Here is a 68,025-nt window from a genome sequence, read left to right as displayed (position 1 = left end):
TGCACGTGGTATGATCATATTTTAACTCCTTAACAACACTCTATGGTCCTCAAGGACAAAGACTACCTTTATTTTCCTGGGGCCTCATGTCAATGGGCAGATCTCAGGTGTTCAACAAATACTTGGGAAAATGGGAGAACTTGCTGCCATCTAGAGAGTGGTTATTGCAAAGATGAAATGAAATAATACTTATGAAGTTCTTAGAATAATAGCACTGCCACATTTTAAGGTACTATTGCTATTCTTTTGTTAGGGTTTTTTAAAAAAATTATATCTAATGTTATATTTAGATATTGGTATTAACACTATATTAAAGAGAAGAATGATTGTTGCCCTTTTAGTCAAGACTTTTATTCCTTGCTGGCTTTAGTGCATGAGTCACTCCTCCCTGCCTCCCCCCCCCCCCCCCCCCCATTTTCCATCCCCTTAAAATCACACAGTGGCTAATAACTCAAATAGCTCTATACATATTCCAAGTTGACCTCAGGTTTTGTTGTTGCTTTTGTTTTTGTTTTTAATACACATGGCTTACCATCAAGATCAAAATCTTATGGGGGAAGAGGAAGTAAAACACAATAGTAAAGGGGTTTTGCTTGTTTGTTTTGCTTTTGTTATAATAATGAAGAAAAAATCTTTTTCAAAACCTATGTTGATTTCGTATTTACAAATATGTAATCCTGGTTGTGTCAGTCCCCCCAGGTCTGTCCCAGCCTGTTCTGTCTCTGTGTGCTGGTCCCAAAGCCTGCAATGAGATTCTAAGTGGGTAGTGTCACTTCACTAGAAACTGCTTCCTGTCTGTTTCCCACCAAACTTCCCCAGGGTCAGAGCTTCTCAAGGCACATTGATCAAGTCACAAGAGCCCAGGTCTAGTGTCTGGACAGTGCTGGGCAGTATGACCACTCTGTTTCTTTTCCACCCACTGGGGAAGTGCCCTGATTTCATTGGATCTGTGTCCATTGTGTTTCAGCTCTGGTAAAACCAATTCAACAACATGTTTTGAGCAAAGACCTTGGCCAACCATGGTCCTGATGGCTGAAGTGCCTTGGAAAGAGCCTGGGCTTTATAATCAGACAGATTGAGTTTCAAAAGATGTTCCTGGCACTGTGGGCCTGAGAGAGTTAATCTCTTTTTTTGGGTTTCCTCATCTGTAAAACCTGATCATGTGATTTGGAAAGATCCACATGCAAATAGGCAAGACCAGTTATCTGTAGCAAAGTAATCTGGAAATGAGAAGGTCCAGAGAGAGTCCCCAAGAATAAAGACCACATAGTGAGGTCACTGGCGAGACTGCCCCTCTCCAGTGTGCTCTTGTCACTGGAAATCTACCTCTTTCTCACCTGTGACATGGGGAAAACATTGCACTTGCATCAAAAGGTTTACTGAGAGGATTAAATGAGGTGACAGGTAAAGCACTTAGAATCACTCTGGCCCCTCGTAAGGAACTAGCTATCCCATCATCATGTCTTCTGAATTTTTGTTTTGTTTTGTTTTGTTTTTAATTTTTATTTTTACATCTTTAGATAGTGGAATTAACATGTCTAAAAATGTTAAAAGACAAATAGTTAATTAACCTTTTGGTTCAGAGACTCCTTTATGAATGTGAGAGTGTGGAACAAGCAAGTTACAAATGACAAAAGATTAATAATCATCACCATACTGTACCCGTGAAACTAATACAACATTGTATATTAATTAACTAGAATTAAAATAAAAACTTAAAAAGATTAATAATCAATATACTTTAAAGTTATTTACCTTACTCTTAGCTACAGAGAACAAACTGATGGTTACTAGAGGGAAGGTGGGTGGGGGGATGGGTGAAATAGGTGATGGGGATTAAGGGGTACACTTGTGATGAGCACTGGCTGTTGCATATAAGTGCTGGGTCACTAAATTGTACACCTTGAAAGTAGTATTACACTGTGTGTTAACTAACTGGAATTTAAATAAAAACTTAAAAGAAAATAAAGTTATTTACCTTACTCAAGCCTAAAGGCATGCAAATTTAAAAGAAAGATAAACATTTTCCTCTTACTGGAAGATAAATGTAATAGGATATCAAATACATGTGAAATTGGCTGGGGGGAAAGGTTGAGATATTTACTGTCAGGATGGATATGTGGGAAAAAGCTCATACACTTTAAAACAGTATAAATTCATGTAACATTTTAGGAGGATAATTTGGCATCTGTCCAAATTTTGAATGAACATTCTTATACACAAATTATCCCAGTTCTAAGAGCCCTGGGATATTTGTATGAGTGTGCAAATCAGACAGGCATGCATTCAACAGATACTTTGTGAGCATCAGCTCTGGACTAGGGTCACTTCTAGGCACAAAGGGAGGGGAAGTTTTTTCAAGAGCTAAGAACCAAGACAGAGAAGAAGCATAGATAACTACTATAATTTCAGGTTTCTTTAAGAAGTGACAAAGAAAGTGACCCTATGAAGAGAAAGCAAGTCAGGGAGAACGGGGTGAGGGATGGGTGACTGATACCAGGATGGGCTTCCCTGAGGGAACCAAGGGCAGGAAGGCACTGACCAGGGGAAGGTGTTGGGCAAGAGTGTTTGGCTCTTTGGGGAAACAATGTAATTCACCATAAACAGAGACATAAGTAAATAAAAACAAATAAAGATAAATCAGTTTTATGATATATCGTGTAGTTGCTAGGAAGAATGTTAAAAACACGTCTGAGATGTATACAGTTTGGGAAAAAGAAAGTACTGAACAATATACTGTATGTAGCATTGAAAATATAAATATACTTATGAGTGAATATTTTTCTTTGGTTATGAAATTCTTTGAAATATTAGAATTGGTTACAATAGATTTAGATTATATTACTAATTTTTAAAAATTGTATACGTATACATAATATTATTCAAGATTCAATGAATTGGGGCAACTGGGTGGCTCAGTTGGTTAAACGTCGACTTTGGCTCAGGTCATGATCTCATGGTCCATGAGTTTGAGTCCCACATGAGGTTCTGTGCTGACAGCTTAGAGTCTGGAGCCTGTTTTGAATTCTCCCTCTCTCTCTGCCCCTCCCTCCTCTCTCTCTCTCTCAAAAATAAACATTAAAATTTTTTTTAATTAAAATATAATTCAATGAATTGTATGAACTCTTTCTCAAGGACATGGGAAATATGGACAAATTTTTCATATCCTTTTTGGTGGTTCCTGTATCAGATTAAGAATTCGTGATGCAGGGGCTCAGTCGGTTGAGCATCCAACTCTTGATTTCAGCTCAGGTTATGATCCCAGGGTTGTGGGATCAAGTGTAGAGTCTGCTTAAGATTCTCTCTGTCTCTCCCTCTGCCCCTTTGCTCCCTCCCCAACTTGCATTCTCTCTCTCCCTCTCTCTAAAATAAATAAGTAGGTAAGTAAGTAAGTAAATAGAATTCCTGATGAAAAGTTTAGGAAAAGGAGAAAGAAGAAGGAGTCATGTGAGATCAGCATTGTTTCTGAGCTGTTTGGAGGGCAAACCACACTGTATGTTGGGGATTTAAACTCTTGGGAAGAATTCTTGAGGCTGTTAGCTCTGGAGCTTAATAATCACATAATTTGTCTTGTTTTGTCTCCATATTCATCAAGCAACCGTCTGACTATAACTTGGCCTCTCGTGTGAATTAGTTTCTAGAGAGGAAATATGCTGATTACATTGGTCAGTTGATGGTGCTTCTTTTAAAAGTTGTTCATGATCATTGGGGTTTCTCATTGATCTTAAGTTTAGTGGACATGAAATTGTCAATGAGAGGTAGCCATCCACTGGGTCACGGACAGGTAGAGGCCAGGACCATGAAGCTTAGGAGGCTTGCTGTGAAGACACAGCAAGAACATGGATGTCTATGAGCCAAGGAGAACACTCTCATCAGAGACCAAGTGCCCGTGTGCCCACAATATCGCCCCAACCGCACCCAGTTGCTCAGGTGGATGTGAAGATTAAATAAAATACTAGATGCAAAGTGCGTGGCTTGCTTGGTGCCTGGACAGACAAGGTGCCCAGCGGTGTTAATTTTGTCTACCACTCCTCGATTATACATCAAAGATACCTGCTCTCAGAGTTTATAATATTTTCTGAGAGAATGGATTATTTAAAGGAAACTGGAGAAAAATATACTACAGTACAAGGTTAGAAAAATAATATAAAAATTGGCAGAATTTGTAAAGAGCTCAGGAAGTCACAAAGGGCTGATGGAATTCTCTGGATAAGTCACATTTTAAACTTGACTTTCCCTCAATTTGATTGCATTTCCTTGGTTAAAAATCTTATAAATTGTGTGGATTTGTTTTCTTTTGCCTATTACAGGAAGGCCTGACCTAATAAAATGGGGTCACTTGCCTGTCTTTAAGAGGTTTATAGCAATTTGGTTGGACTGTGCAATACCTTTCCAGGGCAAGAAGTATAAGAGCCTTCTGTCTCTGTCTCATTTACCAGGACATGGACACTTGGACCTGGAGACTCCTTTATCAAGGTTTTGAAAAGGGAACTTGTTTAGTCTTCCAAACAGACAGCAGTTCACAGAAAAGGGGCAGCAGGATTTTGGTCCTTGCTGCCAGATGGCCCTGGGTTTGCATCCTGACTCATACAATTTCCTGTGTGACCTTGGGCAAGGCCTTGAAACTTCTTTGCTTCCGTTTCTTTTCATTGGTAAAATGGGAGCGACAATAGTACTTTCTTCGCAGAATAGTTGTGGGAAGTAAAAAGAAGGTAGAGGTTCTTAGGAAGTCACAGGGTCCCTTGTAAACCCCCAGGATATAGTACTATCGAGAGAGAGAGAGAGAGAGAGAGAGAGAGGAGTTTGAGAGGAAGAGCGAGACAGAGAGGCTTAGAGATGCCCTAACTCAAGAGTTCTCAAACTTTAGAATCATTTGGAATACACGTTAGCAATGCAGATTCTTATGGACAGACTGCTAGGGTGAGAGTGACCTTCCTGTTTCTGCAGTTTCCTCAGACTTTTTGAGCTTAAAATATTTAATAAGCCAAGTTACCATATTTGGGGGTAGCATGTCCTGAACCCCATCGAGCCTATGGTGTGATTAGGTTTAGTTGAAGTCATGAGGGTGGGGTCCCCATGATGGGATTAGCACTTTTACAAGACACCAGAGGGTCTGCTCTGCCTGCCTCCAGCCGCCCCACGTGAGGGCACAGCAAGAACATGGATGTCTATAAGACAAGAAGAAAACTCACACTAGAGACCAGGTTGACTGGTACTCACATCATGGGATTTCCCAGGCTCCAGAACTGTTAGAAATACATTTCTGTTACTTAAGTCCCCCAATCTGTGGTATTTTGTTAAAGTAGTCCGAACAGACTAAGACACCTGTCGTTGCCACCACCCCTGGTCCCTTTAGATTTGTAGGTCTAGTTGGGGCCTGGAATCTGCCGTTTGAATGGCAGGATCTGCCTGATACTGATGCAGACCTGAAGAAGGGCACAGGATAGTCTCTTCACTCTCTGAGAACTTGGTGTTCTTCCTGCTTTATATCTGTCCTGTCCCTTTCTATCATATGCCCTCCTGCCTCCTGACAACTCTGCTGTTTCATAGTCTCTTGGGAGTTTTTCTTTCTTTCTTTCTTCTTTCTTTTTTTTTTTTGTTTTTTTTTTCATTTTTATTATTTTTTTTCAATATCTGAAGTTTATGGTCAAATTGGTTTCCATACAACACCCACTGCTCATCCCAAAAGTTTCTTCTTTCTTTCAAGTTTATTTATTTTGAGAGAGAGAGAGCAAGCACACACAAGCAGAGAAGGGACAGAGAGAGGGAGAGAGAGAGAATCCCAAGCAGGCTCTGCACTGTCAGCATGGAGCCTGATGTGGGGCTCAAACTCACAAACCCGTGAGATCATGACCTGAGCCGAAACCAAAAGTTGGATGCTTAATTAACTAAGCCACCCAGGTGCCCCTTGGGGGCTTCTTAAATAAAACCACCACCAATTCCTCTAAAAGGTCAAGGAAAAAGTTATTTTCAGATCTTAATATTTGTAACTCTTCAGAAAGGCAAAGGATGTGATCATTATAAAGGTTTAAAATACATTATGGAAAATTAAGAGGAAAATAATATGGTTTAGATAAACAGGATAGAATTATTACCGAGGCCTTATTAACGTTTCAAAACGGAATTAAAAACATATAGACGCTCAGCCAAACGATATTGGCTCCATTCTGTAAGATGGAATGAAGCTCTGGTCACAGCTTGCTATTTTTGGCTTGCATTTCCACCACCAACTTATACCAACTCTTTTCTCTTTGGTAGATGCCTCTCTAGCTTACCTTTTCAGTTTGCAAAGATCACCTTTTCTCACTGCCACCTCACATTTCCTCTTGTTTATCCATTAATCCAAAGAATATGAGAAGGCAAAGGTGAACAACCCATAAATGGTGTGTGTCTTCAATAATCTTCCATTTTGGGGAGCAAAAATAATATAAAAACAGGGAGGGGGACAAAACATAAGAGACTCTTAAATATGGAGAACAGAGGGTTGCTGGAGGGGTTGTGGGAGGGGGGATGGGCTAAATGGGTAAGGGGCATTTAGGGATCTACTCCTGAAATCATTGTTGCACTATATGCTAACTTGGATGTAAATTTAAAAAATAAATTAAATGGGGGGAAAAGAAGAATATTCCCTTTCATTGGGAAGATATATGAAGACCAAGACAATCTAAAATTGTTGGGGTGCCTGGGTGGCTCAGTCGGTTGGGCGTCCAACTTCGGCTCAGGTCATGATCTCGCAGTCCGTGAGTTCGAGCCCCCCATCGGGCTCTGTGCTGACAGCTCAGAGCCTGGAGCCTGTTTCAGATTCTGTGTCTCCCTCTCTCTCTGATCTTCCCCCATTCATGCTCTGTCTCTCTCTGTCTCAAAAAAAATGAATAAACGTTAAAAAAAAATTTAAAATTGTGATGAGGTCAGACGTGTCTGGGTGGCTCAGCTGGCTGAGAGACCGTCTTTGGCTCAGGTCATGATCTCACAGTTCGTTCAAGCCCCACATTAGGCTAGCTGCTGTGCAAGCTGCTGTCTGTGAAGAGCCTTCTTCAGATTCTCTGTCCCTTCCCCCTCTCTGCCCCTCCCCTGCTCACATGTTCACATTCTCTCTCTCAAAAATAAATAAACATTAAAATCGTGGCAAGGTCAATAAAGAAAACAAATATAACAAACAAACATGGGTTGGAGCAGGATGCTCACATGTTCGCATTCTCTCTCTCAAAAATAAATAAACATTGGGGCGCCTGCGTGGCTCAGTCGGTTAAGTGTCCAACTTTGGCTCAGGTCATGATCTCGCGGTCCGTGAGTTCGAGCCCCGCGTCGGGCTCTGTGCTGACAGCTCAGAGCCTGGAGCCTGCTTCAGATTCTGTGTCTCCCTCTCTCTCTGACCCTCCCCCGTTCATGCTCTGTCTCTCTCTGTCTCAAAAATAAATAAACATTAAAAAAAATTAAAAAAAATAAACATTAAAATTGTGACAAGGTCAATAAAGAAACCAAATATAACAAACAAACATGGGTTGGAGCGGGATGAGGAGAATAGAATCTGTTTTGTAACTTTGTATTATGGATATTTCCAATGAATACAAAGATGTGATGAATATCCATGATACAGTGTCAATAGTCTTCTAGACACGCCTAATCTTGTTTTATCTGTGCCTCACTCATTTACTCCACTTCCAACTACTTGGAAGCAAATCTGAGACATTATATCACTTCATTCATAAATATTCTTGTATATTTCTTCTAAACCACAGCCATGAAACCATTACCACACCTGAAGAAAAATGAACTCTTCTTTTTCTGTCTACTCAGTGATGGACTACTGCTCCTACTCTTTTTTTTTTTTTTTTTAATTTTTTTTTCAACATTTATTTATTTTTGGGACAGAGAGAGACAGAGCATGAACGGGGGAGGGTCAGAGAGAGAGGGAGACACAGAATCGGAAACAGGCTCCAGGCTCTGAGCCATCAGCCCAGAGCCCGACGCGGGGCTCGAACTCACGGACCGCGAGATCGTGACCTGGCTGAAGTCGGACGCTTAACCGACTGCGCCACCCAGGCGCCCTTATTGCTCCTACTCTTACTCCTACTTTGGAGAAATTGGTCCAAAAAGGCTTCTTTAAGGTTAGATTGGAGACCCAGTGCAATGTTGCCTAAATTATCTATGGTCAAGAACCAGTTTTTCTGCTTTTTGTTTTTTTGGTTTCATTTCTGATTGGATGAGCACTCTTGTGAGCTACAATGAAAATAAGTTGCCTCCTCAGCAAAATTTGAAAAGATTACATAGAACAGGTGCTGGGAGATTGGCCTTCTGCCAACTCAGGCCCACACCCTGTTTGTCTATGGCTCATAAGCTAAGAGTGTTTCTTTACATCTTTAAATAGTTGGGAAAAGTAAAAAGAATATTTCATGACATGTAAAAAGTATGTGAAATGCAGATTTCAGTGCCCACAAGAAAGGTGTGTGGAAGACAGCCCCTTTCAATCATTTATGTACATTTTCATATGCTTTTGGGTACACTTTCATACGGCTTTATGCTGCAGTGGAAGAGTTGAGTAGTTATGACGGAGTTGCTCTGAGGTGGGCAGCAGAGGAAGGAGCCTTGCAGGAGGAGCATCCCAGACAATGATTAGTGCAAACTCAGTCACAGGAAAGAGCATGGCCTGGCCTAGGTTGATGAGTTGATGGTCATGGGCAACATTCCCATATGGTATCTTTTGGTCCACACAGGGTTTTAAAACAAATTGGAATTCTGTACCAGAGGTTTTGCATGGAGTGATTTATTTTCTTTCTTTATTTTTTAAATGTTTATTTATTTATTTTGAAAGAGAGAGAGCGAGCAGGGGACAAGCAGAGAAAAAGGGAGAGAGAATCCCAAGCAAGCTCTGTGCTGACGGCATGGGGCTTGATCTCACAAACCTGAACTGAACTGATCATGACCTGATCTGAAATCAAGAGTCAGATGCTCAACCAACTGAGCCACCTAGGTACCCCTAGAGTGATTTCTTTTAAAACCTGGATTTCTGAGTTCTTTTGAGAAAATCTGAAAATGTGGCAATCATGGACCCACATAGGGATTTAATAACTCTAGGGCAGAGAAGCATCTTCTTGCTGGAAGGGGATGTGTGGGTTCAGTTCAGGCATCTGAGCCTGTGACCCCTATTTCACTAGGTCAGGGGTCTGAGGCAAAGTGAACAAGAGGAAGGTGGGTGGGAACTGTTTGGAAAGGCAGGTGGGGACCAGACCTGTCAGGACTGATGGGTGCTGGAAAAGAGATTAGATGTGAAGAATTCCAAGTAAGGGTGTGAGTTTGGATATTAAGGGCAATCTTAAGATATATTGTTAACAGACTGAGGTAAGAGTGACAGGACAATGGCTGGGAAGCTGTGGCTGAAGTCAGGGGAGAGATGGCAGACTGGACTGGGAATTGGGCAGAGGAACTGGGGAATTCAATACATATTTTGTAGGAAAAATCAGTAGGACTTGTTGGCACATTTGAGGTGGGGTTGGGAAAAGAGAGAAAGCCAAGGTGAAGGATGAGATCCAGGTTTCTGACTGGATCCACTGGAGGGGCAGTGTGGCTATTTATGACAGGGGAAGACTTGCAGAGGAAGGAGACGGGGAGATAGTGTTCAGGAAGAACGCCCAGAGGGCCATCTTGGACGCTGTGTGAGCTGTCTGTGAAATTCAGAAATGAAGCTGCAGGTTGCAGTTGGCAAGAAAAACATGAAGACGGCATACGGGCCATCTTAGAGAAATAAACCCAGTCCCTCTGAAGATCACCACCCTCTGCTCCACACTGTCCCACCTTCACTCTCATCCCCAACATCCAGGCAGCAAGTGCAGGAATCACTCATTGAAGATCTTTCTAGGAGGCAGTCTCTTATGAAGTACAAAAGTTGTAAAAATCCCTACCCTTATAAAGATCACGGTCTGCGGGGAAAATAGTTTTACTCTGAGCTTTGCAGCTCAGCTAACTGCATCACACTTCGTGGAAGCTGTGGTCTGGGAGGGTGGGAACTTGTGTTGGGGGGTGAAGAGGTGGGTGTGTAGGGAGGTGGAGGATGTGGGGGGAGGTCGGCTCAATGCCAGCTGATGGAATCCAAAGAAGATGAACGAGATAAGGGGGCCAAGCCTGGGAGGGGAGTCCACCAATGACAGGGAGAATGGTGATGGAAGGACGGCCCTGGCACAGTCCTTGAATGGATGAACCTTGTAACTCCAGGCACATCAATCTCCTTCTCTGGCTTTAGTCTCTTCTCATCAGTGCAGGGCTTTAGACTAAACAGATGGTAGGGAAATGTTTGCTTTGTGATCCATCATGGGCATTGCCTCACTATTTCCTAATTTTATGAAGTACTAAATGATGCAAATCATTTCTGCTGTATATTGAAATGAACTGAGTTTATTCTTCAGTGGGAGAGCAGGGTGGAATTATGCTAAGTGTGGATCCTACGTGTGTCCAACGTTGTCATAAATATCTTGATGAAGGAGAAGTTTGCAAAACCTTCAGACTAGACCGTTTGAAACCTTCTTCCAGCTGTCATCCGTGGTTTTGAAGTGCTTTGTATGGAAAGCTAGAAGAGACTCGGTATCTTTCAGGATCACAGCAAATTATTTCTGAATTAAGCTAGGATATAAATAAGAAAGTAACACATGAGATTACAATGTTTTAAATTCCCATCGTTATTTTTTAAGTTTTGGAATTCCTGTGTGAGAAAGAGAAAAGCCCATCCTCTCACACCAGGGAGCTGACCTGGTGCTCAGTCGCACAGTGTCCTCCCGAGGAACATAACCAATTTCATAGAGCATTGACCCCAGACAAGGCCGTCCTGAGACTTAGTCCAGGACAGATCAAGAGAAACACAAGACCTCTCCATGATCATGTCTGAACACAGACAAAAATATGAGCATTGCCCATGCCACAAAAATGACCAAAGAACCCCCTCCAGGCTGATATGAGTGACTGCTGCTTCTTTACCAACTACAGCTTTAGTCTTGTTGCCTTCTTCTTCCCGTAGAGATTGTGTTGATTAAGGTACTTAATTACAGAATTTCCCCCACTTCCTGACAGCATCCACTCAAGAGCATTGCCTTCTTCCTTAACCCCGCCCCAAATCACCTAACACAAGCCAAAACCACCAACACCTTTCTGTCATCTCTTAGTGAGACACCCTGTGGATGCCCATGGTGTACATTCTCCATCACCGTAATGGGGAATGAACCCAACTTGTTTAATGGTGGGTATGTTTCTGGTGGCTTTGGCTGGAAAGCATGAACACATTCCAAGCTAAACTATTCCGAAGAAACTGAACCAAAATGACCAAGTGTAAATATTTGTTGTCTCTCACCAAGAAGCCCGGGGCCTTCTCAAAGCAGGATATAGTTGACATTTTCTGGATTTGTAGAGCATGTTACTCAGCGCCTTAGGGTTTAGAAATACCCAAGCAGTAGTTGGCCATACACATCAAAAGGCCTAAGAGATTTTAACAACCACAAATAGGTGAATGTGAATTGTCTGAAACCACCTCAGTTAGTTGGGGGGTGAGGGTAAGGTTGGATAAGGCAGCAGCATACGGCCTGCAGACGAGTGGACCACACAACTCTGGGGGCCTCCACTTCCACTGACTGCAGTGAGAACAGAAGCCCCCGGCATTGTGTGGCCCGTCAGTCCTGGGTGAGATACCGTGTTAGGTGAAAGGTAGCTAGGGGTGTGAAAAGAGTTTCATTTGACTTGAATATTAACCGAAGGGCACCTGAATTGCCAATCAGCTGAGAATGCCTCCCTGCTGACATGAGGAATGCACACAAAATCCTCATAAAGGAAAACACAACCTCCGAAGCTCTCACGCTGCCATGACAACAGGAGCTCACAAATGATGCAATTGTACAGGCAGCTGAGGGTGTGCATGTGACCGTCGGCAGCAGGGGGGACACAGGAGACGAGGGCAAGGTCCCACCATGAGGGAAATGGAAACCAGGCAAGGGAAAATGTAAGCTAATCCTGGTAACAAAAATAAAATCAGTCACAGCTGTTAGCTGTAAGAGAGGGAAAGGGGAAAAAGTATATTTTACTTTTGCACGGTGTCTTTCATCAGAGGTTATTAAAACACACTTCATTATCGTTAACTCATTCCTTGGGCACCGCGCTGAGTGTGCAGGCGCCCATTTTGTGGGCAACACGGTTAGCTCAGTGAATCATGTTTTGGGACAAAAATGAATAAAACATTCCACAGCAAAGGGCTGTGGCACTAAATACTGCAGACTTGTCTAAACTCCCAAATTCTCCTTTACCAAAATGTATTTAACTTTACTTAACAAAGTTTCACATTAAAAAAATAACGTCTCTCAAAATGGGTAAAATGAGATCAATTGGCTAATCTTGTTAAAGGCTATTGTGTAATTTTTGTAATTTAGATATTTTGTAATTTTGTGATTTAGATATGCATTTGAAATCTATCAAAATACAAAGTTACAACAAAATAATTAGAGCCTCTGTGCCTGGTGCTTTATGAGGGCAGGGCTTTCTGACTGTTGTGTCCATTGCTACGCCCAGTGCCAAGTCCAGAGCTCAAATCAATGCTCATTGAGTGGATGGTAGGCGTTCGGTGAACCGTAACAACTCTTAGTAAATGTAGCTTGCCAATGCCTTCTCACCAACCAAGCAGTTCCCACAAGTTCTGTACTGTGGGACATTTTCTGATGACTTCCTTGGCCACTGATATTCTTTTATTTATTCTACACATATTTCCCATGTCTTCGGGGTGCTAGGAACTGTGTCAGATGTTGGATATTCAGAGTTGATGAATATCGAGCATGTGCACTGGTTAAATTTAATCTGGTGAGGGAGACAGACATGAAACACACAACTCACAAATGGGAATTGACCCCCAGTGGTGACAAAGGCTAGAAAGAGAAGGTACAGGATGCCCAGAGTGGCTGGGGCAGGGAAAGAGGAGAGACTAGGAAGAATGAGACACATGTAATGAGCAAAGAAGGGAATTATATACCACCAGCCTGGAAAAGTGGATGGAGACAGATGTGGGGGAAGGGGGAATGAATTTTCCTCCACTATTCTTTTTTTTTATTTTTTATTTTTTTATTAAAAAAAAATTTTTTTTTAATGTTTATTTATTTTTGAGACAGAGAGAGACAGAGCATGAACGGGGGAGGGGGAGAGAGAGAGGGAGACACAGAATCGGAAGCAGGCTCCAGGCTCTGAGCCATCAGCCCAGAGCCCGACGCGGGGCTCGAACTCATGGACCGTGAGATCGTGACCTGAGCTGAAGTCGGACGCTTAACCGACTGAGCCACCCAGGCGCCCCTTTCCTCCGCTATTCTGAGTTCTTGACTGAGATCCCTGTAATAAAAGACAGATTCAAAAGAAAAGAACAAGAAGTTTAGTAACATCGTAGGGGCTGAGAATATGTCATCCCAAATATGCCAACCTAGACTTGCACCTTTTAGAGATCCTTCAAGCTATTGTCAGAATTAGAAGTCCTTTCCACTGAGTCTTACTGCCAGGCCTTTTGAAGGGAGAAGGTGCAATTTCTAAAATCTAACAGAAAATAAAGCCTCCATCCTGGCATATTAATTTAAAGGTACTTGAGAATCAGCCAATGCCAAAAAAAAGATACTCTGACCCTGCCTTGTCCCCCTGGTAGCAGGAGACAAATCTCCCGTGGGAAACATAGCCTCCCTACTCCAGGAGAATAGAAGGCATACTTATCACCAGGGATGAGGAATTCAGAGCCAAGGCCATATAAAAAAACATGTTAGGGGCGCCTGGGTGGCGCAGTCGGTTGAGCGTCCGACTTCAGCCAGGTCACGATCTCGCGGTCCGTGAGTTCGAGCCCCGCGTCAGGCTCTGGGCTGATGGCTCAGAGCCTGGAGCCTGTTTCCGATTCTGTGTCTCCCTCTCTCTCTGCCCCTCCCCCGTTCATGCTCTGTCTCTCTCTGTCCCCCCCCCCAAAAAAAAAAACAAAAAAAAAACAAAAAAACACGTTGAAAAAAAAAAACCATGTTAATATTTCACCAATTTTTCTACTCCAAGCCCAAACCGTTTTGCCCTGCCAAGCCCTCACAAATTGTTTCTTTTTCTAAAAGATTTGAAGGCTTCCTACCCTGGTCACTTCTTTGAGTCCCCTATTTTTACGGGGCTCCTGTACATATGTACTAAAATTAAATTTGTTTTTCTCCTGTTAATCTGTCTTATGTCAATTTAATCACTAGACCAGTGGAAGATCCTAGAAGGGAAGAAGGAAAACTTTTGCCCCTCCAACATATGTCATGTACACACGGGAGCTACCTACGGAAAAATGAGTAATTCCCTGAGATAGCTTAGAATTCAGCCTTAAATGCAGTCTTAATAGAGAAAGGGGAGAAGGGTGTAGGTTCCTTCGGGGAGAGCGCATGATTTTTAGGGATGGTGACGGCTCCCTCAGAAGGATTGTTGCCAGGTCTGATAGTCTGTGACTAAGCTTTTCTGGGTGTGGTGAGAACTTCTAGCGTCCTCTGCTGTGATTAGAGGACTCAATCCTCCCAGGATGATGAAACTCCCAGGGAGGTGATCCCTTTTGGAGCATCTGTCCTTAGGCAGATGAGGGGAGTTCAGAGAAAGCCTTTGCATGCATTTGCTGTGTTTCAAGTGCCTGCGGCTCAAAACCATCCATATGCCTAAGTGGCTATTCTGCAGCAGCACATTTTGCTACCCACCACGGGCCATGCCAGGCATTGTGGCCAAAGCTAGGGGCTGGGCTTTTATGTCAGAGCAATGGGAAACCCAGAGGATGTCAGCTGGAGAAACAGCCATCCTGGACTTGCACCTTTTAGAGATCCTTCAAGCTATTGTCAGAGTCCGAAGTCCTTTCCACGGAGTCTCACTGCCAGGCTTTTTGAAGGGAGAAGGCGCGATTTCTAAAATTTAACAGAACATCAAGCCTCCAATGGTAACAGCTCCATGAGGCAGTCAAGTGCGCGGACGCTCAGCAAGCCAACTTCCTGAGAGTAGTAGCTAATGCTTAGCTAGTGTTTAATCTTCGTCCAGCATTATTTCAAGCTCATTATACATGTTAGCTCATTAAATCTCCATTAAGATTGTGAGGTAGCTGCTGTTTTTATCTGCATTTTTACAGATGAGTTCTCTGAGGCTCAGAGAATTTTTTTTTTTAATTTTTTTTCTTCTTTTTCCAACGTTTTTATTTATTTTTGGGACAGAGAGAGACAGAGCATGAACGGGGGAGGGGCAGAGAGAGAGGGAGACACAGAATCGGAAACAGGCTCCAGGCTCTGAGCCATCAGCCCAGAGCCCGACGCGGGGCTCGAACTCACGGACCGCGAGATCGTGACCTGGCTGAAGTCGGACGCTTAACCGACTGCGCCACCCAGGCGCCCCGAGGCTCAGAGAATTTTAAGTAACTTTAGTAAAGTCACAGAGCAAGTAGGGGAAAGTATCCTCATTTCCAGCAGGCTGGATGGTGGTTAAGGGGATCTGGATGTGCCAACCCAAATATGCCACTCTGGCATAAAGATTACATGGAGCTGAAGGCAACTGAGAATCAAGAGATGCAGGAACAATTCTCTGCCCTCCCCCTTATCTGCCTAAAAGCAGGGCATAGCTTTCCCTTTGTAAAGTTGTCCTCTGTACCAGGAGGAGAAGAACAACTCTTACCACTAGAGATGAGAGGATTGTCATGAGTAAACCTTACTGAAATAACCCCTGTCTTCCACTAGTTTCCCCCTATATTTCCTAGTCACTTTGCTAATTTATCATTCCCAGAGGCCCAAACCCTTTTCTTTGGTAGATAAAACCTCGAATCTAACCACATCTTCTTTTATGTGAACTCTCCTGCACATAGATATGAATGATCCATCTTTCGTTAGCTTAATTTGCAGGCCCTCGGGAACTGAACAAAAAAGAGTAGACGAAAAGTTTTTCTCCCCTTGCAGTAGTAATGGGAATCCAGATCACAGAGGGATGGGACAGGTCACACAATCCTGTGGCTGCCCTGAGATTCAGACACTCAGCTCCCTGGATCCCAAACCACTGTGAAAGCACTTTGGTGACAGAAAACAACCACAAAGTAAAACATACATCAAACACAACTGAAAAACAATAAGTCCCAAAACCCCTTGGATTTTTGTTTCACAGCCCTGGTTTCTCCTGTCACTGGTAGAGAACATTTCCACAAACATCAAAGGGAGTTCAGCCCCAGCCCTACACCCTCCAAAACCCCTTCCTTCCTGTTGGGGCTGGGGCTCCTGGAAGTCAACACCCAAGACTCAAGCCCACACCACGTTTAGGGGAATCCCTTCTCTGGCCCTTCTGGGGCCTCAGGCTGTCCCAGAATTGGCATGTTACTGTGTTCTTTGCCTGCTGCCTGGCCTGGATATGAATTCCGTTTGTCTTGCTTCCCTCTTGCCCCAAGGCATCTCTGATGGATGGTTGACCAATGTTCTGGACCACAGTCACTGCTGGTTCAGGATGCAGGTGATACCTGTAAGTTATTACACAGCAGTGACTGACTGCCAGCAGGGCTGAAACTCTCAGGTTCTTGAATAAATGAGACAGTGGCCATTCTAGAGTTCTGGGCCAGGGGTTTCAAAGTGTGTGGTTTCCAGACACTGTTGCCAGCAACAGATCACCTGGGAACCTGTTAGAAAACTTCAGGCTCCTCTCTAGATCTTCTGAATCAGAAACACAGGTGAGGCCTTCCAGTCTTGTTTAAAAAGTCCTCCAAGGGAGGTTGATTAATGCTGTGGCAGAGCCACGAACCCAGGTCAGGCTCAGCAAACTGTGGCCTGTGGGCTCAACCCAGCCCACCACCTGTTTTTGTAGAACTAGCCAGCTAAAACTGGCTTTTACATTTTCAAACCCTTGGGGGGTAAAATCCAAGGAAGAATGACATTTTCAAGACATGTGAAAAATTATTTTAGTTTTTGAAAAATTATTTTACATTCACATTTTAGTGTCCATGAATAAAGTTTTATTGGAACACAGCCACACCCATTTATTGGCATTTACATATTGCCTCTGGCTGCTTTTGAGCTCTGACGGCAGAACTGTGGCAAAGACCACAAAGCGGAACATATTTACTACGTGGCCCTTTGGAGAAAAGTTTGTTGACCCTGCTCTAGGCTAAACTGTTTTGAAATCAGCAATGTTTGGCGAGGTGTGACAGCTGTCAGCTGCACTCCACACAGGCTAGTCGCAGAGGGGAAGTGGTGATCCCAGACTTTGCCGCGTAGAATCCATTTCTGTGCCACGCAGTTAAATGAGTTTGTCTCTAAAAGATGCTAAAAATGGCACTGGGATTTAGAAAAGTTCCCAAAGGCCCAACCAGTCCCAGATCCAAATAAATAAATCTGATTTTCAGACCCCAAAATTCTGCTTCCACTGTTGGAAATTCTGCCAGATATGCCCAGCTGGTGTTTATCTATGCCTCTGTAGGGCAAATCTAGGCAAGGAGTTTGATGGTCTTGGGCTAATTCAAAGTGTCCTTGGAAGAAGATTAATGAGGAGAGGAATCCTGAGGTCAGAAGTCTGAAGGTTAAGTTTACCTTGAGCTAGGACTCGGCCACACTCCGTTGACAGAGCAAGCCACATGCAGAAGCTGCATTCACTGACCTCACCTGAGGAGGGTCTGAGGAAGGTCTACAAAACGTCAACCGAATCTGTCTGTGGCTTCTGGTATAAGAAGCTGAGTCCTGGGTCACCTGGGTGGCTCGCCAGTCAAGCATCCCACTTCAGCTCAAGTCATGATCTTGTGGTTTGTGAGTTCAAGCCCTGCAACTGGGCTGTCTGTTGTCAGCACAGAGCCTCCTTCAGATCTTCTGTCTCCCTCTCTGTCCCTCCCCCACTCACGATCTCTCTCCAAGATAAACATTAAAAAAAAAAAAAAAAAGCAGAGTCTCGAGAAATGAGTCTAGATAGGTGATTAGATCTTTGAGGAGCTTGTATAACACTTCGTGGAAGCTGGGGTTTGTCCAGCATATGTAACTAAGGATCATGGTCTGTTTTAAAAATGGGGGAGTCACATCTCCTTAACGCCAGGTTGTATTAGGTTCTAGGGATATAAAATAATGCTCTTGCCCATAAAGAAAGCATGGTCTAGTGGGAGAAACATAGGTAAAGAAAAATTTTTAACACATTAAACTTTGGACTAATGTTAGGCGTTTGGAAATTTGTGAATCCAAGAACAAGACACCTTAACTATGGGCATGCAGCTTCCCAAATACCCCCAACCTCCCACAGAGGCGTGGACTCAGGAGGACTGAGTGGGTCTGCCATCCAGGATGGCTGAGGTTGGGGTGGGGGCATCCTCATGGAGGGGGGCACTGGTGCAGGCAGTGAAAGAATTCACCTAAGGCAGAGCAAAAGAGATAGAAGTTTATTGAATACACCTCAAGGGTGCAGCGGGCAGGACAGCAAAGCAGAGACGATCCGCAAGGAGGCAGTGGTGAGGGGCTGTAGTTACAGGGTGGCGTGAGGCTGTATGACAGCATATGGAATTTTCCCTTGTTTGGTAATCTTAGGAACCGTGTATCATGAGCACGCTGTGAAAGCGCACACACAAGTTGTGTCTTTCCACGCAGCTTCATTCAGTCTTCAAGCAAAGTGCACCACAATTATGAAGCAGGTTCAGCATTCCAAACTCAGTGACATTTCACCATGTGATTAAACGTGGCTTCTTACACGGCACATGGGACCGAACATAGGACAAGCCACACAGCCAACAGGATACGGGAAGGTGTAGGGAGCTAGTGAACCAAACGGGAAGGCCGTGGGCGGGAGCACAGTTGACAGGAGGTTGGGGCCAGGTCAGCCCCCAGCACTCACTGCTTATTGTGTTCAAGCAGGGAAGGATCTCGGTTCTGTTCTCAGATCAGTCAGGCAGAGCCCTCAGCGGCAGCTGCTTTTTTTTAAGTGGTCAGGCGTAGAGGGGTCACGTCTGACGAGTCTGACCGTTTGCTGCAAAAACCCTCCCCTTTTTAAAGGGGTTTAACTCATCTTGGGCCCCTGCAGACTTCCCCTGCTTCTGGGGTGTGAGCTGATGCTGGTCCCTCCGTACCTTGTAGCTGCAGCACCTTTGAGTGCTTGCGTCTCTGACACGGGCTTTTCTGTTGACATGAGAGACTCCATTTTGCTCTCTACACGGTGCCTGGTTGTAACTGGTCAGTTAGGGCCTTTGGCTATTTTGAGGTGGGTCGCTTAGGAAGTCTGTTTGCAACAGCTGGGTGGTCGCTGGGGGCCCTTGTGCCCTGCTCTTTTTTTCCACTGCTCAAGCCTGTTGCCTAAAAGTGGCCTCTACATGAGGCAGGGAGTCCCGACCACCACAGGGGCAACTCAGAGGGTCAGCTGGTAACAAGGCAGTGGGCAGGAGGGGCTGTGTCTGTTTGGGGAAGGTCAAGGTGTTCAGTGTGCCTGGGATTGAAGACTCCCGCAGGTGATGAGCCGGTCGCTGCTTGTAATGAAGACCAGGCTCCCATCTGGCTAGACAGAGTTCAACCCCCAGCTTTTCTCTTACCTGCCGGGTGGTCTTTCTTTATCCTGCCGCCTCTCAGTGTCCTCAAGGCTAAAATGAGTTGTGCTTACTTTGTAAGAATTTTGAGAGGCTTAAACGAAACCTTTCATAGAATACAGGTTAACACAATTCCTCATTGCTGTCAGTAAATGTTCCCTATTTGTTAACAAAAATTTAGCTGAGTAAATTTGATGATCTAGTTGGCTTTACATGATTCATGAATTAGGCAAAAACCCATCAAGCAAATAGAGGGGGAGCTCTGAGGAGTGGTACAAAAGGAAAGGTTTTTATAGGAAGGAAGGTGGGGCAAGGAAGTTATTAGCAAAAGAAAAGGATTCTTTCAGGCAAGGTCACTTTCCCTCAGGGGGAAGAACAGGAGTTCTTATGCAGACGACTTCACTATTGTTGACTTGGCTACAATTAGGTTAGGTACTTAGTCCCTTACCAAAAGTGACTCCATTTCAAACCTGTTCCTTTTTACTTTTTCTTTTTTTTTTAACGGTTTTTTTTTTTTTTTTTTTTTTTGAGACAGAGAGAGACACAGCATGAACAGGGGAGGGGCAGACAGAGAGGGAGACACAGAATCTGAAACAGGCTCCAGGCTCTGAGCTGTCAGCACACAGCTCGACGCGGGGCTCGAACTCATGGACCGTGAGATCATGACCTGAGCCAAAGTTGGACGCTTAACCGACCAAGCCACCCAGGCGCCCCCAAAACTGTTCCTTTTTAACATTAAGACTTAAGGGGCACCTGGGTGATTCAGTCGTTAAGCGTCCAACTTCGGCTCAGGTCATGATCTCAAGGTTCGTGAGTTTGAGCCCCACGTTGGGCTCTGTGCTGACAGCTCGGACTGGAGCCTGGAGCCTGCTTTGGATTCTATGTCTCCCTCCTTCTGCCCCTCCCTTGCTCACTCTCTGTCTCTCCCTCAAAATAAATAAATATTTTAAAAAAAGATTTTACATTATTGGGGTAGGTGGCTCAGTCGGTTAAGTGTCCAACTCTTGATTTCAGCTCAGGTCATGATCTCAGCGTTCCCAGTGTCCGTCTCTGTGTTGACAGCTCTCTCTCTCTCTCTCTCTCTCTCTCACTTTTTCTCTCTTAAAAAAAAAAAAAAAACTTTTAAAAAGTTAAAAAAAAGTTACATTATTATTGCTTATGAGTTCCAAACAGTTAAGCCGGAAACATATCAAGCCTTAACATAATCTGCTACCTTACCCCTGTTTGTTTGCAAGAGGGACTTTGCGGGGTGAGCGCAAAGGAGGATGGGGGTCAAGAGGTACAGACTTCCAGGTACAAGATAAATAAGTTCTGGGGGTCTCATGTACAAATGGCAACTACAGTTAACAATACTGTGTTATATACTCACATTGCTGAGAGAGTAGATCTTAGAAGTTCTCATCACAAGAAAAAATAATTGTAACTGTGTGAGGTGGTGGATGGCAACTAAACGTATTGTGGTCCATTTGCAATATATACATAATATCAAATCATTACACTGTATAGCTTAAACGAATACAAGCTCCTATGTCAATGATATCTCAATAAAATTGGAATAAAATCCCAAACAGGCCAAAGCCAGGAATGACCTCACTCGCTTCTGAGTACATACCTCCTACGTACCTTTTTCTAAATTCTTTTTTTCTTTACTTAGGTCATCAGTGATGAGGGAGCTTGAAGCAGGCTGAGGGCAAAACACAAGCTAGCACCCCCCTCCCAGGTGGGGCATGTGTGATGTTCTTTGGACACTCCCAGCTACTCCCAAAACCAGGAAAGGACTGTAATGCCCGAAGTTCCGAAACCTCCCACAAAAGTCCACCAGAGTCCATATCAAAGCCAAGCGGCAAGGGTCGTTTATTGCAGGTTCGAACCTGGTCCCCCGCGCACTCGTCGCCGGTGACGCAAGAGGCCACGATCAGGATTGGTACAGCGTTTTTATAGACAGAGACAAATAGCACAGGGGAGGTTTCAAATTATGAGGGGCCTGATTGGTTGATTTTAAAGTAAGGACATTTGTTGTTCTCTGATTGGGCGTCCTTTGTCTGTCCTTTGGCCGGAAGGCTTTGTCCGTTACTTGTGGCGGGAGGAGAAAGGGGGAAGGGGAAAGGGGGTAGGCTAGGTGAGGAACGTGCTAAGCAAGCAGGTTTACAGAAGCGAGAAATGCCGGTTAGTTTATGTACAATCACTCATTCCATCACATATCAGACTACATTTAGGAAGGTTTACAACCCATTCTACGACACAGCGGGTTACATTCAGGAAAGGCCTCACAATGCTCGTAGCAAACAGCAAGCAAAACAGACTTCTCAGCAATTGTATTTCTTATCAAAGATCCATAATAAGCAGAAAAGAGAACCTAGCTTTAAACTAAGGCAGGGCTGTTATTTGGATTTAAAGCTGTTCTTTTCAGGACAAAAAAACCAAATGGTTAAATTGATAAGAGTCTCCACCAATCTACCAGAAAAAGGCGATCCCATCAATGGCCTAAAGTCTAGGAACTCCCTACTGTCACTGTTAATGCTTTGCTGGAGGTAAAAACAACCTTAGCTGGACGACGGCTGGGCCTCCAGAAAGTCTTTAGCAAGTGAAAGTCTTTTTGGAAACTCCCTTCTGACTTTATCTCCCTGGACTCCTTAAAACAGTCACCTCCCACACTCACAGTGCACGTCTTCCTGCCCATAGATCCTGTCCCCATTCTTTGATAAAATTCACCTGTTTGCACCAAAGAATTGTCTTCAAGAATTTTCTTGGCCATTGGCTCTGGACCCCAAGAACCGCCCCCATCACCCCAAAACTTCATCAATCAGAATCACTTAGCACATTCACCATGACATGGTCAATATTGAAGCCAAGATTTGCTCCTTTCACTAAACGTTAATAAAAGATGTTCCCTAGGCTTCAATAGTGGCTTCACAGAGGCCACTGTGGGAGATGTGGGGGTCTGTGGGGGAGAGAGGTTGAGGGGGGGGGAGTCAACCACCAGGGGAATTTGCACGGTTTCACATTAAATGCTGGTTTCAAGTTTCATTTCAGTTTGCTTTTCTTTTTAACAGTTTTTTTCATTTTTTCTGAGAGACAGAGTGCAAGTGGAGGAGGGGAAGGGGGTGGGAGTCAGAGGATCTGAAGTAGGCTCCATGCTGACAGTAGAGAGCCCAACATGGGGCTTGAGCTCACAAACAGAGAGATCATGACCTGAGCCGAAGTCAAGAGCCAGACGCTTGCTTAACTGACTGAGCTAGCCAGGTGCCCTATTTTGCTTACTAAAAAGTCCTACTTTTACTAAAAAGACTACAAACAAGTTAGTTTGACCAAGAGGGAATGAGAACGTTTTCTTGAAGCGGCCATTGTAAGGGTTAAATTGTAGCGGAGGGCTAACCGCTAGCTTGAAAATAACAACTTTGTTCTGACACTGGAGGTCAAAAGATAACAGCCTTGCTTTTCCTCTTGTAAATCAAGCTTCGTACTCTTGTGAATCAGGCTTTACCAATGAAGGAAACAAAAGCTCAAGGAAAAGAGCATCAGAGGCAAGGTCAAGGAGATCCACTGGTTGCAACTTGGCAGCAGAAAGTCTAAAATAATCACCTCATTCAATAACTGTCTCTGACTCATCTGGCAACTGTTTCTAACTCATCTGGGAACTGTTTCTCTGTTCTGTTCCCAAATAATGATAAAACGACGTGATCGGCTTTAAAAAACTCCGAACCCCGGCTGTTCGGGGCCGCACTCTTGTCAAGAGTGTTGGTCCCGATTGGTCGGCCTTGCCTCTCAGTGTAATAAACTTTGTTGCGACTGTCACTGGTGCCCGTAGCATTCTGTTTCAGGAGTCGTGTGGATGCAACACCATGATTCTGGTTCCCGGTCTGCTTTCCACTTTCATTTCATCTGCTTTATTTCAGGATCCCACACAGTAAGGGCTAAATTTCTGTATATCCCTCAGTCCTCTACCCTCAAGGACTACAGTCTCCATTTAAAAAGTAAACCGGTTAGAAAATGAAAAGAAAACAAACAAGCAAAAGTGTTGGGATTGTCCTCAAACTAGAAAAGGAAACTTCTGTATAGAGTGGAATAGGTACTGCTCAGGACTGTCACTGTGGGGTCCACACCCCTCGCCTCCTGGGCTCCCCATCACCCATCACACAGACACTGGCCACTGCCCTGACTGGGCAGGACAGGACAAAGGCATCCCCTACCCCAGCCCCAGGCCAGCTTCTGCCTGACTCCTGGAGGCTTTACAGAAATCCTCTGTTTTCCCCGGAACTGGCTTCCCATGTTACTTGTGGACACTGGTGCACGATCAGAGTCCCGAGTCCCTTGCCTGCCTTCTGCCACTTAGTCCACTGGTCCCAGCTGAGTGATGCTCCAGGCTGGTTCACAGCCCTGTCAGTAGCCAGCTTGTCTGGCGCACGCCTCCCTGGTTCTTGTAGTCGAGTCACTTGTACACTCTGCACGGGACCAAAATGATGGGACCTATCCTAAGGCTGCATGTCAGTAAAGCAAGACTGAATACCTCACCTAAAGGCAGTTTCAACCTCCCCTGGACGGGAACCTGTAATCAGCCAAGACTGGAATTCTTAGGTCAACTGTAGGAGGCAATCCCCCGGGATTTCATCATTTCATTATGCCAGCTACAATTTTATTTATTTCAACGGGTCTGACTGAGGATTACTTGACTCCCAGTCCCCTGGGCAGTTTTTAGCTGTGTCAAATACCTGCTGGTATAAAAAGAGGTCAAACTGGCTGAAACTGATTTAAACTAAATCAGTTTGTCTAAGAGCCAAGTAAGATGGCAGAAAGTGTTTAAAACGGTCCTGAGACACAGGAAGTGCTCCCAAATCATATTCAAGAACATTCGGTCCCCCCAGCTGCCTTGTTTCCCAGTGGAAACAAAGGACCAACTCGAGGTTTTCACCACTTCTGGGGGCCCTCGCCTCTGGCTGGTTGGGGCTTCTCTGTGGCTCTGAGTGCTGAGCAGATCCCGGGATCTCAGTGACTCAGGAGAACGACTGGGAGACCCAGACTGAGAGATGTCCACACTGATTTGGGGGCAGTGGTAGTTTTCCAGAAGTTGAGAGTAAGCCATAGGTTTAACCTCAAAGTCATTTAAGGAATGATCATCCCAGCTTGAATCAGGACTTAAAAGGGCCCCGAGATCTATAGCTGGAGACAGAGAACTTCCTACTTTTTAAAAAAGTTCATTTATTTATTTTGAGAGAGAGTGAGCGAGCAGAGGTGGGGCAGAGAGAGACGGAGAGAGACAGAATTCCAAGCAGGCTCTGCACTGTCAGCACAGAGCCTGATGTGGGGCTTAAACCCACAAACCGTGAGATCATGACCTGAGCCAAATCAAGAGTTCAATGCTTAACCGACTGAGCCACGCTGGTGCCCTGAGAACTTTCTATTTAAGTGACTCTGCAGCCAGAGACAGATATCCACACTGCACCTTGAAGTCAGTCTCCCCCAGAATAGGTCACTACAAGGCCACTCAGAAAATGTCTTCACAGCTGTGCAAAAGTACTACACCCTAAGATTTGGCTTCTCTTACAGAAGGGACTTGGAATTTCCAAATCTAATTTAAAAAACAATTTCGGTGGGGCGCCCGGGTGGCTCAGTCGATTGAGCATCTGACTCTTGGTTTCAGCTCAGGTCATGATCTCATCATTTTGTGAGTTTGAGCCCGGTGTCAGTCTCTGTGCTGGCCGTGTGCAGCCTGTTTGGGATTCTCTCTTCCTCCCTCTCTTTCTCTGCCCCTCCCCTACTCGCGGTGTCTTTCTCTCAAAAAAATACATAAAACTTAAAAAAAAAATTTTTTTTTAACGTGTCAGTCCTGAAGATTAAAGAAAGGGGCAGCTCTAGTCTCTTTTCTACCCCCACCCCCACTCCATCCTTACACACAGAGCCAGCCCTCTCCCCTCTCCACACTCCACACTCACCTGGGTAATTTCTTTAGGTTTCAAGGTGAAAAATCACGTTTTCTGAGCAGTCTTCAGTACGATCACAAAAAATATTGTAGTTATTCATTACCTTTCCCTTCGCTTGATCTGATTTCATGACTTAAGTATCTGAGTTTTGTTAGTCATTTCTCTGAACATACTATGGACTCCAAAATCTGGGTCTTTTCATTACGACATCTTCATGGAAGACATTCCAGGGTCTTAACTCATGTTTCTGTGTTTTAGCAACCACCCTGTTATCCCCAAATGGATAGGAGTCTATTTGAAAAGTAAATACAAAGAAGTTGAGAATATGTTCATTATCTTCATGATGGTTTATTCATTCATTCATGTATTTAATTCACACGTGCAATCTTAGTTTATGTTGATTCTCCTAGGCAAGGTACTAATCATAATAATTGAGACATTGTAGAAAAAGCAATAATAAATGTAGGCACAAGGTATGTGTGCAGGAAGGGCAGAGGGAATAGCCATCCATACCTGGGGTGGTAGAAGCCAGTTGACTTTGGTTTTAAAGATTAAGCTGGCATTTTCCAGTGAATCAAAGTGGGGAATACCCCATGGAAAGTTTGAGACCCAGAAGGTGGGTGTAGTTCTATTTGTTCAAAATTTACTGTGTAACATAGAGTCTTAAGGTGCAAGGCTATCCACAGCCCATACTAGAGCCACACATGGGGTTGCCTGATTTAGAAAATAAAAAATGCTGGACACACAGTTAAATTTCAATTTCAGATAAACAAAATTTCTTTTTTTTAAAAAATTTTTTAATGTTTATTTTTTAATTTTGAGAGAGAAACAGAGCATGAGCAGGGGAGGGGCAGAGAGAGAGGGAGACACAGAATCCAAAGTAGGCTTCAGGCTCTGAGCTGTCAGCACAGAGCCCCATGCGGGGCCGGAACTCACAAACCATGAGATCACAACCTGAGCCAAAGTTGGACGCTTAACCGACTGAGCCACCCAGGCGCCCCACCCCCTCTTTTTTTAAGTGTAAGTATGTCCCATGCAATGTTTGAAACATAGGATGATACAAATGTGAGTTTGATCTGTAGGCTTATTGGCTCTGTGCCTTTAGGAATTTTATTTGACTTTTCTTGACCTGGGTTTCTTCATCCTTAATGGGAATAATAACAATAATAAGTATCTTTCAAGATCTTAGTGAATATTGACTATGAATTGTAGGGTCATTGTAACTCCCAAATAAATAAGACTCATCGATGAAATGGAAGGAGCACAGAACCAAGTCAAGAAGCTGCCTTGGATCTTGAAGGACAAGCAGGAAAATGTCATCCCTAGAGGGGGGGACACTCCAGACATGAAAGAACATGAACAATGACCCTGAAATGCTTAAAAGATAATAAAAATAGAGCACAAGCAAGAAAGGATGAACCAGTACATGAAACGTTTGGCAAGAGGTGACAAAGACACAGAATGAGGAGACAAGGCAATGTCTTTGAGGGCCAAATCGAAGGTTGCTGCCAAAACGATGTGGCACTAGAGGGAACCATGATACTTAAGTTCACAAGATACTGTCCATTTTGTTTTATCATTGGGGCTGGTCGTTTTCAGTGACTGAAAATCCTCTGTTCCCCATTTGGAGCACCCGTTTCTTCCAAAGTATCACAGACGCTGAATCTAGTCGAGGAAATTCTTGCCCACTGACCCCACCCACCCCCAACTCAGATTCTGGTCTCCTGTTGACTTAGAGGTTCTACACGGTTGATTTGCAGGTATTAATCTAATCTTAGGAACTGAAAAGCTATTCTAATACCATAACTCAGTGCCTAGGATGCCTGGGTGTGGCTGAGCTCTCTGAACTAGGTGCTGGAGGAGGACTAATATTCATGAAGCACGTATCTTCTGATAAAAGGCATCAAATAAAGGTAAAATGACATTTGGGACTTGTTTTATTTCTGCTACTACTAATTCTCTACTGTTATCCCTCTCTTGACTTCCTTTCCCACATGGTGGCCCATGGTCCTCACTCTCCAACCCTGCTCCCAGAATCCATCTGGGCCATTTGTGTCTTTATGATGGTTCTGGTTTCCATGGCAGCACCAGGATTTCGGAGGACCCTGCTTTCCTTCCTGATGTTTTGTAGCGTTAACGTCTGAGCAGTTCTTTCCTGTGGGCTGGTTAGCATTCACGTCAAGGAGACACATATAATGTTCTGTGTACTCTTCCCCAACATTTATGTCTGATTTCCTCTTTGTCTAGAGCTAGCCTTTTCAGAGTTAATGGGGAGTTACCCCATTAGTGACTTTAAAATTGGGGGGATTTAGCTTTATTGGCAGCAAAATGCTTGGCAATTTCTAAACCTAATGAAGTGGTGTTGGCGCCACCTGGTGGCACTTGTCGGCTCTGACATAAATGTCAATGGAGACCCTTGAGTTCTGAACTAGTGAGTTCATAGGGTAGAGGAAGCCGCTCCGGGTATGGTCTTGCTAGGGGGAGCCTTGCTGCCTTTGTGACTTCATCACTTGTGAGAAACGTTCATATGTGATTTAAAAACTTTGATACCAAAAGTGTGCTGATTTTTCGTCAATAACCTGCTCAGAAGGCCCACGTGTTCTGAAACACAAACGAGAGATTTTTCGGATGAGGGCACTGACGTCGATTAAATAATCCCCCAGACACACAGGGGCAGACTCTTCTTTTGAACCTAGGTTTGTCAGATGACAAAGTTCCGGCTCGTCCCAGGACACCAGAGTGTGTGTGCCAAATTGTGTGCTCACAAAGTTGAGATAGGAGGGTGTAGGTGGAGCACTTTCTGAAGAGGGGGGAGAAAGCCTCAGGGCTGTTACTACCCATAATGTCTGGGCCTGTGCTTCTCAAACTCTAAAGTGCCCGTGAATCACCTGGGGGATCTTGACAGATTGTAGGTTCTGACTCAATGGGTCTGGAGACAGCCCTGAACTTCCGCATTTTTAATAAACTCCTAGGTCAGGCTGACCTGCTTGTCTACAGACCACACTTCTGGTCTAGAGTGAACTTGAACTGTGGTTTTGAGCAGGGAGCAATTTCACCCCCCAGAGGACATTTGACAATGGCTGGAGATTTTTTGGTGTCACTACTGGGGTGAGGGGACAGTGCTACCGGCTTCGGTAAACAGAAGCTAGGGGTGCTGTTAGTCTCCTATGATACCACGGCAGCCTCCACAACAGAGAATTACTTACCCAAATTCCAGTTGTGCACAGGTTGAAAGCCCTGCCCTGGATTTAGTCTTGTGTGATGGGCCTGTGTGCTGTGAGCAGCTGAGGTCTCCTAACCCAAAGGGAGTTGGCTGGGAAATGGGTATGAACTGGTTTCTTTTGTTCCCGAAAGGAAACAGTTCACACTAGAAGTCCCCCATCCATATTTCAGAGGCAAATGAAGGGTGAGTGGGCCTGGAGGAGACTGGTGAATATGAACCATGATTAGGAGTACCTTTTGGCCAGTGGAGAACTCTATGTGTCTACATTCGGCGCCTCCAGTCAAAGACTTAGCAACACAAAATCAATGAATCCAGAGACTGGGAAATTTCCTTCTCATCTTATATAGGACCAAAACAACAACAATGAAAAGAAAGTTCTTAATGTGATTTATCCCCCAGGACATCTTGATGCTAAAATTATACTGTAAACCTGGACTAGGGGATCAGCAAACTTCCTCTGTGAAGGGTCAGACAGTAAACATTTTTGGCTTTGCAGGTTATACGGTCTATGTCACAAATACTCAACTCTGTCATTGTCGCACAGTAGCAGCCAGAGCCCATGGTAAAGAAATGGCATGGCTGCACTCCAGAAGTACTGTACTTACAAAAATAGCCCATGTCAGATGGCTGGAGGCAGTAGGCTACTGTTTGCTTATCTCTGGTCTAGGCAGTCAAGTGCATCAGATCAGCTGTAGATTCTGTGATAGCTGTGACATCAGCAGATGCATTTTTATCTGATCCTCTTTGGTTTTATGGAAGAGGATGGTTCCTGCACAGAAATAGGCACTAAAACCAAAATGGTTTCCTGGATGAGCTGATCATTGTAAAAACAAGCAATGGTACAATCCCATCATTCTAGTATCTCCCTCTGAAGTGGACAGCTCAGGTTCTCTAATCTATCACCAAGCATTGATTAGCCAAATGTGTTTAGCATTACCAAAAGCCATGCGGAATGCAAAAAAGGAAGGCCACAGCCCATTGTTCTTAAGCATTCTTTTGTTATTATCGTACTAAGACAAAACCGCATAACCACAGCGAATTCAAATACCCATGGACAGCTTATTAAAAGTGCTGGTAACACTTGGTTAAGCATTGAAACTGCATACTTTCTTTTGTTACCAAAATAAATTCCACTTCATTCAAATACTTAAATGTCAACAAAATGGAAACATAGTGCTAGAAGTAAACACAGGATGGGTATATACTTTTTATAATCGCGGAGTTAGGAGAAACTTTCTATTGAGAGCATGAACTCAGAATCCACAAGGAAAAGATCACAGAAGAATAAAAAGGAGTTATGTAAGACAGTCTGCCATAAACAAGACCAAAGGAACTGGGTAATTATTTTTAATACATATGGTATACAAATCACTCAACTTTGTGAGCTCGTAAAAATCAATAGACAAAGATGAATACTGTAACAGAAAAGTGGTCATAATTTACAGAGGTACACATTGCCATTTAATCTTATGCATCTGAGTAGATGCTAAGAAAATAAAGAAAAAAAATACGGACCAAAATCAATTGGACTTCATCATCTAGGGTGATGGTTCCTCGGATCACATGCCCTTCCACTTCTCCTTCTGAGGATGGCCATCCTGGAACCCACACTGGGAGAGGCACATGGAGCTCCTCTTGTCTCAGCTGGGCCTGGCCTTGAGTCATCCTAGCCCAGGAGTCAGACATGAGACCAAAGAAGCCTCTAGATGATCCCAGCTCCCAGCCGTTCAAGTCACTCCCAGCCCTCGGGTCTCCCAGCTGAGTCCCCCGACAGCAGGGAGCTGTTGCCACTGTGCACTTTCTGGTATCTTTACTCACAGACTCCATAAGTGCAAAAAAGCCGTGATGGTTTCATGCACTGAACTTGGGCTTGTTGGTTATACAGCAGGAAACTGGACACTGTCCACCACAAACGAGGCAGCCTGAGGTCGATGCAGGAGGGAAGCCATATCGGGAAGGGTCTTGGAGACAAAACAGAGCACAGCAGCTCACCCATCTACAATCCAGAGGGATGATAATCTTAGATGCTGGTTTCAAGAGCAGCCGCAGGGATGGGTAAGACTGGGAGCAAGAGCACCAGCCCCGGGCACGGCCAGTTATGTGGATGTCCAGGGCCAACCAGCTCTCAAAGTCAAAGTCAATCTTGGGAAATGGACTCATTTAGGAAGAATATTCACTGCTCAAGGTGAAGCAAAGGATACATCTGGAGAACAAATCTGGGAGGCGCTGTTTCACTCAGCAGATGGCAGAGAGGACTTGATGGATGGGTGTTAGAGGAAGTGAGTAGAGCAGGAGACCAGGCAAGCTGGGCATGGGAAGGACAGCCACGGGCAGGAGAGTGGGCTGGCTGGTGCCTGGGAGCAGTGAAATGCAGCCTGGAGCAGGACGATGGATCCACGGATCCACGGATCCAGGAGTGAGCAGAGGGGAAAGGCCATCTCAGTGCCACTGGGGGATGTTAGGGAGATCCCACCTTCACTGAGTCTCTCTCTGTCTCTCTCTGTCTCTGTCTCTGTCTCTCTCTCTCTCCAGTTAGAATGCTTCTCCTTTCCCACTTACCAACCTTAAAATAAAACCCTAACACCTTAGCAAAGTCGACCCCGTAGGACTGGCCCCTGCCTAGCTTCTCTCCCCTTCCCTGGCTGAAACCACGCTGGAACCCTTTCCGTTTGTAAAGCTCTCAAACCTTTGGACCTCACAGCCACCCTTCCCCCTGGCATGCTTAGCCTCCACCACTGGCTCCTTGTCATCATTCGGGTCCAAGTGAAAGTTCCTCCCTCCCAGAAGCTCTCTCTGACCCTCCTACATAAAGGATTAAATCTGCTAATTACCTTCTGTTTTGTTTTGTTTTCCTTTATTGTACTTATAAGCATCGAAACTCATCTTGAATACTGTCCTTCTTCCCTTCCTAGAATCAACTGTGACCCCTGAGGTCTGGGACCTTACCTGTCTTGGTCAGTGTTGTCTTTCCAGCACCTAGGATAGGACTTCCCTTTCAGTAAGTGCTCAATAAATGTATGTTGAATATAAATAAATAAAATTCCTTTCTAGACAAACTCTTATCCGTGCTTCAAAACCCAGCTCAAGTGGAACACCCTACAAAGCCTTCCCTGACGAATACCCTCCATGCACAGTTGGAGTGCTCATACTTGGTGCTGCAGCTGCTAACCCAAACACCCACTGTCACTCGTTCCATGAGTTCCGAGCTCTGCTACACTCCCCAGGTTGCAAGTCTCCCTGGTGGGCTAAGTTGATGAAAGTGGGCTCTGTGGCTCAAGCAGCCAGTCTGAACTCGCAGAGCAACCTCATCAGATGGAGGGCCTCGCAGAGGGCTAGGAGTGTGGCTTCTAAAGCCAGACTCTCTGGGCTCGAGTCCCAGCAGATCGTGTTGTGTGAATTTGGAAAATATGTTTTATCTCTCTGGGCCTCAGTTTCCTCATTGTGAAATGGTGATAATGATAATTAACCAGAGAGAGTTGTGATGAAACACTAAGACATGTGTTACCTGCTTACATAGCTGGCACAGAGCAAACACGTACGAGTTAAGTGACTTTATATTGAACAGTTGTATCTTTGGCATAAATCCATATGGTATAAACAGATAAAACAGAATCTGAGAGAAAAGAAGGTGGAGTGAAGGCTGTGAAAATACAATAATTGTCTCCGGAACGACATAGATAAGGACCCCTGCCCCCTGAAGAACGCGGGGGTTCCCCTGAGACCCGTCCTCAGGCCGAAGTTCCCAATGACCGAGCGCACACAGGACTCCTGCCCACACGGGGTGACACCAGACTCCCCAAGAGCCTGCCGGCCTCCACCACAGAAGACACTTAGATCCTTCTCCGGCTCATCGCACAAAACCATAAAGATCTACTTAGAAAGGACTTCCTATTTACATGATTCCCAAGAGCCAGCATGCCATCTTACATGGAGCACATGGGAGCCTCACAAAGGAGACAGGGGTGGCTAGGTGCCCCTGTGATGGCTGGTGCTGATCACTGCCTGCCGCACACACTGGGGCTGGTCCATGTCTCCGCAGGTTTGAGAACAGGTTCTAGACATGCTCTGCAGAGGACGGCAGGGTCTTCCCGGAGCCCAGGCAGCCGAACATCTCCTGGGAGGCGTAGGTCACGTACACGAAGCCGTCCTCATCCTGGTAGTCCCTGTAGACCTCTGCCATGGTCACACTCATGCTGACCAGGCTCTTATTGTTCACCAGCAAGTAAAAGGCTTCAGAAGCCCCCAGGACCAGGCGGCTCCTGGGCGGGGGGTTGGGGGGGGGACAGGAAAGGGAAACTTTAACTGGGCAGCGCATGGGCTCCTGACCCAAGGCCTGACTTACCTCTGTTTGTTCACTACAAACATGTCTACCCAAGGAGCCCACTTCCCCGCTCTAGGAATGGTCCTCAAACTTGACAATGACCCAGGAGTGCCTGCTGAAAATACAGATTCCTACACTCCACACTTAGAGATTCTAATTCAGTTTGCCTGGGAAGCATCCCAGAGGGTTGCAGGATCATGACACTCAGGAAGATAGAACTGCTCCCTACTCCTTTCCTGCAGCTTTAAAATACCATAAGTCCTCCCAGTTGGGCCAAAAGGGTGAGGCGATCCTATCGTTTACTAGGGGACATACCAACACCAAAATGCTAAGCAAATAAGCTCTTTGCTCTTAAACCAAAGGTCTGCACAGCCCCAGACACACAAAGGTGATTACAATATCTTCCAGCATCTCACTGTTAAACAGCCTTGGGATGACATTTTAGAAGGTTGCTGCCTCCAAGTGTGCCCTTCCCCCAAACCCACTTGCCCCTGGCCATCTCTCCCCCACCTCAAGGAAATGGAGAAACAGCAAAGTGCAATTGGACATGCTGTAGATGTCAAGGTCAGTCTGAAGCCTGGCTCACCCTGGAGTGGAGGACGATGTGATGATGTAGACACCCAGGTAAGGGCTCTGCACCCCCTGCAGCACATTTCCATGTGCTCTGCTTGCAGAGGCAGCCCAACCTGCCCACTCTGGCCTCAAAGCTTTGAACCTTCAGGTCCATGTGGCTTTGGGACACAGGTGGCTGGAAGCTGATTAATTTTACAACTAGATAATCCTTCCTAAAATAACCCCAGAGATTCTGGCTTTGACAACTGCATGGCTGTCTTTGGGTAAAAAAGAAGTGTTCTGCAGTGGGTATGGGTGGAGCTGGGAACAAGCACATTGTTCCCTTCAGCTCTGCAAGGAACTCTGCTCCTCGAGTCTACACCCCCATCTCCTGTCCTTGGCCATGCTCTCTTTCCATGGGGGTTGTGGCATTCCTTGGAGGAGGAGGCTGTGGACAAGGAATTTTGTCTATTCTTTCACTGCTGTAAAGACAGAGCCCAGAAAGAACCCAGAACATAACTGATGCTCCACACACATCCTGGAGCATCAAAAGTTGGGATGGAGAGTGGGTCAGGGCTGGTGGAAAGGAGATGACTCTTGTCTGGGACGGAGAAAAAGAATAGCTCTCGGAACTCAAAGGGTGGTTTCTGAGGGAGGTGGGGGAGGGGAGGTCACACGATGTTACATCAACATGTTGGGATATAATCCTAACTTTCATGCTCCCTTAGCCACCTCTGTTCACACTGGGCCAACGTAAGCTTCCCTGAGGAGAGGAAATCAGGACGCTCTTAAAGAACTCATCAAGACAAACAGAACCGAGAGCAACACACATTCATGATGAATTCTCCAAGCAACAAGCATCTAGGCAGCTTGCAAGGGCTGGCCTCACCGGACTTTTCAACCCTGTGAAGAATTACCGCCCGGGTGGTATTCACATTACTCCCAAGTCACTTTTATTGCATCCATGTGTCGGGTGACACTACGTAACCCTCTGAAACTTTAAAAATCGCTCCATTTTCTTCACTGTGCCTTAACCCAAGGAAGGGGCATGTGTGGGTACTCTTTCCCTGTTCTGCCACCCAGGGTCTAAGCAGTGCAGGGAGTATTTGCCTTTTGAAGAGGTCCCCAATCCCCTGGTGCGCACACCCTTTAAAGGTACTGTGTCTCCCCTGGGAAAATGCAGACTGGGCTTTAAACAGCACGTAGAGGAAAGGCACCTTCGGTCTAGTTTCAGAGCCAACACTACCTCTGAAACATTTTAGAAAAGTTACTCTCTTTAGATTTGTTATCTGTGGGGTTCCCCCGCCTGTTTAAATTGGATTAGTTCTCAAAGCATCTTTCCTGGGCACTACAGATGCTAAAAGGTGAGTCACAGAGAAAGTTTTTTCCCTCTCTTCCAGAATGCTCCCATCCTCAAAACCAAACCAACTAACAAAGCAAACAGAAAAAGCCCAGCACATGCCTCCACATGTACTTTGTCACCTACCGGATGATGCTGAGGAACTGGGTCATGGTCAGCTCTTGAGGGACCAGGAACTTTGTCTTGTCCAGCGGAGGCAGGAACTTTTCCCTGGGATAGCGCTCCACTATCACCTGTCAAGAGGGTCAACCCCTAAGAATGTGACAGAGCTCTCACTGCCTTAGAAACTTAGAACAGGGAGAGCCAGTGGGGATTTTTTTTTTTGTTGTTCTTCTTGTTATATTTGGGCTTTTGTTTTTGTTTTTGTTTCAAGACACAAGGCATACTCCTTTTCAAAAAGCACAATGGAGTCTTACCGGGATCTTGTTTGGGAACTTTGCCCGGATTCCAGCAACTTCCTCTTGTCTGGTTGCTGTGAATATTTTAAAGACAAAAGAATAAGTAAACAGCAAGAGAAGCCTGTATCCTGTTCCCTCTCTCTGGCAACCCAGACAGCGACTCTGAGAACTTTACCTAAACTCTTCCTCTGCTTGAAGGGTCTGAGGCTTTGGGTTTTCTGTGGAGTCTGCATTTTGCTCAACAGCTGTGTCTGTGTCTGACTTAAAAAAAAAAAAAAAAATCCCACAACCAGGACCTAATTCATTCCTTCAGCTGCTTCCAAACCACCCGCAGGAGTCTAAAGGAGGCCCTTATGTAGGGCTGTGTGACATCAGGCGTCTCCAACCCGCCTTCCCCACCCCCTCCCTGGGCAGGAGGAGGTCAGTCCTGAGGAAGGACCTGGAACAGCCACCTGCTTGCTGGTCCGAGAAGGCCACTTTGCTCATGATCAGTTCAAGATATTTCTTTGCTGGAGAAATTAGGGTTCACAGCAAAACCAGGGGCTGTGTAATCAAGCAGACTAGGTCTGCACTGAGGACTCTGGAGAGGTCAAAGAGCTGTGTGCTAAGGACATTCCTGTGCTTCCATAATGAGCTATCTTGAAGGTGGCCAGGATGGGGCCACCCAATGCTGAAGTAGGCTGCTTAATTCTCACAACAGACCTTGTCATTTTTCACAGAAAGAAACCTTTGATCAGAAAGGGAAAGGCATTTGCCCAAAGTCACACAGCTAGTAAGAGAGGCCGTTGAGGTTAAAACTCGGAGTTGGTACAAGGTAGGGCTACACTCTAGTATATGCTGACATTTTATCTTCTCTGCAGTAAAGGAGAGAAGGAAGCCCAGTGACCCCAGAGATCTCCCTTTAAGAGATAAGAAACAGGGGTGCCTGCGTGGCTCAGTCGGTTAAGAGTGGCTTTTGATGTCAGCTCAGGTCATGATCTCTGGCTCTGCATCAGGCTCTGTGCTGAACATGGAGCCTGCTTGGGATTCTGTTGGTCTGTCTGTCTCTCTCTCTCTCCCCCTCTGCACCTCTACCCTGCTCATCCTCTCTCTTTCTCCAAAAGAGAGAGAGAGAGAGAGATAGGAAACAAAGGCCCATGAAGGTTAACTGATTTGCCTGGGATCCAATGGCTGGTAAGAGGCGAGACACAGATCTAGGTCCCAGCATCCAGGGCTTGCCTCCAGACATGTACGCCCATCATCCGGGCAGACCTCTGGACTCTGAATGTACAGACGGTTTACATTCCCTGTACTTATTTCCTGGAAGAGTCACTCAACAGTGAAGAGTTTTTGAATGAACAGAGAGTGATAGGAAGGTGATGATACACCCTGTATGTTTACTTCGTGAATCAAAGAGTGGGAATCTCAGTGCTTTGCGTAATCATCAGGAATGGACATCGAGTGATGAAATGATGGCCTCACTGACCAGTGGCCTCATCCTCTCTCTTTCCCTCTGATGCCCTTTAGAAAGGGCGCAGGCCGTGCACGTCTGTAGTCAAGCAACTTTCAAATGCACAATCTCACTTAAACCTCAGCCGCCTTGTGGGTGGGAAGGGCAGGCAGGACGCGCACTTTGCATATCCACACCTGGCAAGGTACACCGAGGTGGAGTCCCCTCCAGACCGTCCAGTTCCAAGAGTGGTCCCCACACCCAGGACCAGCAAAGCTGGCTCTGGGCCTGGCCCTCTACCACCTCAATTTCGGAGTTAGATGAATCACTTCACTTTACTGATATGGCTTTCCTTGTTGAGAACTGGTTATTTTTACCTGATTAAAATGGTTTTTTTTCCCCCCATGCAGAGTGGAAGCGAGACTTGAATGAACTCATTTCTGTGCAGGTGCCTGCACAGGGCCCGGCACCAAATCCCCCCACACTGGGCCTCCCCAACCCCCCACAGGCTGGGAACGTGGACGTGCACAGAGGTTTGAAGGCCGAAGGAAATAGCTCTGGGTTGGGGCCAGGGGAAAATAAGTCCCAGCTGCAGTGTTTGGTTATTAGGGCTTTGAGATGTTTCCTAACTGAGCTGCATTTGGCTTTCTCAGCTGGCACCTGGGATTATTATTTCAGCCAGGCCTACCTCTCCGGATGGAATGGGAGTGAAGGGGGTAGTGGAATAAGGGAATTGGGAAGAAAACAAAATGTGGCAATATTCCTAGAGTGTATTGTCATTCAGGAAGAGAGTGGGCTAGATCATTTTTCTTTTGTGGAAAAGCGTCTTTTTTTGAGGGGAGCAGTGTGTCCGTGGGGGCTGTGTAGCCCCATCATGCTCCTGGGGCTGAGGGGCAGGACTCAGTCGGCCAGAAGGTGACCAAAGCCACATAATGTCGATGCTACAAGGACTGTGGGGGAAGGAGATAGGAATAACACGTGGTAAATGGCTGAAGCAAGAGTGCAGGCTTGATCTGGAGTCCTGGCTATTGATGTTTTAATAAACAAAATCCAGCTTTATTCTTCTCAGAGCTCTACCTGTCTCGCAGACAAGGCATATGAAAGATGAGATGGCTGAGGTCGTTCTGATTCACCCACCCCACTCTCCTCTGATCTGGGGCCTGGACAGAGCTCCTGGGAGGAGAGAGAGCAGGTGAGATGAGATGTAGGGCGCTTGCAGTGGGATTAGGAAGACTTATTTCTCCCCACCGCCTTAAAATAGCAACCAATCTTCCCATGACTCTACCAGACATGTAACTGTCATGGAAAGGACAGCTTTGAAAAGAGACTTGGGTCCCAATTACTTCTTTGAGCCTCATGTTATTCATTAGTGACACGAATATGCTTTTTTGCTCATCTCGTGGGTTTGTGTGATGATGAAATGTGGGGGACTCTGGGGTGTCCATGTATATGTGGCATGGCACAGTGGGGCTCAGGAACACAAGTTCTTTCACTACCCAAGTCCCATAGCCTGTAGTCTAGTCCGCTCTGCTCATGCTTCCGGAACCTTCCGCAAGAGTTGTCGGAGCTCACTCTTTCCACTGAGCTCACTGCCTGTCCCCTTCTTCAGCTGCGGTCTGGAGTCTGTCCCAACATCAGTGTGTACTCTTGGGAGGTCAGCAGTAACACATACAAACCCCTCTTTTTAATCCTCGTTTCATTTGGTCTTTGATCTGTCAGCATCTTCTCCTTCTGAAAAGTCTCATCCTTTGGATTCCAGGATCCCACTTCGCCCTTTTGTCCCCACTTCTGAAGCTGCAAGTTCTCCTTAAGTCTCCTAAGGAGAGGAGTGTACTCTCCATTGGTCTGGATTAAATTCACATTTATCTATGTGAATAAAAGCATTCACAAAACATCTCTGCATTTCTCGACCTGTGGCTGTCTGCGGATTGCATCGAATGCCTGGAAGCCTGTGGAAGTGCAGCGTCCCCCTGGGATCAGCGTGCTTCCAAACCCCCACTATGGGGGGGGGGGTGCTGCCCTAAGCCCCTGCTATGTACAAAGTTTAGAGCCACCAGGCTCTTGATCTTGCCACCACCCCACTCCTCACCTTGCTTCATATGCTTTCCTGGGATGATTTTAACTATTCCTGAGGAGTGAGGTGATTCCGTTTCTCCAGTGTGATTAAAACCAGGCCTGTCCCTGGGCAAATCTAGATGTTTGGGGCTTACAGAGGGACTAAGACAGATCCACTTTGCTTTCCCATCCTATCCTAGTGTGGCCACTCTTATTCATCCTTCCTGGGGACAAGCATTTATTCCTAGGAAACAGGTGTGGAAAGTTACCGCCATATGGAAGTGATTTGCGTGTACATCTCCGAGAAGTGGCCGCTGCAGGTTGGAGGGCTTGAGTAGAAGGAAGTCTCTATCACTGTGTCCATTTCAGACAGGACAGGTTCTGGAGGTGGCCGCAGAAGGCCACCTGACTCCTCCAGGGAAACTTGCCTGGACTTTGTGGCTTCACAGAGGCACCAGGGGAGCCAGACGGGAGATGAGCGGCAAAGGGGACCTCTCTGCTGCAGAGATGCCCGAAACTTCCCACCCTAGATAAGACTCACTCCAGGTGGGAAGGCGATGTTCACATCCACAAGGTAGAAAGCTGAAATTCCAATTCACTTCATTCCATCTTGTTTTCTTCATCAAGTGCCCTTTAAGATGCTGCTTACCAGCAAGACTTGTTTATCTGATCAACATCGATGAAAATACTTTGAGTCAGATCGTCAAAGAAATAGAAGTTTCTGGTGCCCAGTCCCAAATTAGCCACTGAACGATGAAGTCACTTGAGCTCAGAATTTGCTTAGTTAGCCCATGAAATCATTTCAGTGCTGGTACTTTGCTATCATGTCCCAAGGACAAAAGTAATACACAATAGCTATTCAACGACTGAGGGTAAGACCCTGTCTGTCTGTGCAGCCCCAGCACCTAGCACAGAGCTGGACATACAGTTCATGCTCTATAAAGTTAAATGGATTTATCTGCATGCAAATGTCTAACACAGAGAAGTGCCCACATGGTGGTGTTGCCTGAAGCCCTGCATGCAGGAAAGACAAACTCCTATCCAGACTATGTGTTGGTTACATTCAGATCATTTGCAGCATCTTCTAGCAGTAAAATGAGGCTGATGGCATCTGTCGCCATTGGGTAACTGGTTGACTTCCTTGAGGACTTCATGCTCTCAGGGTTCTGGCATCAGTCTCCATTGGGTGATTCGACATGTGGCAACAGTGCAGTGGTAGCTAGATCTGGTGAGTTGGGATTCATGCTGCCGGGCCCGTGCCTAGCCTCCATCCCGTGGAATTGCCACCATGGGTATTCCTTCACGCAGTCATTGTTCCAATGCTGGGAAAAGTGGGTATTAGTGCCCGAAACCAACTGGATGACTGGCCACATCATTCTGTGTCCTCAGTTGTTTAATGCCTTCTTGGTGGTAGATCTCTGTTGGCATTCATGTGTGTTATAAAGACCTCCACACTTCACACCTATGCCCATAGGTGTGTCTTCATACCTCTTTCTTAGATGTCCCTGTCCCCATTCTTCAGATGTTCTTCTCATAGCTCCTGACCAATCAGCCAGGACCTCTGCCGCTGCCCAGGAATCTGTATTTACCCCAAGTGAATGACTGGGTGCATTGCCCAAAGCTCTGCCTGGGGGCAGGGCTGCCTCTCACCGCTGACTCCAGGGCATAGGAATGGGGCTGGTGCGTCCTGCACCTTGCACATATACTGAGCCTACACACCTGTGAATTCAGGGCAGCCTTTTCCTTCCTCTGTCAATGGATTGTAAACGACCCTCCTCAACAACAACCAGAGTGAAGGAAGGAAGCACATGGGCACAACAGTGGCAAATCACACAGGGGTCTGGGCTACCCACAAATGCAGTGTTCTGTGCCTTTGGCTCTGTGTATCTAATCCTACCCCTTCAGCTTCCTGATGGACTGTTGCTGGGTCTGACAAAATCTATCTCATAGTGGCCAGGTCTTAATGTCCATGATCAGCTAATGTTAAATGATGAATCATTCTCTGTTGCAGGTGACATGGCTATGCTTTGGAGCCCTAGGGGTCTAAACTGTGACTCTTTTATTGGGACTGACCATAAACCCAACACAGCATCCTTTTTCATCACAGATACCATGAGGTCTACATGGTCATATGGTCCAAGAGACATGGCTACTTGCTACAGAGTTCTTTCTTGCTGTGGCCACACTCAAAGCTGGCAACATGTCTTCTAGTATATTCTCAAGTGCAGAATATGCTGTCTTTGGAACCCAGAAAAGGCAATCAAGCATTGCATTTCCTTCTTTGTAGTGGGAGGTGTGCTATACAATAATTTGTTCTTGACTATTGAAAGGATGTCCCAACATACCCAGACCACAGACTCCCTAAAAGCTTGATAGCTTAGGCAGGCCCCTGAGTCACTGAAAGATTTATATCCCACCTCTGGAAAGTATAAATGTGCCTCAAAAAGGCTTCCAATGTACTTGCTACTCCGTGCTCATTTGAATGGATCAACATCATATCATTGATATGTTGGACGGATGCCATATTACTTGGGATGTCTGGAGAATCTATTTCCCTCCAGACTATCATATGACAGAGGGTAGGTGAACTAAAATAGCCTTGCATTATCTGCTCCAAGTAAATGCAAAATGTTTTTAGTTCTTTTCGATAGGGATGGAAAAGAATGCACTTGCAAGATCGTGGGCCATATACCACGTATCTGAGGCTATGTTAGTATCTTACATCTGGCAGAGCAGCTACAGTGGGGCTTCTATTTTGGTTGAGCTTCCAAGAGCCAACCTAAAACATCATGGAAGTGGCATCATCTTCTATGTTCCTTGCCGGGATATCAAATCCTTGCAACAGGGAAATGCTCTCACGTCAGTAACCTCTCCCTTATCTAACTTTATGTTTCATGTCTGCCCACCACATGGACCTCTCATCCAGCACATTTAGAATCAAGACCTCTATGTTCTCTCCTGGCTCCAGGGGTATTTTTTGTTAAGTCCTACATCTCCTCTGAGAGGAAGATACACCCCACCTCTCCTACTGGCCATTTTATGCTAATGACCAGGTTTAGGTCACAATTTACCCAGCTGCTTATGTCAAACTAAACCTATTTATTAGCATAATGGCCAGTGGGAAAGGTGTGGTAGTTGCTAATCAGGGACGCATGTTCCCCTGTAAGGTGACTGTCTCTGCATGATCTTCAGGGGAGGGAGAAAAACTAGCTTTTACCTGGAAAGAGCAGACCAGATCTTTCAAGGGCACATAGGGGCTCAAGAGTTTCAAATTAATTGAACCACGTGTATGTACCTCAAATCTCAGGCTCCAACCAGGACACTGACCTCAGAATAGCAGACATGCCTACACTGAGAATTCATCCTTCTCTGCAGTTCTATTCCTCTTGTGATCATGCTGTGGCCCTGAAACTCAGTTCCTCTGTCCTCCAGCTGAAAGAGACGGAAATCTCTTTCAAGGAGGCCCTCTGGATTTTATACTTTGCCTTTAATTGATAACTAATCAATTTTAGTCTTTCTCTTACTTTCTGGACAGCATCATAGCCCCCAGCAATAGTTACGGGGCCCCATCATCCCTATAATTATCCTTTGTTTTTTAGTTCTCGAATGCCTGATACACTATGTCTCTAGCACACGCCCCTTCCACTGATTACCACCCCACCTCCTGAACACCCCTGCAGCTGGGGAGTAAGTGCTCCAGCCCTGGCCAGGGGACTTGGTCAGTGTCACTCAGCATGCTCCCCAGGCTTTATTCAGGTTTGCCACTGTTACCTTCACTCATGGAATCATATCATGCATGTCCTTAGGCTGGGGGTGGAAGCTAACATTACCTATACATGACAGGCTAATCCATTTTCTCACTTAATCCTTCTGAAAAGAGATAAAAAGACACCTGAAGGTCAGAAAGTTTAAGTAATTTGCTCGAGAATCCCTCAGCTGGTGAGATTTGAGCCTATGACTATATGCCACCAAAACCCATTATGATATAATGTTTTTCATTCTAGAATTTTACAAGTTAGCTTAAAATAGAGCCATTGCTATCAGGGAAAACACTTCCTGAAACGTTTCCCTAGCAGCTCCAAGCTTAGGTCTTCACATGCACAGAACCTCTATCCCTTCAGCAAGGGATCCCCAAATTTTATTATTATTATTATTTCTTTTTTTTAATTTTTTTAATGTTTATTTTTGAGACAGAGAGAGAGAGACAGAGACAGAGCATGAGCGGGGGAGGGGTAGAGAGAGAGGGAGACACAGAATCCGAAGCAGGCTCCAGGCTCCCAGCTGTCAGCACAGAACCTGACACGGGGCTCGAACTCACGGACCGTGAGATCATGACCTGAGCTCAACCGACTGAGCCACCCAGGAGCCCCATCATTATTGTTATTATTATTATTGAGGTATAATCGACATATAACATTGTATTAGTCTCAGGAGGACAACGTAACAATTTGGGATTTGTATATATCGCGAAATGATCACCGGAGTAAGTCTAGTTACCACCCATCGCCTCGTAGACTTAAATTATTTTTTACTTGTGACTCATCACTTTCAAGATCTACTCTTTTGGCAACTTTCGAATATATAGTAATGTTAACTATAGTCACTATGTTCTATATCACAGCCTCAGGACTTACTTATTTTATAACCGGAGGTTTGTACCTTCAGACTCCCTTTACGCTTTTCACCCACTCCTCAACTCCCACGTCCGCAACACCAACCTGTTCTCTTGTAGCTATGAGTTTGGTTTTTTTGTTTGTCTTTTTTTTTTTTTTTTTTTTTTTGAGAGTCCACCTATAAGTGAAATCACACAATATTTGTCTCCCTTGGACTTATACCACTTAGCATAGTGCTCTCTAGGTAAGGAGCCTCCGAGTTTGGATTAAGGACAGATAGTGTGCTAGAGCTCTCTCCACAAGACAGACAGTCCGGGTGTCCACCACTGCCCACGCTGTGCAGCCACATGAAGACCGAGCTGCTCACACAGCGGCCCAGCAGGCTGTTTGCAGACGCTGTGGTGCCAGAGGGAAGAGCTGTGGCCCCACCTGACGGGCTCCCAGGCCCTGTCGGTGGTTCCTCCTCCCTGGCTCAACCTACAGGTGCCAATGTTCCACCTGGGCGGGGAGAAGATTCTCTGGTGCAGGCATTCCAGGGCTTGCCAATTCCTTAGCCACAGGAGAGTAGAAAGAGAAAGGAAGTCTAACATGGAAGAGGAGAGAGCCCTGCAACGGGAGGGGAAGGACTGCAGGAAGGAGCGGGAGCTTGTGTTTGTAAGAGCCAGAGGCATTTCTTGTTTTTGGCACCTGTTGCACTCAGGGTTGACCTGTCCAACTGGGCAGCAGTCCTGGTGTCTGGGAGAAGCCCCACTTCGGGCATCTTCGGAAGCTGGGGGAGCTTGTACATGGCCTTCCAGGAAGGTCTGAAGCCCTGAGGCCCCAGAGTTCACTCAGCCTGAACCCATCACACAGAGTCACCTGAGTCAGCTGAATCCTAGCACCCTGATTCTGGAAGCTTCCTTCTTGTCACTGAGCTTCAGATTCTATCTTTAGAATGGAGACAATTATTGTGGCTTCACGATATAATATATTCATGTTTTTCACTCCAAAAATATTTATTGGATACCTACCACATGATAGGCACCCATCCCTGGTCCTAGGGATGTGCCAGGAAAGTAAAAACAAACAAGGTCTCTTAGTGCAGGCCACGTACAGCTTAGTGGGGAGGCACGTGATGACAGAACACACAACTGTGGTGCATGCAGTGAAGGGGGGTCATTGTGCTCGGGGAGGATCTGTGAGGGGGTTTGGGTTAGTGGATGCAGAGGCAGGTGGGGAAAGGCTTCCTGAAGAAGCCATATTTGAGCACACATTTCCAGAATGGATAGGCACGAACCAGGCAAAGTGAGGCAGTGGCAGAGATGGGGGTGGGGACTAGGGAAGTGTTTGAGGCAGAGGGAAGAGGGTGACTAACAACAGGGTATGGCGTGGTGGGAGAAGTGCTGGCTTCAGTATTGAAAGCCAGGAGGGAAGGGGTGCGGAATGGAGCTGCAGAGCCTTGGAGCCCATGGGCCCTGCAGCGTGATTTTTATCACAAAGGCAACATGAAAGGGCCCAAGCAGAGCATAATGGATTACATCTTCAATCTGAAAAAACGGTTCAGATAGGAATGTGGAGAATGGCCTGGAAGCAGAGCTCTTGTAGTGATTTAAGGGAGCAAAGAGGGAAGGTTGGTTCCAAGTGGTCACGGTGCAGATTTACAAACTGGGCACTTTGGGAATGTTATTTGGGAAGGAAAATGGAGGAAACTTGGTAACTGATTATACATTACAAGTTGATGCATTACGGTTCCTAGACGTATGGCTGAAGTAACCAGATGGCTTGTATTGTCATCAACTGAAATGGAAGACCTGTCTCAGGGCCAGGTTGACTTTGGGCTTTGGGGCATGTTGAGATTGGGGTGCCTCTGAGATGTCCAACAGGAGCTGGAAAGGGGAGTGTTGCTATGTGGGCAGAGTTCTAGATGCGTGAGTTAATGCTGAAGAATGTTTAAGCTAAATGTGCAGCTGAAATGGCTGGGGAGGAAACAGAGAGGGCCCAAAGAGGACCCTGGGACCAAACCTGGAGCAATTCTAGGGACCAAAGATGCATAGAGGGGGGTGAGCCTTCCAGAGAGACAGAGGTGAGCCAGTGAGGGACGGGTGAAGCCAGGCTGGTGTGATGAGAGTGAGGTGTGCTCTCCAGGGGAGTCCTGCACTCCAGGAGAGGGACATGCCCTTGGATGCTGCTTAGGTGAAGAATGACCAATGGGAAAGTACTTCTCGCTTTGGCCACATGCGCGATTGGAGTCCGTCGTGGAGTGACTTTTTTGAAGATTGAATGGAATAGGCCTGGGTTCCTATTCCTCCTCCTCCTCCCTCCTCCTCCTCCTCTTCCTTCTTCAAGTTTATTTATTTATTTTGAGAGAGAAAGAGAACGTGTGATCAGGGGAGGGGCAGAGGCGGGGGGAGAGAATCCTAAGCTGGTTCCACACTGTCAGCACAGAGCCCTACTCAGGGCTCCATCTCATGAATGGTGACATTGTGACCTGAGCTGAGATCAAGAGTTGGACACTTAACCAACTGAGTCACCCAGGTGTCCCTAGACCTAGCTTTTAAAACCCAATATATCACCTTGAAGATATCTTCAATAGCCCCATAATACTATTATTTACTTCATACTTTTTAAAAGTGACTAAATTTTTAAAAACATAGATGCATGTATTTTGAAACAAAAGCTTATATCATTGATGGAACCAATATAATTCACTATAAACGGTATATTTTTAACAAGGCAATGCTAGACACATTAGTTATGATAGCCTTACCCCAGGAGACAAGGATCTGTGTGACCTGACCCCTAAGTCTCTTCTGTTCCATGTACCCTTCCTTACAATGACAAGGTGGCCACGATGGAGGGAATGAAAGACAGCCCTGGAATGGAGAGAAGAGGGGAGACAGCAGAGGTTGCAGAGAAGGGTTTTCCTTTCAATTGTTGACAACATCTAACGTCATTTGGCGTTAGATCTGTCTGGTCTACTAGGAGCCTCCCAGATTCTCTGACAGGAAGGAGTTGAATATAAGGAAGAATTGAGTGATTTAGAAATATTCTCATCCTTGAAATATATACTATTTACTCAGCCTTGACCATCCCTGTGGCCATCCCTGCATATGCCTTGCCACCTGTGACACAGTGAGTGCCCCCGGAATTTTAAAAGCCCTGAATAAGACTTCTCAGGCCTCGACTCAAGTGCAAACCTCAGCCAGGACCCTTCGTCGCCTGATCCCAGTGTTTCCAACACCAGGACTCATGCTTCCCAGCAAACCCTCTGGTCCAGCTCCTCTCTACCCCTATGGCACCCACTTCGATTTTTTTCCCCAGGTTTTGGATTTTCATCCCCGTATTTTGAATGCTTGCAGTAGATTTCCTTCCAATCTTGCACAAACCTTGTTCAAGGGAATATTTTTTTTTTCTCCTAAAACATTTCCCGTAATTACGATGTTGCCAAGGACATTTATATTTAACTTTGAATGTGTTCATGGCTCAGTAAGTGTGAATGGCTTTGGTTTATTCTCAACCAACCATTAGTGAAAACTATGGGAGATACAAAGATGTATTCAGTACAATATCTTCCCTCATTGGGAAGGTAAGAGTGGACCATTTCTTCTTTGCTTGTGTTCTCAAATGTGCACCAACTGGGCTGTTTGTGTCCAAATCTCAGGAACACTGTTTAAGCCAAGAACATGGCTGGAAATGTATTCTTACACGTTCCTCTAGTGGGTGGAGAGCATGAAGGAATGATTCAGGTCACGGAACAGGGTGAACTCAGACTTCTTTATTTTATCTTTCTAAAGCCCTAGCATCGGTTTCTATATTTTTTTTATCATGTAAAATTACCAAAACAATCCCCTTTGAAGTGATAGCTAAGACTAGAAATTTGAATTATCTTGAAACTTGATGGTGGCATTCACTTATTACTGAAATATGTGAACGTTAAACCGTCCTTACACGTGCTCACACCCAGTCAAGTGTGGCCACACTGGGGACATTGAGCTCTTTGTCACCCTCTGCTGTTCCTCACGTTGTCCACATTATGTTACCTCAAGTCAGTCTGTGAGTCAATTCTTCAAATTTAGCAACTGACAAATCTCCACAGTGACCACATTTCCTGACTGGCTTTAACACAATCTTAAAACTGTGGTTTTAACAGCATTGACACAAATGTTCAATTTTTAGTTACTGAAAATGAAATTGTGAATAGTAACTAAAGTAGTTAGCACACCTAAAACTGCTGAAAAAAATTGGTGAAAATGCTGAGCAGAAATCAGTATGAAATTGTACATTCCCAGGACATTTTCCAACCTAAAATTTGGCACTCAATGTGGTGATATTAATTCTAGACATTTGGAATTTTTAAGATGTTATTTCTATTTCTGTCCAGAACACAATTTTAATATTATTTTGCCTATTTCTCAAATGGTATTTAAAAAAAAATTCTAGAAACACCAAGCTTAAAGTAAAAGAAAATAATTACATAATAATAATAATATAGTCAAATGAAAACTCAAAATATATTACTAAATAAAATATTTAAGTACACTTTATTTATTTTTAATTACATTTAGCTTAAATGAGTTAAATTTAAATTTTTATTCAAAAGCATCCAAAGGAAATCAGAATTTAAAATTAAATGGAATTTAAATTTCAATTCAGTTACAAAGTTAAAGTCAAAATTATCAGTAAAGGGGTGCCTGAGTGGCTCAGTCAGTTGTCAGACTTCGGCTCAGGTTGTGGTCTCATGGCTCATGAGTTTGACCCCTGCATGGGGCTCTGTGCTGACAGCTCAGAGTCTGGAGCCTGCTTCGGATTCTGTCTCCATCTCTCTCTGCCCCTCCCCTGCTCGTGCTCTGCCTTTCTCTCTCAAAAATAAAGAAACATTAAAAAAATTGTCAGTAAAAAATTAGAAGTTGCCTAAACTCTCTCACTAGTTATAAAATGTTGAAATTTGATTTGAACAGGAAGCATGTGAAATAGTCGAGCCCGGTCAGCTTACTCAAAGATTTTAACGAATCGGTAAAAGCATTCAAAGAAGCAGAAAGGAAAGGATTATAATAATAAATCAGTGAGTCCTAACTCAAATTTGAAAAACAATCGCTATACACATAAAATTGTGACATCAACCCAAACGTTAAGAGATTCAGCCTGAAACACACAACCTGCCCAAATATTGGCAAAGCAGAAATTAACATAAATAAAATAAACTGAGAAGTTTCCATCTGGAATACTGAGCTTAGAAAATATAACAAAAATTCAGGAAGAAACACCTGTCATTACCTGTAACCAAGACTGACAACAGGTGAATACGTTTTGGTAAAAGGACACGTTTGGTAAACTGGCCCTGGTGATCTTCCTGTGCAGCCTCATTACCTGGGGTTACGATTGTAGGTGTTTCAGTATCTCCTTTGGACAATTTGCCTCCTGGCTGCTCACTTCATACAGATACTTGTAATGAGTGTAATGTTTTAGGGGTTAAAATCTCTTTCCTACACATTATCTCAGTTGATCTGCACAGAATTTTCATGAGGTGTTTTCTAATCCTGTTTTACAATTGGGCAAGCATCTCACAGAAGATGAGCAATTTCTCTAAAAGCGCCCAATTGACAGTCATGTTAGGAACACCCGCTGCTTACATTTCAGCCCTAATCAAATGTGTTTTTGTTAGCATCTGTGATTCAGCGATTCATCATTTTATCCCGTCCAGGAACTGCCATCCGGTGGGAGCTGGGACTTTCCTGGTTCTCCTCTTGCTATCACGGCATTTGGCAGTTTTGATTAAATGCTAATTAATAGTAGCAAATATTTATGGAGCAGCTTCTCTGTGCCTGTCTTAGGGCTACGTGCTCCTGATGATCACCACATTCTAGCCTCAACAATCACCTGTTCACTGATGGAGCCCAAATCTGTCCACAGCTGGGGGCCTTGCCCGTTTCCATCTGGTTGCGAACACCTGCTTGAAAATGGAATAGTTGGAGCGCCTGGGTGGCTCAGTCAGTCAAGTGTCTGACTTTGGCTCAGGTCATGATCTCACAGCTTGAGGGTTCGAGCCCCTGCGTCGGGCTCTGTGCTGACAGCTCGGAGCCTGGCACCTGCTTCAGATTCTGTGTCTCCCTCTCTCTCTGCCCCTCCCCTGCTTACATGCACATGCTCTCTCTCTCTCAAAAATAAACAATAAAAGAAAAAAAAAAGAAATTGAGATAGTTACACACCTTGAGAGATCCAGTATTAGAATATTTCATACTTGTCTCTCCCCCATATGCCATAATCGAGCCCGCGGCTCGAAGGAGAGCAGAGGTGACACCTTTTCATCCCCTTCAGTTTTTAGTTTCGCCTTTTTCACATACTAGGTGCTCTGTGTTTATTGGCTTCAGTGTACATTTTATCACTAGGGTGCCTGAATCAAGCCAAGAAGAAAGAAAAGGAAATTGGTAACTTTGGCCACTAGATGTCACAGCACATTTAATGGTTAGCTGAACATTCCCAGCCTGATACTCCAAATCTTCCTTAGATTTTAGCGCGAGAGCAAATCTTGTGTTACCGTTGCCTCTAATCTCAACCATTTAAAACCAAGTATTGGGCAGGGTTGGTACTGGCATCACCTTTTAATCACTCATTTATATGGGAGGAGAGGATGTGTGGGGATAATGCATGAATAATTTGAATTGACTTTGGAATGTAACATGTAACATCTTGTCAGCTTTTTGGTCTTTGTTACTGTACCTGGTTAATATGAATTTGTGCTTCTGAGTGCAATAAAATAGCCCCCATACTAATCCGAGATTAAGCAACATTCTTGTATTGTATTCAGCAGTATTCTAATGATGCCACCCTCGGAGTTAAGCCCTCCAGTGGTCTCCCATTGCCTCTCGAAGGATCAGGATGTTGCAGGCTGCCTAGCCCCTGCTGAGCTCCTCCACCTCCTCTCTTCTTGCTGCTCTAACCTTGTCTGCCAGGTCCGTTTGGACTCCTCCTTCTGTTACCCAGGCAGTCTCTGTGTTCCTTCAGGTCTCAGTCAAGAGCCACTGCTCGATGGAAGATTTTCAGGACCTCCAACGGCATTAGTTTCTTATTGCTGCTGTAACAAGTTACCCCAAATGGCCATAAATTAGTGGCTTAAAGCAACACACATCTATGCTCATAGATTCTGGAGGTCAGCAGTCCCAAGTGGGTCCGACTGGGCTAAGATCAAGAGGGACTGCATTCCTTTTGGAGGCTCTAGGAGAGAGTCCATTTACCTGTTTTCTTAACTTTTCCAGCTGCTAGAAGCTGCCTGCATTTCTTGGCTTATGTCCTGCCAAGGACCTGGCCCTCTTTGAGGCCAACGGCCCCATCACTCACACCTGTGACCTCTGCTTTCAAGGTCACATCTTCCCTGACTGTTGGGACTCTTCCCCACTTAAGACCCTTATCATTACATTGGGGCACCCAGATAATCCAGGATCATCTCCTTATTTTAAAGTGAGCTGCTTGGCACTCTGAATTCTACCTAAACCCTCAATGCCCCCTAGCCATGTAACAGCATATTCCCAGGTTTAGGGATTAGGATCTGAATGTCTTTGGGGGCCATTATTCTGCTTTCCACAGACAAGTGAGTTAAACACTCAGTTTTGAGCTCTGATATCACTTGTTACACTTAATTTTATACATATATATATATATATATATTCGAATCACAGCACTGTTATTTTTTTATGTTCGAATAATGGCACTGTTCCCTCCTAGCCCATGTGCTCCATGAAGCTATGGATACCATTCCACACAGCACTGTGTCCTCACGTTCCAGCACTTGGCTCAAATACATGCCCAAACATGCCAAATACAGGCCAGTGGGGAGGCATGGTGTTTGTGATAGCATTTTCTAAAATAAATAAATTCAGCTTATTCCCCTTGACTCCCCGAAGCCCTATTCCCCAGTTTAGTGAACTCCTAAAAATCCTCAAGATCTTGGGAACCTTGCCTTGCCAACCTCTGGCTGGGTTCCTCACACTGTCCTCTAGCGTCATACATCAATGTCAGGCAGTCCTGGCTGTGAACGCGGCTCCTCACTCACATCTATGTAACCGTGAGAGGTAACTTGATCTTTGTGAGCTTTGGTATTCTCTTCCATGATCTGGGGAAAAGGACACCTAACAGTATCATGATGAGGACCAAATGAGTGTTTAGGAGGTAAACTGTGTAAGACCATGCCAGGCACGTAACAAATACTAGGGTATGTTACTAAATGTAATGTCCTTCCCCTAGATAATCTCCAACTCGTGTTTTTTTTTCCCCCCGACTTAGGCTCTAGAGTGTTCACATGTAGATAGGGTCTAGAAGTATTGATTTGCATTATAGAAGTCTCCAAAGTAATAGGATCATCTAGGAATTTAAGAGTTAAGTGTGAAAATGAGGAAGCAGTTAAGACCAGCTCTATGCATAGGGCTCTGCGTCCCTAGGAATGAGGAAAGGCATGTCACAGGGCACTGGGAGGTGTTTGTTACTCTGCATGAGTGTGTGAGTCACCCACCTCACCTGGGAACGCCCACGCTCTCGAATAATAGGAAGCTTGAGTTCCTCTGCCTGTGTCCATTTCTTAAGGTTGGTCTTGCCAAGCTCTCCAGTACCGAAGCTCAGGCTTTCAGAGCCCATTAACAGGAGATGCCCAGGGTGCCTTTCATTTCAGGCTGAAAGAAATCACTTTTCCATTGTGGGAGCTAAGCTGGGTTACCACTCAGGTGGCTTTTGTCCTAAAGCAGGTGCACAGGCTCTCTCTTTCTGGCCCAGATTTTCCCCAGGTAGCGCAGCATTTTCTGTCGTGAACTAACAGATCAAAGCCCACACAGTACATTCCTGGGCTGTGAAGTGCAAGAAGTCACCGATGTTTCGTCAGCTCTTTCCTCCACCATGTGGTTTGGGGAGTTCGCAGGATGCCGCTGATTCCTTCAGCGAAGAAGGCTAATTTCACCTGTCACCTGCTAGATGTTAAAGAATTCTCTCATTTCATGTAGCCAACACTTAAAAATAACCCCTGTGACTTTTTTCTTTACAAGAGCAATATATATTTAACATAAAAAACTTTAGAAATAACCTCTAAAACTGTTAGCATGCTCATGAATTAACACTATCAGTGTTGGCATTTTCCCCAGACTTATGGAGAGACAATTGACAAAAATGGTATATATTTAAGCCATAAAAAATGTGTTTGGATATGCACATGCACTGTGAAATGATTGCCACAATCAAATCATTACCATATATAACCTCACATGGTCATGACTGTGTGGGTATGCACATGTAGTGAGAACACTGAAGATCAACTCTTAGCAGATTTCACGTGCACAGTAGAGTATTTTGAACAATAGTTAGCATGATCTCTGGCGATTATTGATTCTGCATGACTGCACTCCTGTACCCTTGGACCAACATCTCCCCATTTTTCCTACCCCTGGATAGATAAGATTGGTAAAATATTTTTTTTAAATAGAAAGATCCACAAGACTGCCATGAACTGCATTTCTGGAGCTAGATTTTTGTTTTGATTCTTTAAAACTTGAGGGGCGCCTGGGTGGCGCCGTCGGTTAAGCGTCCGACTTCATCCAGGTCACGATCTCGCGGTCCGGGAGTTCGAGCCCCGCGTCAGGCTCTGGGCTGATGGCTCAGAGCCTGGAGCCTGTTTCCGATTCTGTGTCTCCCTCTCTCTCCGCCCCTTCCCCGTTCATGCTCTGTCTCTCTCTGTCCCCAAAATAAATAAAAGACGTTGAAAAAAAAAATTAAAAAAAAATAAAACTTGAGAATATCATCTCACTGTTGTTTTCAGAAATAGGAGGCTTCAGCCACTTATATATTAGACCCAATCTCCTGAAACATATGGACTCACAGGCATATTATAATAATGATAAGCAGCCTTTAAAGAGTTTAACTTATGGGTCACTGCCTACCAGGAATCTCTGCGTTCACCCTCTGGCACTAGAAGGAGGTATTTTCTGGCACCTACCATGGCCGTTATGGTCCTTGCCATAATCTTAGCTGTGGATTTTGTATTGGCTTGTATCACTCCTAGGTGTTTCATGTGTGTAAGCCTTGACTGTTTTAGGAAAACTAAAACTCGCGAGGGTTTATCTGATAGCCACGTAAATTGGCAATCTAAAATAACTGTTGAGTTCTTATTGCGTTAACCTGAGACATGAATGATTTCTAAGATTTTATTTGTACAAAACATTGTACATAAACCACAAAATGAAAAAAAAATGCCACACATTTTGATAGCCTTAATATATAAAAAGCCTATACATATTTATAAGAAAGATACCATGGGGGTGCCTTGGTGGCTCAGTCGGTTAAGCGTCTGACTCTTGATTTTGGCTCAGGTCATGGTCTCATGCTTTGTGATTTTGAGCCCCATGTCAGGCTCTCTGCTGACAGTGTGGAGCCTGGTTGGGATTCTCTCCCTTTCACTTTGCCCCTCCCCTGCTCATACTCTCTCTCTCTCTCAAAATCAATAAACAAACAAACAAAGATACTATAACTCCATAGAAATGATAAACACATGAAAAACTTACAAATGAGGGAATCAAGTGATTAACATAAAAGACCATATTTAAAACTTTATTAATAATAATGTTTATTTTTGAGACAGAGAGAAAGCACAAATGCACAAACAGAGGAGGGGCAGAGAGAGGGAGACACAGAATCTGAAGCAGGCTCCAGGCTCTGAGCGGTCAGCACAGAGCCCAAAGCAGGGCTCTAACCCATGAACCGCAAGATCATGACCTGAGCCGAAGTCTGACGCTTAACTGACTGAGCCACCCAAGCACCTCTGAAACTTTATTAATAATAAATAAATGCAAAATTTTAAAATAGATATTCAATTTATGACAAATTGATGAGAAATTTTAAGGTTTTTTGAAAATGAGGAGTAGCAAGCGAAGGTAGTTTAAATATGGAAGACTCACTGAGGACCTGTACCTGGCTATAAAACATTTTCCCTAAATCCTCCTCTAGTGAGCCGTGTGGTGTCTCCCAAGAGATATAGCCACTCAGCACCTCAGAATGGGGCCTTATTTGGAATAAGGGCCTTTGCAGATGTAATTAAGCACGGATCTTGAGATAAGATCACCCTGGATTAGGAAGGTCCTAAATCAGTGACGGGTGTCTTTACTAGAGAAAGGACAGGGAGATGTAAAACACAGAGATATGAGGGTGGGAGGCAACGTGAAGACAGAGGAAGTGGCTGGGGGATGCATTCAGAAGGCAAGGCGAGCCTAGGACTGCTGACAACCTCCAAAAACTAGGAGAGAGGCACAGAAGAGATTTTCCCTCAGAGCCTCCGGAAGGAACCTACCATGCCAACACCTTGATTTTGGGTTTCTGGTGCCACCCAATGTGTGTATTTTGTTATAGCATCACTAGGAAATTAATACACCCGCACTCTATTTGCTTGGCTGAGCAGAGACGGCTTTTAACAAGGGTGTCACATGACCAGACTGAATTTAACAACTATAAACTGCACACCTATTACATGGCACATCTTGGACCCGGAGGCTCAGGAGGCTTGTAATGGAGTATGGGAAGGAACCAAATACATTTGATGGGAAGGGAATGGAGTGGGGAGCAAAGAGACAGGAGAAGTTGTGGAGGATAGGTCCTGAATGGTTTTCCGGGGCATAGAACTAGTTTAAAATTTGTCCCCAGACCAGCATATGGTTCCACCTAAAGTTTTAAGCAGAGGAGTAACATAGAGTTGTATTTTGGGATGATCATTCTGGCTACAGTATGGAGAACCAATCAATTAATCCCAAGGGGCAAGACTTGGGACAGGGGAACAGTTAAAAAGTTGCTGGAATGGTCTTGGTGAGGGATACTGGGAGCAATAGTATGGTTGTGGACATAGGGAAAAAGAGAAGTTAGCAGATCAGAGAGATACTGAGGATGTTACATCAATAAGACTCGGTGATTGAGTAACAGTTTGGGGGAGAAGAAGGACCAAGGGGCTGAGGAAGGAGGGCACATATCTGGCCCAGGGAGGGAGCACAGCCTGAGGGAGGGGAATTCACTTTTGGAGGCTTGAGGGGCAGATGAAGCCTCCAAGTGTTAGTGTCTAGTAGGAAGTGGAATATGGGGGTCTGGAAATACTGTGGAAGCCAGGGGAGCATAAAAAATTGCCTAGAAAGAGTGGGTGAAGTGAAGACAGCAGGGCGAAGAGAGAGCCCAGGGAAGAACAAGGAGAGGCACCAAATCCTAGTTACCTAGAGAAAGTGCAGCTTGCAAAGAAGCCTGAAACAAAGTAGCCACATACTTAGGACAAAACCTAGGAGCCTGTAGTGTGGTGGAAACCAAAGAAAACCAAGATGTTTTCTTTCTTAAAGAGAGAGAGAGAGAGAGTGAGAGAGAGAGAAAGACTTCTTTTTAAGATTTTATTTTATTTTTAAGTAATCTCTCCACCCAACGTGGGGCTCAAACTTATAAGTACAAGATCAAGAGGTGTGTGCTGTACTGACTGAGCCAGCCAGGCGCCCCAAGGACAAAATGTTTCAAATGAGAAAGAGTGTTGGCTTTTGTCAAATGTTACCAATAATTTAAGCAAGATAAAGCCTTACAAAGGGAGGTGTTTGGGGGCGCCTGGCTGGCTCAGTCAGTTACGCATCTGACTCTTGGTTTTGGCTCAGGTCATGATCTCATGGTTAGTAAGTTCAAGCCCCGAGTCAGGCTCTGCACTGACAGCAAGGAGCCTGCTTGGGATTCTTTCTCTCTCCTTCTCTCTCTATCCACCCCCCTCCTGCTCTGTCTCTCTCTCTCTCTTTCTCTCAAAATAAATAAACTTAACAAAAAGGGAGGGAGACGTTTGATGAAATGGGTGCCTGCCGTATCAGTGGAGTGGTGGATTCCAAAGGCATGTTCTGGGGGCGCCTGGGTGGTGCAGTCGGTGAAGCGTCCGACTTCAGCCAGGTCACGATCTCCCGGTCCGTGAGTTCGAGCCCCGCGTCGGGCTCTGGGCTGATGGCTCAGAGCCTGGAGCCTGTTTCCGATTCTGTGTCTCCCTCTCTCTCTGCCCCTCCCTCGTTCATGCTCTGTCTCTCTCTGTCCCAAAAATAAATAAACGTTGAAAAAAACAAAGGCATGTTCTGGCGGGTTGCAGAGCACGCAGAAGGCAAAGAGTGTGTTTGGAAACTTGGCTGTGAAATGAAGAAGGGTGGGGTCGCCTGTGCGCACATCCTTGCTGAAGGAGGAACAGATGGAGAGGACGAGGCTGGAGACAGAGGAGGCAGGAGAGGACAGCGTCCAGAGCTCAGGAGGGGGCCTGGCCTCAGCTAGAGGGAGACAAAGAGGCAGGCTGAAGTCTAGGAGAGCAGGAAGGTGTGAGAGGGTCACTCTGGACGCTGGGGGAATCCACTGAGGCTGCTCCCACCCAGCGTTGAAAGTACGCAGCTACTTTGCACTAAGCCTTATTTGGGGTCCACATTTTTCCTGGCTCTGGTATTTTCTTGATTTTGTTCAGTTCCTCTCATGGTCTTTCCGAGGGGGCAGCTGGAGAGAGGAGTCTGTGATTACCCAGGGGTCTCCTTCTATCACTTTACCTTGCCCCCACAGTGCGCCCCCAGACTCCCGGGCACTCCCGGGGGCGGGGGAGCTTATACCCTCACGGCCACCTCTGGCTTTAGACCCCGGCTTTTGCTGAATTTCATCGTGTCAGCACATTCACATGTGAGAGTGGATGATTTACTGAACGCTGGGGGCAGCAGAGAGATTTACATCAGCAGCACACAATTGAAAATGCGGTGTTAGCAATTCGTCTTTAAAGATCCCTCAGTCATTTCTGAAACTGTGGCTCTTGCCAATTTCTGCGTGGTTCAGCCCTGCTCTCTGCTCAGAGATCCTTCTCTCGAAAATTCCCACTCATATCTGCGGTGCAGGGGTTTAGCGCTCTCTTTTGTTGCCTTGACCTCTACTGTGTCATTAGAGTTTCACCTTTTACCCCCCAGCTACTTATGAAGGCATTTTCTTATACAACAACGGTTTCCTCTTTGGGAGAGAGCCTAGTTCCAGTTGCTAATCTAATATGTTTTTCATCCCAATGCGTAATTTTGTGTGTGTTATTTTTTAATATTTACTTATTTATTTTGAGAGTGAGAAAGAGAGAGTGTGAGCAGGGGAGGGGCAGAGAGAGAATCCCAAGCAGGCTCCATACTGTCAACACAGAGCCCGTTGCAGGGCTCAAACTCATGAACCGTGAGATTATGACCTGAGCTGAAACCAAGAGTCTGACGCTTAGCTGACTGAGCCACTCAGGTGCCGCCCCAACGCATAATTTTGAAAAAGACTAAATACTTCTCCCTGCTGACTCAGCATCAATATAGGCTCTGGCCACATCCACCTGAAGGCATGATAAAAAGTAAAACTCACATCTACCGTCTGGATGGAGAAGGCAACTCCTCCACTCTCCTGGGCCCTATATGAAAATGGGTGCCTTTTTTCAGTGTAATGGTAAATAATACTTGTGTAGGGTTTTCAAATGGATCCCCTCACTTGATTTGCACAAGAAGTCAATGCCAAGCAATGCAGGCACCCATCCCTCTCTGCAAGTGAAGTAACCCACTTACCAGTGGGCACCCAGCTGATAAAGCAAGGCCAAGGGCAACTTCTAAGGAGAGTCCGGAGCTCCAGGGTCCTTCCTCTTTTCACTGTAACATGAGGCCAGGCTGGTTTCAGCGCCTCCGTTCACAATTACAAGTCTTTTTCAATACGGCTGCTTACTTCTGATGATGTAATGGGATCCTTCCCTTCACAACCACACTGTGCTGCTGTGGAATTTCCTGCCTGCAGCAGACTAACACTTGACTTCATGAGCTCTTTGGTTTGATGTTTTGGGTTTTCTGGATATCCCACCTAAAATTCACAAAAACCTCACCAATCCTGCAGGCCCCGCTCTAAGTTTTTTTTTTTTTAATTTTTTTCAACGTTTTTTATTTATTTTTGGGACAGAGAGAGACAGAGCATGAACGGGGGAGGGTCAGAGAGAGAGGGAGACACAGAATCTGAAACAGGCTCCAGGCTCTGAGCTGTCAGCACAGAGCCCGACGCGGGGCTTGAACTCAGGGACCGCAAGATCGTGACCTGGCTGAAGTCGGACACTTAACCGACTGCGCCACCCAGGCGCCCCACTGCTCTAAGTTTTTGAGTGGTAATCATGGGGGAAGGAAGTAGGAGGGTCTTCTCCTCAGTTCCCACTTCCTGAATAATGGGTTTTCAAGGACAGCATCGATCAGTATTGGCAAAGTTCAGAATTGATTTCACCCAGCATGGGATTCCTTTGCTGACTCACAGGATGCATCACACAGGCCCATACCATGATTTGCAGAGCAGAGACTCTGAGGACAGAAGCCAAGTGCATTTAAACACTTGTCTGCCAGCCCTAATGTATCAACCCTTGCCTCATCCATCTCTGTTAGTGATCAGGCAAGACATCATACATTGTTTCTTCTCTAGTTTTTTTTTTTTTCCTCTAAATAATGTAATGAATATTGATGTAGCCAAGAGTTCAGTGAGTGGGTGGGATGGATGCTTATTAGGAAGAAAAAAAAAATCTACGCGGCATAACCTGAGGGCTCAACTTGAATTCCACTTTGGAAGTCTGTTTTGCAGTTTGGAAAGAACAGCTGTTTGTGTCTTGACAAGAAACTGTGATCTGACAGTTCTATTCAGAGGATGAACTTTCCGACAATGGGGGGTGGGTGGGAACTGTGACATCTCTCTGAAGCCAGGAGTGGAGATGTGACAGTGTTTGGGACAGATGTTGCTCCCACAAAGCCAGGTTCTCCTGTAGCAAAGGGCATTCATGGCCAGGAGCTGGGCCGTAGGGAACAAAACGTGGGCTCAGAAGTGGGTTCGAATCCAGCACTGACGATTGCAACCATGGGCACAGCACTGAAGCTTCCTTTCTTTATCTCTAAGTGGGGTCACAGTGCCTCCTTTATAGGTGATGATTGACAATAAGGCACGGGCAGTGTCTGCATAGACACGTGCTTAATGGAGAGTAGCAATTATTCTTATCCTTCATATCAGGGGATTATTTTGTAGAGAAATAAATTATAAGACTTTTGTTGTTTCACAAATGAATATTTTTGCATATGATTTATTCAAGAGCAAATGGTGATATTAAAAAATCCCCCTGTTCTTCCTCTAATTGTTCTAATTGACCTCTCTGAGATGTCTGGTCTCAATCTACAAAATTTTAATGATAATGCTAATAATCATATCTGTATTTAAATATATACCATCAATTCCTGGGAGAGCAACTGAGAAACAGTATGTAAAACCACTATGCAAGATTCAAAATGTGTTGCAATTTTTTGGCTTCTTTTCCCCTGAATCAAATATTAGCGCCCTCAGGAGACTCAGCCTTCTGGAAGACTTCAAACAAAGCACAGGTGCCTCTGTCTGCATGTGCGCAGTGCAGCAGACCCCAAGTGGCAGAGGTGATGGCCAGGAGAAAGGATTTCTTGTAGGAATTTGTCACATCTGACAACTGGGCCATCTCCCCTCATTTGTCTCGTATTGACTCTGTTATAAGTAAACAGCTGTTATACACCATTGGGCGGTGGAGATAAAAATCTTCCATCAGAAGAGCTGTTAATAATTTGCATTGCTGGTGATGATTAATGTAGACTGGTAAGCAAAAAGCTACAAGAGCATAGTGGGTGCTTCCTTCTGTTTCACCAGTATCTTATAGATTTGGGGGTTTTGTTTTTTATTTGGTATGGTAGTGCTGGGGATGGGTACCATTGTGCACTGGTAATAAGCCAAGTAACACAAGGTGTACAAGACACAAGAAATGCTCTTCCCTTCTCTTTTTTAGTCCCAACCTTCAGAGATACACAATGTTGACACTTGGATGTGGGCTCTTCCAGATATGCATGAACTTTGCAGCCACAAACAGTAATGAAAGCTGTCAGTGGAGCAACTTTGAAGGCTGAGATAGGGAACCGATATCTGTGTCCTTGAGTAATAGAACCTCCCGCTATCAGGCTTTCCAGACAATCATGGGTCGGTTATCTGGGATATAAAGTCTTGGAAACTGTTTCTAAGAACACAAAAAAGACTGTTGTTAACACCACTGCATGGTATGTTTGAAAGCTGTTAAGAAAGTAAACCCTGAAACTTTTCATCACAGGAAGAAAAGTCCACTTTTTCTTTTTGGCCAGAAGGAAGGCAAATGTAGCCAGAGAACACAGAGGCATGTTCACGGTGGCCTTCTGTACCCCTAGAAAACACTGTGGTTCTTCATCCTTAAGTCCTTGTAACCAACCTTGGAGATTTGCTACTGATCCACAAGGCAGAGAACATGGGATGGAATTATAGAAAGAAGGCATTGTTTTTGCCATATAAACTGTCAGATCTCATACGTAGCACAAAACAGTAACGATAGAAGGAACAATAACATCAAATGGCCCATCTGTAAATCCCTGCGACAAAAGGTTTTATAACCGTCTTACCACACGACTTGTCTAATGTAATATTAGTACTGGGGTTCCTTGGGTAAAGTGGAAGCGAGTCAGCTTTTGAATGGAGTAAAAGTACAAAAAATCGTCCAAATTAGCCTTTCCAAACCTTCTCTGTAATGTTTTGGGATGTTAGTAGAGAGACAAAGTGAGTTGAGGGCAAAGTCCTAGTTGGCTGTAGAGACATGAAGCTGAAGCATCTGCACTGAGACCAGCCCTCACCCTCCCATCTATAGCCGGGCCCAGGTTTAACACACAGCTAAGTCTTCCTAGGGCCTGGCTGGGGACAGAGGAGACACAATGACTGTGAGGACCTGCAGATTAATTCAGCACGGCTCAAATACTTATGCATCAAGCACTCCTCCAAGCTCTCAGGGTATAGGACAAATAGATCCGTAAAAATTAGTGCCCTCATGACCCTCATATTCAGGAGAGGAAGATAGATGATTTAAAAATTAAGCAAGTAAACCACAGAACATTATCAGATGATGGTGCATGCTATGGTGAAGAATACAACAGGAAAAGGAAGTGGGGAATGAAGAATGAGGCACTGTTTTCCCAAATAGCGGAATGGCGAAGGTATTCAGAGGGAAGAACACGTGGAAAAGTCCTGAGACAGAAATATGCTTGAACTCTGAGAAACAGCAATGAGCCCAGGAGGGGGTGTGGAGGGAACAAGGAGGAAAGAGAAGCGGGGGTGGGGTGGGGGTGGTGTGGGTGGCTGCACAAAAGGTAAAGCCATTTGACTTTTACTTCAAGGGAGATGATTGAAAGGAGAAAGTTAAAGCAGCTGGCCTTTACCTTCTTGATCTGTTTTCCTGAGTACCAGGGTGGGGTGGAGGATGTTCCCAGGGAAAGAAAGAAGGCAGGTCACCAGTTTAATCCCCTGGTAGACATGCTGTTAACTGGATCTCCTGGTAAGCAGATTCATGATATTCGTTCAGAGGAAAGTCTTTTCTGCAAGGCTCATAGCAGGATACCCCTGGTTTGGGGTTGCTTATGGTAAACAAACTTAGGATCATTGGGTTTACGAAGAGTCAGCTCTCTGGAAAATGTCAGAAGCCCTATGACGATCTGAGACTGAAGTAGAGAAATTTCACTACCTAAACACTTCCTACTTTGTGAGGTGATCCAGAAACCTTACTTTGACCCTTTATGTGTCACTCTGGGCCAGAGAGCATGTTTCTGATGTGGGAAGGAAGAAGCTGGGAGCCACATGGTATCCCAGATGTCTCCCTGCTTTGCCTGTGTCTTTGAAATTATTAGTAAAGCTTGATACTGGATAAGATCTCTAATTTGTGCTAGTCTGATTGGGGATTCAATTTTTGGTGTTTGGGTTTTGTTTTGTTTTGTTTGGATGCAGGTAGTTTATTTCAGAGATGATCCCAGGAAACACAGGTGAGGGGGCAGGGAAAATGAGACAGGGAAGGAAGAAAAGCCAATGAAGGATGCAACAATGTGTGAATTACACCGTGAGACACTATGCATAATCCTTTTACAGATGCTCTGAGAAACAGTAATCGAATACACTGGATGAGGACCCAATGAAGAACTGAGTAGAATGTCATGTTCAAGCTGATATTTTAAAAGGATCACCGTGACTATTGTTTTGAAAACAAACTCTATAGTGGCAAGAATACAAGCAAGGAGACCATTTGAAGGCAATTTCAGTAGCCCTGGTGAAGTTGATGATGATTTGGACTACTTGGGGATGATGGAGATCAGAGTTTACTTTATTTTTTAATTCTTTAAAAATTTTTTAATGTTTATTTTTTTGAAAGAGAGACAGGGTGTGAGCAGGGGAAGGGCAGAGAGAGAGGAAGACACAGGGTCTGAAGCAGGCTCCAGGTTCTGAGCTGTCAGCACAGAGCCTGACGCAGGGCACAAACCCACAGACTGCAAGATCGTGACCTGAGTCGAAGTCAGATGATTAACCAACTGAGCCACCCAGGAGCCCCCAGAGTTCACTTTAGACATGTTACCTTTAGATAACCTATCAGACATGTGAGTGTGTGTGCTACAAAAGCAGACCCATAGTTCAAAGAAGAGGTCTGGTTGGAAGGTACATGTTTGTTATCAGCACCATATTCATGCATACTGTAGAAGAGTGAATACAGAAAGAAAAAAGAAGAGGTCAAGGTCTAAGCTCTGGAGCTTTCTAAAAGGTAGAGGTTGATAAGATGAGAAGGCACCAGTAAAGGAGTCTGAGAAGGAGGAAAACCAAGTGAGAGGAGTATAGAAAAGCCCAATGATGGCGGTGTTTGCAGGAGGAGCAAGTGGGGAACAGAAGCCAATGCTGTTCAAGGTCATGAGAGACGTGTCTGAGAAAGGTGCATTGGCCCTAACAGTGTGCAAGTCACTGGGGGCCTTGGCAAGAGCTGTCTGGTTGGAGCAGTGAGGGTGAAGCCTTCATTGAGGTGAGCTCTAGGGACCAGAGGAGAGAAAGTAGGGATGCAAAAGAAAATTCTGTTGAGTTTTTGCACTTAAGGGCAGCTGAGATATGGGGGAGGTACTTGACAGAGGGTGTTGTTGTATTTTCCTATGATGGAAATATTACTGAATGTTTTAATGCTGAAGGGAGTGTTATAGTCGAGGGGACTGATGAGGGAAGTGATGAGAGCAGGTCTTGGGGTGATGTTCCTGGGAGGGAGAGAGGGTGATTTTCCCACAGTGAAGGAGACAATGCAGAACATACAGGAACAGAACAATTGGGTCGTGGGTAGATTTAGTGGTAACAGCAAGTAAAAAGTTTCTTTTGGTTGTTTCTATTTTTCTGGATGAAACAGAAAGCAATTGTCTAGTATCAAGCTCTTCCAAGTGTCGTCCACGGAAGGGTAAAAGCAGTGTCACACGGGAGTTATTGAAAATGTAGAATCTTAAGCTTTATTTTAGACCTCCAGAATTACACTTTTTTTAAAAATAGGAACCCTCAGGTGAGTCTTACACACATTAAAGTTTGAGAAGCACGGCTAGACTAGTGCCCCTCAAAGCATGGTCCACACACCACTGCTAGTATGCTAATAATGTTTGCCACTAGTCTGCAATGAGATTTGTGGAGAAATTGACAGTACTCCTTCAGTAACTTTTATAGAAATTTGACATTGCTCTGAGATCAAAGCACGTGATCGCAGTACTCACCTCGTTGAACAAATGAGGAGCACTTTGGGTGGTGTGGAACTCAGGGGTAAATCACATGGGATGCAAGCTACGTTCTAGGTATGGGCAACAAGACCATGTTACAAAGTGTGGCCTTGAGAATTAATTTGCCAATTACCAAGGGCATGAAATGTTGACTCCATTTCTTTAATTGAAACACAATTTAAACTTAATAACAGGATTGTTATAGAATGAATTGTTAAAACCAATGATGGATTGAAGATGAATTTTGAAACACGTTCTAGCGGCAGAGGCACTGTGGTGTCTTCCTCTTAGGACCTGCAACTCTCTGCCTCCTCACTCCATGTTCCACGAAAGCCTCTTTCTTACTCCTTAGAGAAAAGAGGGGATCTCTGCAATTAGAAAGGGATACTTTAGTTACTGTATCAGATGTTAGTGTATGCATACATGCACTGAAATGAGTCTAATATTGATTCCTTGGATGGATGCGTGTCATAAAGAATTTCGCTTTGGCCAAAGAGAGGCCAGGCCTCTGCTTTTGGCTTCTGGGAGGTAATCTAAGTCGTTTCTGACAGGAGTCCCTTTGTTTGGGTCAGAGGTTGGCCACACTGATGTTTTAGGGCAGAAACTGGCAATGCCATAATGACTGAACATGTGATTTGGGGGATACCCCCGCACCCCCAAATCACATGTTCAGTCATTAGGGCATGCGGTGTCAGTCTTCCTAGAAGTTAAATTCAAACACCTAAGAAATCAGTAACCCAATCAGTCATTCCTACATAACAAAACCCCAATAAAATCTCTAGACACTGAAGTTCAGCTGAGCATCCCTGGACAGCAGCCCTCCAGACACATTGTCACACATCAGTACTGGGAGGGTAACATGTCCCGAAAACAATGGAAATGCCATGATTGGAACCCTCCTAGACTCTGCCCCATGTATCTCTTCCTTTGGTTGATTTTAAGTCATATCCTTTCCCGGTAATGAACCATGTGAGTATAATAGATTTCAGGGAGCTTTGTGAGTCCTTCTAGCTAATTACTGAACCTGTGGGTGGTTTTTGGAACCTCTTAAACTTGTGGTTGGTATCAGAAGTGAGAATGGACTTGTGTGGACTCTTCTCTCTAATTTGTAGTTCACACTGTCTTAGTTTGCTCTGGCTGCCATAACAAATTACTATAGGTTGGGTGGCTTAGCCAACAGGAATTTATTTTCTCCATGTTTCGGAGCCTGGTGAGAGCTTACTTCCTTGTGAGGGCTCTCTGGCTTATAGACAGCCACCTTCTTTCTGTGCTCACATGGTGGAGAGAGATATCTCTGGCTTCTCTCCCTCTTTTATAAGGATGCCGCTGCTATCAGATCAGGGTCTCACTCTTACGACTTTATTTAACTTTAATCACCCCCTTAAAAGCCCAATCTCCAATACAGTCACATGGTGTGCATGGGGCTTGGTTAGGGTTTCAGCATATGAACTTGGAGTGGGTCACAATTCAGTCCATAGCAGACCCTAACTCCTGGCAGTGGGATCAGAAGTCCTGGACAGACTTGAAAGTCCAGGGACTGTGCCCTTAACCTCATAGTTTGACTGCCTCTGGGTAGGAGAGAGAAGGTGGCAAGGGGTTACTTAAAAGTGCATGTGACACATTCTGTTAAGTGAAAATAAGCCAGACATAAAAGGACAACAAACACTACACGATTTCACTTATGTGAGCTACCTGGAAGAGTCAAATTCCTAGAAAGAGAAAACACAATAGAAGGGGCTACGGGATGGAATGAATGGGGAGTTATCATTTAATGGTCAGAAAGTTTCAGTCTGGGTTAACAGAAATGGTCTGGAGACAGACGGTGGCTATGGTTGCACAGAAATGTGAATGTACTTAATGCCACTGAATGCCACTTAAAAAAGGTTAAAATGGCAAATTTCATGTTATGTATATTTTACCACAATTTTTATTTAAAAAAAATTTTTTTAACATTTATTTATTTTTGAGACAGAGAGAGACAGAGCATGAACAGGGGAGGGTCAGAGAGAGAGGGAGACACAGAATCTGAAACAGGCTCCAAGCTCTGAGCTGTCAGCACAGAGCCCGATGCGGGGCTCGAACTCACGGACCGCGAGATCATGACCTGAGCCAGAGTCGGCTGCTTAACTGACTGAGCCACCCAGGCGCCCCTTACCACAATTTTTAAAAGTACATGTGATTCATCAACCCATTATAATTTTTATCATCCCATGGAATTGGAATTCAACTGACAGACAGCTCTGATAGTCTGTGGCAGTGGAGGCAAGGCTGTGTTCCCCTTCTGAATCTAGTTCACCCCTTCTGAATTATTGGTGCATGTTCAGCCATTCCTGCCACACATTGAAACAGGCTGCTCGCGTCCACCAAAACTCACTCCATTTTCCTCCTGGGCATACAGTTAGCCTGGATTTTCAAGGTAGGAGAGGCTACACCACTGAGTTCTGACCCATCTCCCCTGAGAGTGAGCTTCTTTCTCTGTCTACCGTGACAAAGGAGAGGATCCCAAGGACCAGAGGAGGCTGGATTGTCGTTGGTCAAGAAATAAATTTATACTGTGTAAAAAGCCTGGGTTTTTCTGTTATGGGAGCTGAAGTTACTTTAACTTATGTACCCACTCTTTGGGACAGTTGCTTCTGATGGGATCTGTTGCAAGGAAAGAGCTGGATGTCCAGGTACTTTTATTATAGAAGCGTCGCAGTGATAAGGAAATCTGTCCCCTCTCCAAGAAGCAAATAGAAATCTTTTTCTTGAAACACATTTCTAAAAAAATTGACATCGGAACATATCCAGTAATAGATTTTAGCAGATATTATATAGTAGGCTATTCAAATAAAGTGTGAGATACTGGCTTAGTTCCTGCTGGACACAAAAATAGTGTTATGGCTTGTCACACTGTAAAAAACATAGCATTCTTTAAAAGCCAAAGTTAAGGGAAAAAAATACAGCATTTCAAAATCATATGAAATTATGTGTACTGCCTCAGCATTTGTATAAAGCTTTGTCACAGTGAAATATTTCAAATATATAAGAAAAGCATGTGATTTTTGAATGATATATTTCAGTGTGTGAGAAAGCCCCAATTATAAATTAGGTATTAGAAATTAGATATGATGAAGCTGTTTTGTTTTTCTGCTCCCTGTTTTGCACACTCTAGGTGTCCCTCCACAGTCTTCCAGTGAGCCTCCTTCACATGGGAAAAGTATCCATGGTTCCTGAGCATCTTGTATATCTCAGCATCTTCTGTGTCCCATTCCCAGTCTTCATTCTCAACCAGGCCTCGGGGGTGTGCACCACAGGAGCTAGAGGGGACATTCTGGGAAAGAGGAAATGGTGTTTTTCTATACTCATCTCTTGCCAGAGGAGACCCTGCTCTAGGTCAACACTCTGGAGTAGCATTCTTTTTATTTATTTATTTATTTATTTATTTATTTATTTATTTATTTTAAAATTTTTAATGTTTATTTATTTTTGAGAGAGACCGAGCATGAGTGGGGGAGAAACAGAGAGAGAGGGCAACACAGAATTTGAAGCAGGCTCCAGGCTCTGAGCTGTCGGCACAGATCCTGGCGTGAGGCTTGAATTCATGAATCATGAGATCGTGACCTGAGCTGAAGTCAGACACTTAACTGACTGAGCCACCCAGGTGCCCCTGGAGTATCATTCTTCTAGATTAGGATGTTGTGAGCACTGGTAGACTGGGTCCAACATTTCCTGAGCCCAATTTCAGTGGCCTGTGAAGAGTAGAATTCCTAGTTTTCCTTAAATTTATTGGAATTGGACAGGAGTTAGAGGGAAGGGAGGGGGGCAGAAAAGGGGCTCTTCCAGAAAGGACTTTCTTGCCCCTTATTCCCCATACACTCCACTACCAGTGATGGTGACTCAGGTGTAGTCTCTGGAAAGTATGGTTGTGCCACAGCAGTGACACTGTGCCCTAAGAGCTTTTGGGAGCACAGACTGAATTTGGACAAAATTCAACTTAAAATGAATCCAATGCTGCCTGGTGAGGCCCAGGCACAGTGCTAATGCTCAGAAATATCCTGAGAGCTATCTCTTACGACGCC

The 68,025-nt window shown here is 44.9% G+C and overlaps 1 protein-coding gene across 3 annotated transcripts; it reads right to left on the bottom strand.

The window, feature by feature from the left end:
• Nucleotides 1–29,976: 29,976 nt before the first annotated feature.
• On the bottom strand, nt 29,977–35,526 carry MAP1LC3C (microtubule associated protein 1 light chain 3 gamma). Of its 3 annotated transcripts, XR_007148179.1 has the most exons (5): nt 35,452–35,526; nt 35,295–35,350; nt 35,005–35,111; nt 32,573–32,904; nt 29,977–30,641 (listed from the first exon to the last, which is right to left on the bottom strand). XR_007148179.1 is itself a non-coding variant. In XM_047840657.1 (4 exons), exons 1-4 carry the CDS (start codon nt 35,507–35,509, stop codon nt 32,700–32,702), a joined length of 426 nt encoding a protein of 141 aa, XP_047696613.1. In that variant the 5' UTR covers nt 35,510–35,526; the 3' UTR covers nt 29,977–32,699. The 3 variants fall into 3 exon arrangements, 2 of the variants coding, with proteins under 2 accessions (XP_047696613.1, XP_047696614.1); XM_047840657.1 differs by having other exon boundaries at nt 29,977–32,904; XM_047840658.1 differs by lacking the exon at nt 32,573–32,904.
• Between the last annotated feature and the right edge of the window lie 32,499 nt (nt 35,527–68,025).

The sequence above is a fragment of the Prionailurus viverrinus genome, chromosome F1, assembly GCF_022837055.1.
Source record: "Prionailurus viverrinus isolate Anna chromosome F1, UM_Priviv_1.0, whole genome shotgun sequence".
Classification (NCBI taxonomy): Eukaryota; Metazoa; Chordata; class Mammalia; order Carnivora; family Felidae; genus Prionailurus; species Prionailurus viverrinus.
This window is presented reverse-complemented; position numbering and strand designations above follow the sequence as displayed.

What these genes read in the sequence shown, in the direction of transcription:
- MAP1LC3C (XM_047840657.1), bottom strand. Translation starts at nt 35,509, where the DNA reads ATGCAGACTCCACAGAAAACCCAAAGCCTCAGACCCTTCAAGCAGAGG. An exon ending in AGTTCCCAAACAAGATCCCG is followed by an intron (nt 35,112 to 35,294) that starts GTAAGACTCCAT and finishes CCCTCTTGACAG; the next exon opens with GTGATAGTGGAGCGCTATCC. An exon ending in CAGTTCCTCAGCATCATCCG is followed by an intron (nt 32,905 to 35,004) that starts GTAGGTGACAAA and finishes CCCCCCGCCCAG; the next exon opens with GAGCCGCCTGGTCCTGGGGG.